A 60,948-nucleotide genomic window follows, 5' to 3' on the forward strand; every position below is an offset into this window, starting at 1 on the left:
TTCCTTGAGGCAAATTCTGACCTGAAAGCTAACACTGGCTCCTCCAGCAGACTCTCCAAAGATGGTGATTTTGCTGGAGTCTCCTCCAAATGATTTGATGTTTCTGTGCACCCATGCGATGGCGGCCTGCTGGTCCCACAGACCATAATTTCCTAAACAACAATCCAATTGAAGTTTGTAAGAAAAAGCTAAAGGAAGATCAAAATCTTTTTAAAGGTTACCTACCTGGCATAGAAGAGTCACCGGTGCTCAGGAAGCCAAGAGCGCCCACCCGGTATCCTACTGTCACAACAATAACATTTCCTCTGTTTGCGATTTCCTGTCCGTCGTACAGATAGTTATCTAGGAAGGTACCCCCCATTGAGCTTCCAAGCATGAAAGCTCCACCAAAGATCCAAACCATGACGGGCAGATTTGCGGCAGCTAAAAAAAAGGGGGGGCTAAGAAGTTTTTCTTGTTCAAGCCTTCAACAAACTATGATCATTCCAAGGATTTACCTTTATTGATGTGAGGCACCCAGATATTCAGGTAGAGACAGTCCTCACTTCCCATGACTTCATCCATGACTACCGTCCACTGAAGGCATCTGTCCTTGTAGCTAGTGGCCTTCAGAGTACCTGTTGAGAGACAGACACACAAGGGCAAATTTTAAGATAGATAATGAGGGGTAAAATACATTTCTTCTCAACATGTAGTTTACGGTACTTAGAATTGTCCATCCAATTGCTATTAGTACATGCATTTAAGTGGTGAAGTAGGTCTAGGCGCAGGCATGTCCAAAGTGTGTCCTCAAGGGCCACTGTCCTGCAGGTTTTAGAGGTTTTCCTGCTTCAGGACAGCTGATTCTGATGATTGCAGTTCTGCAAAAGCCTGCTAATCAGCTTTCAATGAAAATCAGCTGTGCTCGAGCAGGGAAACCGACTTTGGACATGCCTGGTCTAGTGTATTACCATGTGTCTCAGATATTTTATGTATGTGAGTACTTTAAGCTGGACACCCTCTTTGTTGTGATATTACAATGTCATGATTTTTTGTTAAATCAGACGGACAAAACTGGAACCGCTTTTTAAGAATCAATACTAAAACAAAAGTCTAAATTGGGAGCAACAGCGTCAGATAATAACAGGATTAGTAACAATGTTATTTTTTAATTACTGTAGTAATCTAACAAAAATATGTTACACACATTGGTAACCTAGTTGTGGTACTTGCATTCTAATCCATTGTATTACTTTAACTTGATTGATCAAAATAATCTTTAATAGTTGTTGGTTCTCTTATTTAAGGGTAAAGAGCTGCTTTTCTTTTTTTGTGCAGAGATTTAGCAGGATCGGTGAGTTTATTATTATTAGCTTATGTGTAGTCATTTGGCTGATGGTCCATAATTTGGGCAGTGCCATGGTTTGATTGCCCGCATAGAGTGAGAGGAGAGATGCAAAGCATTGCAGAGAGCCATGCAGATTAATGATAATACTAGACTTGAAGTTCTTGCTGGAGTCAAAGGCCAAATGTTCCTGTGATTTTCTCAGTAAGTCCGTGAACAAGGACTTTATCTTTACAATTAACTCTAATCTGATGAAGCACCTCTCATTGTTTCATCTATCAGCAACATTGACAGATGTGTGCTTTTCCAAAACATTGCACTAAAGTGTCAGTGTTATACTAAATTCCCCTGCATGGTTTACTGTTGTGTTTTTGTTTTTTGTTTTTACAGTGAACTGGAATAGCGTGACTCCTATTTGATGTTTTTTTTTTTAACAAAGTATTTTTTCTTTTTTTTTGTGTTAATTTTCTAAAAAAAAAAGCGCTGTTTTTCAGTTTCATACCCTGTCTTAAAACATCAAACCTGCTTTACGCTCTTATTATAAACATGAGTCCATAATCAAGTTAACATAAATGTGAAATACAATCACCTGTCCCACTACACACACTACAATGGTGTATATTTGTATACAATGTTTCAGATATCTAGTCCTTTTCATTAATTGATTTATTAATTGCTGAATTTATTGATTAATATTAAACATTTAAAGCTGTTAAGTGAACTCCCACTCAGCTGTATTTACAGTTAACACAAAAGTCATTTCATAAGACAAAAGAAATCAAAATGAATAGACATTTTAGATAAGAAAAATAAACATGGTTAGGTTGCCTAGTAACTAGTTACTTTTTATTGTCCAGTAACTGAGTTGAATGATCAAATGTTTAAAAACTGATGAGAATTTTTCTACTCAGTATATTTTATAAACTGTACTTTTTCATGTATATTATTTGGCATGAAAACATCTTTTAGATATTGGAATTAGTCAAATGTTTACTGCAAATATCTCCCCCGACTGAAGATATGTTTAACATAATTTGCATTTGTTTAAAGAAAGGCCATGCATCATCTTTTAATGTGAACTATCGCATCATATGTAACTCATGCAATAGGCGAGCATTAATTAGATATAACTGAAAATTATGATCTGGTTGAACTGTAAAGTGCCTTGAGATGACATGTGTTGTGAATTTGGCGCTATATAAATAAACTGAATTGAATTGAATTGAAAATTTTCACTGATTACAAAGGCCTGTGACTGATTTACTCACCATCCCAGCCTTGGTGAGGCGTTGGCTTCTCCAACCTTTTAGGGATGGCAGCAAAGGGAATGCCTCTGAAAACGTCCATGTAGCGATTGGTAGCAATCTTAATATTTTCTCCCTGAACAAATCCTCCCTCGGTAGAGACAACACCAAGCTGCAAGAGTTCAGCAAAGAAAAATTCAATAAATTGGGTTAGTTATTATTAAATGAAAGATTCAAAATTCTATTAAGAATTAGGTTAAGCAGTCTGCTCAACCCTAATATAAGTACAGAAGAAAAAAAAATCCCCTATTCACCATCAAGGAGCAATATCATTAATATAGCTGTTTCATTAAAACTAATCCTGTCAAATTTGAATGTATTAATCTACAATGATATGGAATATGATGGAAATCCCCGATTATAGAAGTTTCTAATTGAAGAGGAACTTACGGAGGTGGCCGAGACGGCCTCCAGGAAAATAGCAGTAGCAATCAAAATCCCCAACATTGTCATTCGGATTCCTGTGTGAACACCTGGATGGCTGTAAGCCTCCCATTTATAAAGGAGACTTGCCCACAACAAACGGCAAAACAACACCTGGGACATACACACCTAATGTTGGGTTTTTTCTCACAGTTACATAATTTCTAACTAGCTCACGTGTGCAGGATCAAGAGCATCTTAAATATTTAAAGATTTGCTTCTGAAAAAATGTGAACAAAAACTTAAAAATGTAAAAATGTACACCTCACATTTTTGATTTATTTTTTTTTACACAAGAACTAGTCAAATAGAATAGTAAGGTCATCAATGTTTGGACTATTTAAAAAAAAAAAAAAAAAAAACAGTGCATGGACCGATTTTCAATATCTTGCCAAAATCTAATGCCATGTGGTGCACTCACAGAAACCAGTTTATGTAATGAGTTTTTGTTCAAACAGAGGTGTTAAAGACTAATCTTTTGATGTGGTGGAACTCTTAATGTTAGCCAGAATCTCAAGGTTACATTTTGAAAGAGAAAAGGGGGCATCTTTCTCTTATTATTGACATTATTGAAAGCCTTCATTTTTCCATTGTAAAATAACCTTGGATAATTCAGTATTAATAAAGAACATATATGATATTTTGGGTTCAATTTGACTTCAAGCTGTCAGAAATTATGGATCTTAGTTGGGCCCATATGTAGATAAGCAGATGAGGCTTATTTAACACTATGAAAAAAGCTTAAAAACGTATGAGGCATGGAACCAATATTCACCAGTGGTGGGTGAAAGAAAACACAAAAAAAGACAGTTAAGTGGTTGACATAAGCAAAACAGACTGAGAACAAGTGAACTGACTTGGATAATTTGTAGCAATAAAAAACAAGAAAGGCTCCAGCTGAATGTCATCGGACTGAGTATACAGAAAAAGAAATAACAAAGACATTACAGAACTGGTAAAAAAAATTTAAAAAATGAAAATAGACATGAAATAAACTGAAAGACACATTAAAAGATAAAAGAAATAAGACAGATTTTATTTGTCAATTTGTTTACACAAGTGTAAAACACAGAAATTTTGTTTGGAAACAGCTCACTGGACAATTTCATCTTTTAAAAAGGGCAGCCTTGAAAAATAGTAAAAATGACTGTAAATTTACATATATATAACATTTATATATATATATATATATATATATATATATATATATATATATATATATATATATATATATATATATATGTATATATATATATATATATATATATTATATATATATATATATATATATATATATATATATATATATATATATATATATATATATATATATATATATATATATATATATATATATGTTTATATATGTGTTTATATTAGGGATGCACGATATAATCGGCCCCCTATCGGTATCGGCCTGTATCGGCCTTAAAACTGAATATCGGACATCGGCCACCCCACCGATATTTAACCCGATATTTGATCAGCTTCTGAGTTTCTAAAGTCAAAAAAAAAATATATATATATATACTACTTCTTCTTCTTCCTCAAAAACTTCTTTTTTACAGACTTAAAAACTTCTAAAGACGAGGGAAAAAATATTGATACATTAAAATATCACTATCACTAATATCTTCATATGCTGATATATTGCCATTTAAAAACACCATATCAATCTCTTTTACTAATGAAATATTGCTATATGTCATCGTTATGCTACGAAATCCCCTGAAAATTCACGAAATTTTGCCATATTTTTATATGTTGATATATTGACGCGGTATCGATCTATTTTACTAACAAAATCTCACAAGAATTTGCGATGAAATTTCACGAGATTTTGAAAGTAAAATAGATCGATACCGCGTTTTTAAAAATCTATTTGATATCAGCATATGAAAATATATTTTAGTATATTATTTTTCAAAGTGTCAGAAATGGATAACAAAACTGCTATTTTCAATGACCAATTATTTTTGTCCAGCTTTAACATCGGTATCGATATCGGTTATCGGCTACCTGAGTTTTAAAATATCGGCATATCGGATATCGGCAAAAATCCCAATATCGTGCATCCCTAGTTCATATATATAAAATATAATAAATATAAAAATAAAATACAATACAATAAACCCATTCTACAAAACATTCAGCAGTCTAATGGCAGTGGGGAAGAAACTGTTGTGGAATCTGCTGGACCTGCATCCAATGCTTCAAAGTCTCTTCCCAGATTGAAGCAGGGAGAACAGTGGGGGTGTGAGGTTGTGAGGGGTCATTTATGATGTTACGGGCTTGGGACGTGCAATAATAAAAAAATAAATAAAATAAATAACAAAAATAATAATGATAAAAATAATAAAAAACAAATAACAGAAAAGAAACGAAAGGATAAACTAGAGGTTCAGATGAAACACCTAAATAATCTTAACATAAGAAAAGGGAACTAATATGTTAAGACCCAAATAGCATAACTAATAACAGGGTTAAGCCTAAACAAAAAACAGTAATTTCCTATTTATAAATTAAAATCAAACCAAAAAAACTCCACATAGAAAATATAACCTCAAAAATACTAAAAGTTTACAGTAAAACTAAGGGGAAACTAACATAAAAAAAGTAAAAAAAAAAAAAAAAGACTCAAAGGAATTCCAAATCATTACATTCATGTTGAGGAAGGGGGTGGTTGGTTACTATTTCCAGCCTTCAAATGGTGCCAGCTTATCCCTATCACAAAAGGAAAACAAAATCCAATTTTATCTGGAAGCAAAACCTAGTTTATACAGCTGTGATACACAGCTCAAAGTCCCAAAAGGAAACCAAGTTTGTAAAGCCAATCGGCTGCCTCTTACTTGTACATCTAAAAGCTGAACTGTTCATTGTTATCTAATGGGCGTCTTCATTATCAGCCTTACTAAAAATAGGCATGATGGGAAAAAAAGCACACTAAAATTCTGTAGTTTTTCTGTTTTTTTGTTTGTTTGTTTTTTACCAGGCTGTTGTTGAAATGCATTCATAACAGTACAAAAATATGCAACAGAATCTATGTTACAACTATGCATGTCCTACTATTTAAAGCTTTTCCTGTCGGCTTGCTATAACTTACCTATCAACCGCGAAATGACAAACCGTTGATGTAGCTGCAAATTTTAGCCTGTTTTAAAATCCCTGTACATGTTGTTTTTCATTACACATCTAATTACTGTTTTATTTTATCCAGTGCAGGGAGGACTGACCGGCTTCCTATAATGAAGAAACCAAACAATAACTAAAGAAAGACATGTTGAAGCATAAGAGAGGCAATAACTCAGGGCAAGAATCAGCTGTAAACTCAATAACCTTAAAACATCACTGAATTGTGGTTTCAGCTTCCAAACATTTACAATTCAGCGGAGGTGTCAAGTAACAAAGTACAAATACTTTACCTAATTCTACTTAAGTAAAAATTTTTCCTATTTACACTTCACTGCAGTAATTATTTTTAGACAACTTTTTACTTCTACTTATTTATTTTTGCAATTATCTCTACTTTCTACTCCTTACATTTTAAACATAGACTTGTTAGTTTTTTTTTTTTTTTTACATAAGCTCATTTTCATGAGGCCTGTAAATGCCATCTAAATAATTTGTTTCATCCAGACAATTAATTTCTATGTGGTTGGACTCGGTGCTGCACCAACTTGTTGTTTACCACATACCAACATAAAATTAAGTATAAATTCTCATCCAGAATTGTAGAAAACGCTTTTTTAATGGGATAGTATATTAAAGAAGCTGTCAATTTTTTTGCATTACTTTTACTTTTATACTATAAGTAGGTTCAAAAATTTTACTTTTACATTTCTACTTGAAAAGCTTAATTGTAGAATTGTAGAAGAATGCTTTTTTAATCGGATAGTATATTAAAGAATATGTCATTTATATTAGTATATTAAAGAATCTTTTATTTTTTTGCATTACTTTTACTTTACTATCAGTAGCTTAATTTGATGCTCTTAGTTCTACCAAAGTGTTTTTAAACAGTAGGATTTATACTTCTACTTGAGCAACAAACATTAATACTTTTGAAACCCGCATGTCATGGAATTCTATCCAAAGAGTTTACATAAGCACCAAGAAATGGCCTAGTTTTGTGCATGCTAATGGTTTTATAAATTTGATTTTTTATACTATTTTTGCATATAGGCATACATACACTATTACAATGAGTTAGATATAAAGTAGATTAAAACGATAAAACACAGTACAATGATAAAACTGGTACATTTGATACTCTGTGTTCGGTAAACTGTCATTATCATCGCTCTGAGAGCTGGCCTAATTGCTCATTTCATTCACCTGCCTAACTCTGCCCGTTTTCCAATTACCATTCATCTAACCCACCTGCTCCTGCTTCTTTATATACAGCTCAGTCCCAGTTTTCAGGGCCAGTGTGACAAAGTGGTTTAGTTTATGTTTACCACTTGTCCGTTATTCTTTCTTCTGATTTATAATGCTTAAATTTAAACAATAGTTTGCACTTTTGACTTTCACTTACTATCCCGGGTTTCTTTGTGTTAGCATTATGTTTCAGTTTCCATCTATTTATGTTTAGGTTAAAGCTATTACCTCAGGATTATTGGATGAAATTGTTTATTTTGTTTCAAAGTATATTCATGGTATTTGTTTTCCTTTTTACTCACAATTGTTTAAGTATTTCCTACTAAATTGACTAAATGATGTCTTCCATTACTTTGCTGGGTTCTACCATTTAGAGGGGTTTCCTTTGGAGTTATGCTTTGTTTGTTTTTCTATAAAGTAACTTTTTGAATTATTTTGTTTCACACTGTTTATTTTGCAGACTCTTTTTTATGTAGATGAGTTTGTAAATTAGATTAAGTTTATTCTTGTGTCTCTGTTTAGACTTTGTTTTTTTTGTTTTTTACCTGTTTAATTGAGGCTTGGTCCACTCAAGTGCAGGTGTGTTGCAACTTGATTATATAAGCCCTGAGCTCTTGGAAGCTCGAGGAAAAATGTTTTGTCAGAGAGAAAAGGAATAAAAGACAACAGAAAAACTGGAACCGGTGGCTGAAGCTGTTTTTTTTTTGGTTCACCTTATTGACCCTCGACCAAACTACTTCACAGCCAGGTCATTGAGTTTTACTTTGATGCCATAGTTCACGTTCTTGTACTTGGGAGCAGTGGTGAGAGAAGTGTTGGCCAGCGTATGGCGTACGGAAAACCTGGGAAAAACGATGACATATGTTGGATAAGTTATGGATGTGTTTTGTATAAGTTATGAGCACGCTGAAACATGCTGGCACACATTGACATATGGCGAGTACGATGAGAAATTTTGAGCATTGCATGCAGTCACAGGAAGCGATACCAATACTGAGCCGTGAACTGGAGGACTCAGAGTTCAACTAAACTTTATGCATAATAAACATATTTTCATTGTTTCTTTTGATTTTAATTCAGTTTTCTTTTAGGTATTGTCATTTTGAGATCTCTATAAATGTAGGTGCGATTAAAAAAGAAAAGTAACAAAATAAAATTTAAATTTAAAACTTAGCCCACAGGTGAGCTGTGACATTTTCAGAAGATGATGACTCCATGTGGTCCTTGAGGGCAGGATACTTTGGTGACCCCTGGTTTAGGGGGACAACCCACTGGCCAGGTAGGCTGGGTAATCTTACACTCATATTTTTAAGAAAAACTGATACAACCTCACACGTACAGTACCCTTACTGATCCATGATAGGCCTACACACTTTTGGAATTTCATACTTATTTATTATAAGTATAGTGGAGGATGTTCTTTTTCCGAGTGGATCATCAAAATAAGTGGTCCTCCTAATTTTCAATCATTCTGGTGATATGTTTACGTAAGGCCGTCCTATGTGCTCATGGCCAGTGGTGAGTCTGACATAGTGGAAATATTGCAAATCTTCTTTTGGGAAGTAAGCTTGTACGAGCAATACATACAACAAGTTTTAAACAGAGCGTGCACGAGGAGAAATGGGCTTGTGCACGCTCTTGCATGCATTTAATAGGCATTCCCTCTTGGGAGGGGGTATAGGGTTGTGCATGTGCATTTTTTTTTTTTAAGTTGAGAAGGTGGTTCTTTTCAAAAATGTATTGAAAATACTCCACTAAACCTTTAATATATTATATATTTATTAATTTTTGAAGTTTTGAAGCTATTCTTTGTGAGGCATGTTGCGAGTTTCATCTGAAAGATGCTAAATAGATACATTTAATTAATCTGACTACGATTTTTAAGCTCCTAACCTTTTTTTTTTATTGTAGGTGGAACAAAAAAAGCCCAGAGGTTTCTCATTAAGCCCATTATAGGGTTTGATTTTTAGGATAACATGTTTGCACACTTTACACCTTTTAAAAATAATGAGGTTGTAACCATTTGGTGTAAAACCTTAGAGAGGAAAAAAGACAAAAAAATCCATTGAGCTTCCTGTAACTTTATTCAAGATGTATTAATTTACATTTTATGTATCAACAGCATTTTCATACCTCCATTTTTTCAGTTCATCTTTATGATACAAATTCTGTTGAGATGATGAAAAAAAAAAGTTTTGTTTAGTTCAGCTGACATACTCCAACTCAGACAATTACTGTAGAGAAATATATGCATCAGCCATAAAGTACTTATATAACATTAAAAAAATTAAGCCTTGAATACGTTATTTTCTATTTTGTTGCATAAAAACAGGTAACTTGCTGACTGAATGGAATAACTATCAAGGTCTACTTATGCAAAAAAAAAAAATCAAAATATTTATTATTTTTTTTAATCATCTATCTTTTACAATAGAAACCATAGAAGTATTGTTCACCAATATTCTTTCCTTTTACACATTTTTGGATTAACAACAAAATGTAACAAAACTACTATTTACTTTACAGGAATAATACAGAAAATAAGATGGTAACTATGTAGATGAAGACAAATTTGTCTTTAGCACCATCTGCTGTTATTTTTGTCAAGTACAAACCGAATGGAATAATCGCATGGAATTATTAATTGAGTTGAAATAAAGAAGAGCGCAAAAAAAGGTCTACTTTATTTATAAATGTTGTCAAAGGGGCATCTATAGTCACTATTTAAATGAAGAAAGGATTAGTTTCAATAATCTTTATATCATATGTAAATATACATGTATATGTATCGTCTTTCAGTATGAAACCAACTATGAACATAGGCCTGCAAAAGACAGTAGGTTTTTATTTTATTTTATAATATAACAGGTATAGTCTCTCGTCTTTATAAAGGCAATCAGAAATAACAGCCTATTGGACACTAGCGATGTGCAAGTTGGCTTATATTAATAAACAAACAGAACGAAAACAAAATCACTATCAATAATCATTAATAGATTTAAGAGTTGTATTTGAAAGAATATGTTTAATGAAACATCAGCGACCTTTAAAAAAAAAAAAAGAGTTCCTGGAAATATAATTTAGGGCAGAAGGAGTCACCAACCTTTTCAAGGCAGAGGGCCACCTCAGGGGTACGGAGTCATAGGAAGAGCTACCAATACTAACCCATCAACTACAAGGGTCAGCGTTCACCTAAACTTGGTGAATTATAAACATATTTCTATTATTTCTTTTAATTTCTAATTTTATTTTAGACATTGTCGTTTTGAAATTATCTATGAATGATTAAAAAAGAAGAGCAGCAGGATAAAATTTCAAACTTAGCCCACTGGTGAGTTGAGTTGACCCTAAGGGTACCCTTTGTGTTCCATTAGAGGCCTCACATTGGCGACCCCTGCTTTTAATGCATCAAAGACCACTATAGGGGCATAAAGAAATGCGGCGGCCCAAATTATTTATCAGTCTTGGTAGTAGGGCTATATCTTCCACGATAGAACAATGAAGCTCTCACCTGTTTGTGACAGCACTGGCATGCGACAGTTTTCAGCAGAATGATCCATCTTTTTTTTTTTTTTATCAAACTTGCTCACCCTGATCGAGGAAAAGCCCTGATTCATACAGCCAAATCTGAAGACTTTCCTGTCACTATAACTGTTACTGCTATGTCTAAATTGTTCGAAAATATACATTTTCAAAAGTTTCTGTTGAATAGTTTTTTGCAAGAGCGCTATTGTGAGTCTCCTGTTTTCGTTTCCTTGCTGCATGTGTCTCATAAAACATTTAGATAGTGACCGCAGATTTAAAATAAATCCGATATAACTTGCTTTTGGTTTTACATTTCTCATCACATTTCAGTAGAATTTAGAAGAAATGCAAAAGTACACAGGCTGCACAATAATTTCATTTAATTAATCTAGTAGGGACTGTGACAGAAATTGGAATTTATTTAAAGAATTACGTTTTTGGTTCACATTTCTGCTTTATTTATAAGGTTAGTAAAAAAACCAAAGGGTATGAGGGTATGACCTACTATTCCAGAAAAGCTAAAGAGATGCTAAAGAATGCTAAAAAGCAATGTCTTAGTTGGACAAAGTTTAAATTGTCCATTTTAAAGATAATCAATTAAACAAATAAAAGCAAAAAAACAAAACAGGAGAGTTTGTTTTTTCAAGATCTTTAATCTGAGTAGATTGTAGGAAGGTTGGGCAAGACGCTGGTCCAGAAATTCACATAACGCATCCTAAGCTTCTCTTTTACGTAGCTGCTGTCCATGTCTCCATTGATTTCTACAAACTTGTGTCCAGTGGACGTGAATGCTGGCCATGAAGCAGGAACGCTCAAATCTCCTGTGTTAGGGTCTCTGGAACCATAATCAGAAAAAAGAAAATGTCAGGAATAAAGTGATCAGTTTCTGTAGTTGGTAAATGTATTTTGTTTTCCTGTTATACCCCGTCTTGGCAAAGTTGGTCCAGTAGGCGATCATGTATCCAGAAACGTCACGATGGCGAGGCCAGTATCCCAGTGGGGTGGAAAATGGCTTTCCGAAGACATACTGCAAGTCATCAGCATGGTCAGCTCCAAGCCAGCTGGGGAAGGGTGTGAGGAGGCCTCCCAGACGGTTGGGTTCGGAGAACAGGTACGAATAGGTGCGACCAGTTCTTTAGTGGAAAATTAAATATACAAACAGCAACTCAGAATATTTATAAACCTTAAACCTATCCTTATTTTGTCAGAGTTTGGGGACCACTGGAAATATTTTCTTGGCTATTTGTCAAAATCAGTAAAGGAAAAAAAAAGAAAAAAATCTATTGCTGAAATAAATAAATGAATTTTCAACAAACCAAAACAACCAGACACATCACCTCCCTTCTCACAAGCATCCTTCCTCCTCCAGCTACCTTCATACATCTCCTCCTTAGGCATACACATGATCATCCACTCACAAACATCCCTGCTGGCAATCAGTCCATCTCATTCGCTGGACAAGCATTAGCTGCACATTATTATTTATATACCTACTGCATCCCTATGTACATATTTTGCTTTTGAGAATGTTTTATATATATATATACAGGTGCTGGTCATAAAATTAGAATATCATGAAAAAGTAGATTGATTTCAGTAATTCCATTTAAAAAGTGAAACTTGTATATTATATTCATACATTACATACAAACTCATATATTTCAGATGTTTATTTTGTTTAATTTTGATGATTACAAATGACAACAAATGAAAATCTCAAATTCATCATATCAGAAAATTAGAATATTGTGAAAAGGTTCAAAATTGATGGCCCCTGGTGCCACACTCTAATCAGCTAATTAACTCAAACCACCTGCAAAAGCCTTTAAATGGTCTTTCAGTCTAGTTCTATAGGCTACACAATCATGGGGAAGACTGCTGACTTGACAGTTGTCCAAAAGACGACCATCGACACCTTGCACAAGGAGGGCAAGACACAAAAGGTCATCGCTAAAGAGGCTGGCTGTTCACAGAGCTCAGTGTCCAAGCACATTAATAGAGAGGCGAAGGGAAGGAAAAGATGTGGTCGAAAAAAGTGTACAAGCAAGAGAGATAACCGCACCCTGGAGAGGATTGTGAAACAAAACCCATTCAAAAATGTGGGGGAGATTCACAAAGAGTGGACTGCAGCTGGAGTGAGTGCTTCAAGAACCACCACACACAGACGTATGAAAGACATGGGTTTCTGCTGTCGCATTCCTTGTGTCAAGCCACTCTTGAACCACAGACAGCGTCAGAAGCGTCTTGCCTGGGCTAAAGAGAAACAGGACTGGACTGCTGGTGAGTGGTCCAAAGTCATGTTCTCTGATGAAAGTAAATTTTGCATTTCCTTTGGAAATCAAGGTCCCAGAGTCTGGAGGAAAAGAAGAGAGGCACTTCATCCACGTTGCTTGAAGTCCAGTGTAAAGTTTCCACAGTCAGTGATGGTTTGGGGTGCCATGTCATCTGCTGGTGTTGGTCCATTGTGTTTTCTGAGGTCCAGGGTCAACGCAGCCACATACCAGGAAGTTTTAGAGCACTTCATGCTTCCTGCAGCTGACCAACTTTTTGGAGATGCAGATTTCATTTTCCAACAGGACTTGGCACCTGCACACAGTGCCAAAGCTACCAGTACCTGGTTGAAGGACCATGGTATCCCTGTTCTTAATTGGCCAGCAAACTCTCCTGACCTTAACCCCATAGAAAATCTATGGGGTATTGTGAAGAAGAAGATGCAATACACCAGACCCAACAATTCAGAAGAGCTAAAAGCCACTATTAGAGCAACCTGGGCTATCATAACACCTGAGCAGTGCCACAGACTGATCGACTCCATGCCACGCCGCATTGCTGCAGTAATACAGGCCAAAGGAGGCCCAACTAAATACTGAGTGCTGTACATGCTCATACTTTTCATGTTCATACTTTTCAGTTGGCCAACATTTCTATAAATCCTTTGTTTTTATTGGTCTTCAGTAATATTCTAATTTTCTGATACGATGAATTTGAGATTTTCATTTGTTGTCATTTGTAATCATCAAAATTAAACAAAATAAACATCTGAAATATATGAGTTTGTATGTAATGTATGAATATAATATACAAGTTTCACTTTTTAAATGGAATTACTGAAATCAATCTACTTTTTCATGATATTCAAATTTTATGACCAGCACCTGTATATATATATATATATATATATATATATATATATATATATATATATATATATATATATATATATATATATATATATATATATATATATATATATATATATATATGTATATATATATATGTATATATATATATATATGTATATATATAATAGTTTCTTGGAAGAAAAACCCAAAATGGTCAAGAAATAACTTGAAAAGATCAAGTCAGACATTGCTTTTCAACTATGCTTTAACAAAACTATGAACAAAATAAACTCAGGTCTGACAAAAAATGATGGTCCCCTTAACTTGATATATTTATTGCAAAAGTTTTTGATACAATTGTTGCAAACAAACAATTCCTGTAACTGGCATTGATAATTCTGCCCCTCTCAGCACGTATTTCGACCCACTCCTCATTAGCAAACTGTCCCAGTTGAAGGGTGCCTTGTCATGACAGCACGTTTAATTTACTCCATTTAGGATTTAGGTCATGATTCACAAAACGGGGAGTGGCGGCCTAGTGGTTAGAACAAAGAGCTTGGAATCCAGAGGTTCTGAGCTCGAGCCCCACTCCCACAGATTGCCACACTGGGTCCCTGAGCAAAAGACCCTTAAAGCTGCAGTCTGTAACATTGAGAAGAGAGCAGACTTCGACTGAAAATTTGAAGAAAAACAGGTTTCACGCCACCCCCCCACCCTCTCTGCTTCACTCATGCCCCACCTCCAAGCTCCACCCCTCTCACAGCATCTGCGCGGCTACCGCATGCGACCAGAAGGGGGGCGGGATTCAGCGTGTGTGAGCTGTGATTGACACTCTATCAGACGCTCCTCTGGCTGTGATTGGTTGTTTTGACTCGTCCCGAATTATTCTTTCCAGATTGAAATACAGGCAGTAGGCGGTACCAATTGAAGCAGTTTTTTTCACAGGTTACATATCACATGTACTGCTGTCTGGGCATAGGGACAGTTTTAGCCAATATGACAAAAAAGTGATTTTTACAGACTTCAGCTTTAACCCCACACTGCTCCCCATACGTCGCATAAGGCAGCCCACTGCTACCCAAAGGGATGGGTTAAATGCAGAGAGTTTGTTTTGTTGCTCTGTACTTGTGACAGAGTAATGACAATAAAAAGCTTTAAAAAAATTATAGATTTTTTGGGGTTATTATGCTGACTAGGGGAAATGCCTTGATTTAATGTGTACATCCCCATGCACTATTTTAAGGAGTACCATCATTTTATCCAGGCCTGTTTTGTAAGTGTGTTCAATTTTTTTTTTCTTATTCTGTTGCAGTATGGTTCAAAAGCAATGTCTGACTTTTATTTGGTAAATTTCAAAAATCACTTTTGTTTGATGCAAATTATTTCTGTGACCATGTGGGTTTTTCTTTCATTTACTAGGGGTACCAACAGTTTTGTCTATGTATGTATACTGAGAGAAAAATACCTACAGGTGCAATTTGTTTACCAAATAAGTGACGACTGAAGGCATTGAGCTATATTTAAAAAAAGACTTTTACAAATTGTTAAGCTCCTCTTCAGCTTCTATAGAAATCTCTGCAGATGATACTTGTTAAGAAAGGATCGTTTTCTTACCCGGCATTGGAGGCATGAAGATAAAGAGCTGCCTGAGTTGGAATCAAGAAGATGTAGTCTGTTTCGATGGCCACAACAGTTTTTTTGATATCTTTCCCGCTTGGATTACTTCCCCACTCTGAGCTGTATGTGGCAAAGGCATTGTCTGAACCAAGCGTTCCTTTCTCCTTGGTAAAGGAGCGCAAGAGCCTCTTCACCTCGTCACTGCAGTCAAGAGGAGAAGACTAAAATTAGACTGAAATCTAAACACACGTGTTTTTTCATTTGATTCCTAAAAGGAAAGGCTATAGAAATCAAGAGTGGTTTAAAGCTTTTATACTTGAACTGCTCCCAACATGTTACATTTTTCCCAAAGTTCAGTAAGTCTATTGTAACTCACACAGTGGTGTCTAAGAGGCCCGAGTTGACTGATGGAACATCTAAGCCTGTGAAGATGTGTCCATCCATGTCATTAGCTCCAGCCATGTAGTCAATGTCGGCAGCATTGTGGAACAGATTGGACGGGTCATCTGGCAGGAAGTCGCCATCAATCACAGGAGACAGAGCTAGGTTGTACACAATAGGGGCTGACAAATGGAGACATGAAAATGGATAAATTGTGATGCAAAGTGTTGATTACAAAAATGTAGATTTGCCTCTGATGTTTAAACTTAATCCTGACAAAACTTGAGTCTTAGGGGATATCATGGAAATAAACATGTCATGATTAATGACATATTGTCTGTATAACATAAGGGTCTGACACATTGCTGATTGAGTAATGAACCCAGAGTGCCACTTTACAGCACTTTGAGCTCTAACTGCAGAATTTTATTGTTAGGCAATCAAACAGACATGATGACACTTTATCAGACATATTTTTGGTTCTCTTATGTAGGATTTAATCTATTAGGGTAGAAGTGGCCTTGTTTTTACAAGTAACTCCACGACTTTTCAATTTGCTGGTCCGAAGTGGTCTGCTGTGTTGGATTTGAGAACACAGAGGAAGACTGTTCAATTTTGTGGCACTGTACAAGATCTAGTTCCCCTAGTGGCTAAAAGTTGCACAGTGCTGCTTTAATTTTAGTTAAACTATTCCATCGGTCGTCTCCGCTTAATCCGTCATGGTCGCAGTGGATCAGTGCCTATCTCCGGTATCCTATTGTTGAAAGGCTGGCTACACAATGGACAGGTTGCTAGTCTGTCGGAGGGAGACACCAAGACAGGTCTGCCGGAGTACCTGGAGAGAACCCACTCATGCACAGGGAAAACATGCTAACTCTATGCAGAGAGACTCTGGGCAGAGAATCGAACACAGAACCTTCTTGATGCAAGGCATCAGTGCTATCAATTATACCACCATGCAGTCCAACTTAAAATATTTTTTTCCCCATTAATTTTGATACCTGTTATTTATTTCAGGAAAATTTACTTGTGAGTCAAATTTTCTTTATTGTAACGAATCAAGTGTCCTATGGAATTTGTTGCCAAAACAGAGAATAAGCTTGTAAATTGTTTAGTTTCTTTTTTTCCCAGTGGCTCATTAGAGGATTTGTAGAACACTTTCAAACTCAGAAAATTACATCACTGTTTTGAAAATGTTGCATATTAGTAAAGTTAATTAAAAAATGAAGGTCTTTATGGACAATAAATTGGGCCTTTCCCATAAAAAATAACCATGTAAGGCTAAAGGGATTAAAAACTTTTGTGTATTTACCCAACAATGGTTCATGTTTACAGCCGATTTAGATTTAAACCTGTGTAAAGATTTGCACATATTTACCATTTGAGTGCAGTCTTTCTCTTTCTATATCAAATGAAATATTTATTTTAAACCTATGCAGAGTGCTCAAGGGTTTATGGGAGTTTGCCCAACTGGCACACGTTTTTTTTTTTGTGATCCACTTTACAATGTTTTGTCTGGCATGAGGTCAGATATAAGTGCATAGCTTACCGTCAGGAGAACCGGACAAATTGATAGTTGCCGCCAAAGTCAGAGTCTTGGGATCGGTCATCTTAAGACACTTGGCCATGTTATGATCGGTGGGACAGTTGACTTTCAGAGCAATCTAGAGGGTTAGGTTAAAAAAAAAAGTCCCATAACTAGGTTTTAAAAATATGTAACCTCGATGGTACAAACCATAAGAGGACCCACCTACCTCTTCTGTAAACTTGCGAGGGTTTCTGTTAACAGCCCAAGGGCAAAGAGCAACACCGCTCTGAGAGATGGCTCTCCTTATGAGCCCCATGTTGTGAGGAGTGAGGGTCTGAGACAAAAAACAGAAAAATATATATATATATTTAAAAAATTTTAACTTCTTAGTTCAGGCAGTTTCTTACCTGAAAGCTAACACTGGCTCCTCCAGCAGACTCTCCAAAGATGGTGATTTTGTTGGGGTCTCCTCCAAATGATTTGATGTTTCTGTGCACCCATGCGATGGCGGCCTGCTGGTCCCACAGACCATAATTTCCTAAACAAGAACCCAAGTGAAGTTTGCAATAAAAGGTTAAAATAACATCAGAATCTTTTTTAACGGTTACCTACCTGGCATAGAAGAGTCACCGGTGCTCAGGAAGCCAAGAGCTCCCACACGGTATCCTAGTGTCACAACAATAACATTTCCTCTGTCTGCGATTTCCTGTCCGCTGTACAGATAGTTATCTAGGAAGTTAGCGCCCATTGAGCCTCCAACCAGGAAACCTCCACCAAAGATCCAGACCATAACAGGGAGATCGGAGGCCACTGAAAAAATAGGGGAATATTGAAGTTAGCCCTGGCTATATCTCAGACACAGTGTTTTAATTCCAAGATTTACCCGATTTGATGTGAGGAACCCAGATATTCAGGTAGAGACAATCCTCACTGCCATAGACATCATTCATTAGAATAGTCAGCTGAAGGCATCTCTCCTTGTAGCTAGTGGCCTTCAGAATACCTGTTTAGAGACAGACACGTGAGGTACACATTTTAAGATAGCTGTAGGTGCATAAATTGGGGTAAAGTAAATTTGGGTCTGTGACATGGTTTTTGATCAAATGAAAAAAAAAAGTGTAAGAAAAGCATATGCAAAATGCAAACATGGGCATTATTTCACATTCCATTGTGATTTAACCCTATAATGCTAAATGTATCGTATTTGATACATACGGTTTCTGAAATGTTTTGCGTCTGATACCTTTTGCATAATTTAATGGTAAAAACTTTGCTCAAAATCCTATTGTACACAATCAGATATACCTGATAACAGAGAGCAGAAGACTACATAAAAAATAATCTTGACCTATCGCATAGTAATAAATTATTAATATCAAAAATGTAATTCTGTTTTTTCTGTTTACGTATTAAGGTAAAAGGGCAAATAAGGAATTAAAACAAAAAAAAAGTAATTTTCTGTTTTGTTTTATTCTTGGATCAGGCTTTAAAGGGTTAAGATGTAATAAAGGACATTTGTGACCCAAAATAGGTTAATTTCCGTTTTTGAACATTTAACGTGGACTAGAGGTGCTGCAAAAGTGTAATCTGTGGTCATGTATTGTTCCAACATCACTTATGTATATATGCTTTATATATGCTTAAAGTTGAAGATAAATGTATTTTTAATTTTAAAGTTAAAAACAGCACTTTAAAAAAACTTAATTACTTCTTTTAACAGCTCCCTTTACATGTTTTATTATTGAACTAAATAAAGGCACATTAAAAAACTGAAATGTAAATGCATAGGGCATATTATAAAATATGTCACTACAGCTTTTAAGTTATAAATAAATTACAAATTCATTCCTAGCGTCATCCGCTGCTACTCTTATGATGTTCTGCTTTACCTGTGAGTTTCAGTTTTTAATTAAAACTCCCAGCTCTCACAATATGTCATCCAACTTAAGTGATGTTTTATAGTATAAAAAGTATAATATATGGCTTAGAGCTTGTGCAGTAACTCAGCTAGTGACTCCAAACTGAGCTGCTAACTTAGTATACTTTTTAGAAAAGAAACTAGGAACAATAACTAGTTGCATTTTTATGTAATGAAACCAACACTGTGCATAAGCACTGCAAGAAAAACATTAGGCTAACTTTAAGCTGCTAACAGCTGAAGTCAGGATGAGTGCCAGACCTTCATTTGGCTCTAAAGGGCTATTCTACATGCTTCATGTAGAAGTTACCATGTTTCATTTTCTACATTCCTGTCAAAAGTCTTTGTAATCCGTCTTTTTTGAAAGGCCAAAGGTTTTAATAGACATAAGTGACAGTTTGGCTGATTTACCCACCATCCCAGCCTTGGTGACGCGTTGGCTTCTCAAACCTTCCAGGAACCCCAGCAAAGGGAATGCCTTTGAAAATGTCCATGTAGCGCCTGTACCCAAGGTAAACATTTTTTCCCTCTACCTGTCCTCCCTCAGTAGAGACAACACCAAGCTGCAAAAGGTCAGCAAAGAAAAATTCAATACATGGGGTTAGTTATTATTAAATGAAGGATTCAAATTTATATTTATGAAATAGTTAGGCATCCTGCATAACTCCATCATATCATAAAACACAAAGTCAAACACATTTTTTGCACTACAGATTAACTAAAATACTAATATAGCTGCTTCGGGGACACAACACTGTAAGATTAGATTTTTTTTTAATCTAAAATGACATCTAAGCTACTGGAAACCCTTAATTTAAGAATTTTCTTATTAAAAAATGAACCTACGGAGGTGGCAGAGACGGTTTCCAGCAAGATGGCAGCTGCAATCAAAATCCCAAACATTGTCAGTTGGATTCCTCTGTGAACACCAGGATTGTTTTTCAGGCTCCTATTTATAAAGGAGACCTGCCCATGACATATGCCACAGCAACATCTGGGACATATTCACCTTATGTGCATTTTTTTCTCACGGATACATATGATTAACTAGCTGACGTTTGCTGGTGAAAAAATGTGGAAAAAACATGTGGTGAAGATTTAGCACTCACATTTTTTGCAGCTTTTGAACACGAAGAAAAATGGTCGAATAGGATAGAAAAAAGATCAACAATGTTTGGACCATTTAAAAAAAAAAAAAGAAAAAATTACAGGTTAAGTTTTCGATATTCCAAAAATCTTTCAAAAATCTGACGGCATGAGATCCACCTACAGAAACCATGTTAAGTAAATACATTTTCTTCATACAGATGCATGAATAACTTTATATATGCGTAATAACTATATATATAGAAGTACTGTATGAATATCAATCTATATATATAGATGGATAAATATATAAATACCCATGTAAACACAAACCCATTGGCACCTTCTTCTTCTCCTTCGACTGTTTGAGCTGATGTAAAGAGTACATTTCTCCACTGTGAGATCAATAAAGTTAATCAATCAATCAATCAATCAAGTCAATCAATCACAATCAATCGAAAGACTGGTTTGTTGTGGGGTAACTCTAGATGTTTTAAAAGAGATAAAGTGCATCTTTGCCTCAAGTTGATAGCTTTTATTTGTTTCAAATGCAGACTTTTTAATCCATGCCAAAAATAACCAAAAATTTACTGAACATTGTTTTTTGACAAGAACATTTTTGACAAGAAAATTTTCAGGGAACTTTTTTAGCTATCCATGTTGTGTACTGATATTCCTGATTCCATGAGTGTATCCTATGTATTTTATTTGCATATCTACATAATTTTGGGGGTTTATGGCTGGTTATTTTTCTTGTTTTGAAAAGGTTGCCACCCTATCACCAGGGGGAAAACACTAAATCCTATTTATCAGGAAACAAGACTTTGTTTGTACAGCTGTGTAACTCAGCTCAAAGTCTCAAAACACTGCTGAGTTTGTAAAGCTTACAGCCTACCTGTTATTTCTACATGTAGAAGCTGCACTGTTCATTGTTACCTAATGGGTTTCTTCATTGTAAGTGTTAATAAAAAATAGGCATGATTAAAAAAAAAAAGGTTTATTTTGTAGTTTATCTGTTCTTTATCAGGTGATGCAATTATTAAAAAGTATTTAAAATAATACAAAAACATGGAACAGATTCCATGTTACCATGATTTCTAAAACACATAACCAAAATCTAAAACTTATTTTAAGTCTTCCCTATTTGACTAAAACAGCTTCATTTTCTAGTATCTATTATTGATAGTTTTCACACGTTTTATTATTTACTGTTTTATTGTTAAGTTCCATGTTTTTCTTCTTGCCATTTTGGCTTTAATGTTACCCATTTTTACTGATACTTGTTTTATGTTGATCTTACTCTGACAATGAGTTTTAAACAAGTCATCTACCTTCTTGTAAGGTAGCTACATTAAAAATCCAAAACCATTTAGATTAGTTATAATAAACATGCATGGTAGATAATTGTTGTTCGAACCAATAATGATGCCAGACACATTTGGTCTTAACTGACATTAAAGAGGTGCTAAAGGTGTCAGAAAAGACTAAACCACAGAGTTGAAACTAGATTAGATGCAACTGAGTGGCAAGAGAAAAAAACTACATAGTAAGTAAGAAGAGGATGTCCTTAGCATACAGAAATGTGGGAGCTGTCAGTGGTTTTGGCTACATGTTTAGGATAAAGAAAAAAGTTGGCTCTAATATGGCCTCTAACCTACGAAGATAAGTGATGCATTGGAGGTTTTAATCCTCCGCTATGAATAATGGTTGGCAAAAATTATTAGACTTTAGACAAGATTCAACAGAATTACCAGGAGATATTGCTCCAGGCTTTTGATCACAAGATGTAAGTCAGAGGCTAAAGGCAAAAGTTATAAAGTTCCAAATTCTTTATTTTGATTTACAAATGTTTAAAGAAAAACAACAGGTTTTAGGATTGTTAAAGCTACAGTGTGTAATTTTCAGCGACATCTAACGTCCAGACTGCAGACCGCAGCAACATGAACATCTCCCCCCCACCGCTTCTCCCCCCCAACAGTACGGCGAGCGTTACGGGACAAAATGTCTTCCACAACGTCCGCATCACCTACCTTCTCAAGTGATGAGATTTGTTTACATAGATAATTTTACAGATAGTATTTCATTAGTCTGTGTAGGGTATAGATTTCATGTAGACTTAAGATAATAAATATTTACTTTAAATAGTTACTTTCGAGCGTAATGGGCGATCTCGCAATCGCTAGTTTGTTGGCTCTGCGCTGCCGTAGCGCAAAGATGTCTGCCTCCATGGCTGCGAGACCCGCTCCTATGTAATTATAAATAACGAATTCTAAGGCAACGCAAATATTAAGGTTAAGAGGCTGAGCTCGTAGATGATAATAACATAGTTATGTATAATATATTACATTTCTGACTGTATATCCCTGTAATTATTACACACTGTAGCTTTAAATTAAAAAAAGTAAGAACTCAGATTAACAAAATGAAGGAAAGAATGAAAATTAAGGGTTACCAAGAACAGCGACTGATTGCAACTCCATGCAATTATATTTCAATAAAAAAAAGATGAATAATGATATCTATCTATATGCAAAATGAAACCATTAAAATCAGCAGCGCACATGATACAATGCAAATACAGACATGTAAAACAATACAAGAAACTTAAAAGGAAGCAAAAAATAAAAACTGTAAACTCACTGATTGCAAGAAGGGAAACTGAAAGGGAATAAAAAGGAAAAAATACATTAACATTTTCCATGTGCAGATTGAAGACTGGAGCAACAGGTGTAAATTGGACTGTACCCTGTAGGAAAGTTCAAGACATCAAACAAGTTCTGGGATCAGATGTTTTAAATTTTGTATTGTCCCAAAACACTACAGTCTCTGAAATAAACCCACTGGGCAACCGGCAGGGGGGCCTCACTGACTCAAAGGTCATACCCTTCCAGGGGAGCTTTTTCTTCTCAAGTGCTCCACTCCTTCAGTCTTTCAGCAACTGAAAGTTCCCTGTAACTCAGAGAAATTATATAAAAGGTCTGTTTTGCACAGATCTGGTTCTGAAGTTAGCCATGTCTCCACTTAGCCTTGATCAGTCTGCAGATTCTGGTCTTTGAATGTGACCTTCCATGATGGCTCCTCTTCGGTGTGGCAGGTTTGAAAGACACAGAGGCTGTGTTCAAATGCGGGGGCTGCATCCTCCAAAGGTCAGATTTATCTGTGCAACTTCTGTTTGGATTCGAAGACTCCTTTTTATGCAGCCGACAAGTGCAGCATTCTTTTAGCCTGGTTGGAAGGACAGGTCCAGTTTATCCTTCTTCACTTAGGGTATCCCGTGATCCATTTGAGTCCAAGCAAGCTGGCTGCTCCGTGCTAAAAGGAAAAAGAGAAATCATGAAGAACAGTGGTGAATATTGTAAGTACAGTTTAATATAATACAAGTATGTGAATATTTTCATCTTAAATCAATAAAAAGAGTTATTCTAAATGGTTATTTAGTCACATATAAAGCAGGTAATGTTTGGTTGTTTGAAAGGTTTTATAAGTCCCTGTGCAAATGATGACCTGTGCATGATGGCTCACATCATAGATTCAAATATCTGTGCAGTGGAGGAATACAATCTGATATCTGTGACGACGGTACTGCTGCTGAAGCTGCTCAAGAATGTAATTAACACAGAGAAAAGTAGTGAGAAGTTCGGCATCCATTCTTTGCCTGCTATCTGAGTCAATTGTCATAGAGTTTAGACTGAGTAAGGGGTGGTGACAGGTGGAGAAGGCTGGACCGATTTGAATCTATAGCTGAACTCGAACTCTTCCTTATTTTCACTTCCGGCCTCCTTGGAAAGATCCGATCCAGATTGGCTGGGTTCTTGGAGGACTCAGCCCCCAAAATCAAACACAGCCAGAGTTTCTTGGAGTTGGTGGTTTTCCCCTGAAGCACCGTGGGGGACAGGGTCTCATGCCTCTGTAGAAGTGTCTTGCAGCAATTGGAGAGTGGTGATGCAGAGCCAAATACCAAGGAAAAATGGCTCCACGTACTCCAGTGATCATGGTTAATATTAACATGGACATTGGTACCCAATGTCCAAAATGAATATAAAGGTTTATGGCCTAAAACTTGCTGAAGTAAATAAAAATAAAAAAAAACCCACCATAAATGATGAATGCAGAAACCACAAAATTAAGGAGTTATTCAATGCCCAGCCTTTTCTTCTCATTTAAGTATTTTTTTATATATTTATTATGAATGGTGTTATTCAAGTCTGTTAGTTTTTAATATATAGAACTTATACAGATTTAAGGATGTTTGGTTTTGATACGTCTTCCTTCGGTGTGTCAGGGCTTGTCATGTTCTTATGAGTCGGTTTTCTATGTCAAGTCAGACATTGTTTTTCGGGTTTTGCAGATTTGACCCACAGACTCCCACGAGGAAGTCATGTGCGCTGACCAGCCAAACGGATACCCAGGAAGTAGCCAGGATATATGATCAGTCAGAGGCAGAGTGACAGGACCCCACTCTGTTCCACTAAAAAACAAAAAATAAGTCTTACTCTTGTGGCATGCTATAGCATGAGTCATAGCTCTGCATTACCGTACCTATTTTTGTATTTCCCCCATTTTAGTTTATTTGATTCCCCTCATATCAAATCTATTGTCTTTGTTAATTTTTGTCCTTGACAGATAAAACACTGTTATCATCTCTAGAAGTTGATACATAAAACAACTGTTTTTTTAGGGTGAAATCGCCTTCATAGGTTTTTCTGAAGAATATCCTAGAGAATTGTCATGTTTGGTATTGTTGCAATCATATTAAATTAATTAGGAAAGGTGATCGTGCCTTTATGACAGTGGCACAGAGACTCTGGAATAACTTGCCTTGGCATATTCGATCGGCAGGCTCCTCTGAGGTTTTTAAATCCTTAAAAGTGCACTTCTTCTCCCTGGGATTTAATCAAGTCTAAGACTGGACATTTGGCAAATTTTATTTTAGATTTTATTTTATTTTAATTGAAACACTCATTCTATTATATTTTATCTCCATTCAATTTTAGCCTTCAGTTTTTATCTTACGTTCCTTAACTGTGATTCCTGTACAACACTTTGGTCAATCCCGTTTGTTTTAAATGTGCTTTATAAATAAAGTTTGAGTTGAGTTGAGGACAAAATGACTGCCTGTCTCAATGCTCAAATAAATATGAAAAACACTAAATGCAGAGGTGTCAAGTAACGAAGTACCAATACTTTGTTAATGTATTCGAGTACACTTCTTGGGTATCTATACTTTACTCCATTACTTATTTTCTTCCTACTTCTGACTTCTACTCTTTACATTTTCATACAAGAATCTGTACTTTCTATTCCTTACCTTTTTAAAACAAATGTTACTCGTTACTCTTGGCTTCGGTTTAATGTTTATAAATATTTATTTCACGTAATGTGCGCCATCCACATCTAGTTGAAATTAGTGCAATTGTATGGTAAGCTAAAGGAAATCATCAGAAGCAAGCAGGTGTTCTTCAAACTGCAAACGTGAATTGTCTATGCCATGCTACAATGTAGGATTCAGAGAAAGATGTTGAAATGTCTTAAAGGTCGGACACAGGCGAGAGCGTATCGGGAGATGGAGACGGAGACAAACAAGACCTCCCTCATCCTTGGCCCTATCTCAAAGAATTTTTAGAAATAGTCAAAAAAATTAGCTTTCAATTCAAATAGTGGCATCTGGCTGTTTTTTTTTAAAGGTTACTTTATACTTTTATACTTTAAGTAGATTTTGGAGCACATACTTTTTCACTTTTACTTGAGTAAAGAGGTCAAGTTGATACTTCAACTTTTACCAGAGTGTTTTTAAACTGCAGTATCTATACTTCTACTTAAGTAAGAAATGTGTGTACTTTTGACACCACTGACTAAACGTTTTCTTTTAAAAGTGAAATGAAAATTATATAAAAAAAAAACTGGAATTTATTTCTTTTTTTATTAAAAATAAATTAGCAATGGAAAATGATGCAACTAATCACTACTTAAGCTCTCCTAAGGCCCAGGGTGCTTTGTGAATTATGTTTGTTTTGTAAAGTTAAGTAAAGAAAAATCTGAAACGGAACCACTGCCAGACTTACAGAAAGATTCGGCTCTAAATAAATCACTAGTAGTAAAAGCGGTACAGGTATCATTGGAGCAATACCAGTCAAAATATTTCAATTTATTCTTTCAACTGCATTTCACTATAATTGTATTATTTAATGCACTAAAAATATTGTTCCAGAGCAACCTTAAGATTGTATCCACCATCAAGGATGACTAAGCTCATTTAGAAATGAGTTATAATTTGAAAACTAAGAAAACAGGTTTTTTATGACTTATACATGTGTGTATTTGTCATAAACCCACACCACCGATAAACAGTTTCTTTGCAATCACATGTTTTATTCTGATTAGACTGTTGGCAGACTGGGTAGAACATCTGCCCAGAAATCCACATAGCGCAATCTCAACTTCTGCCTCACGTAAGTGGAATCCATCTTGGAATTGATCTCCACAAACTTGGCTCCGCTGGATGTAAATGCCGGCCATGAAGCAGGCACGCTCAGGTCTCCATTGTTAGGGTCTCTGTGTATGCATCAAGAGAAAACATGTCAGTAATTTAGAGATTTATTACAATATATTTTTTTGTGTTGTTTTTTTACCCTGTCTTGGCAAAGTTAGTCCAGTAGGCAATCATGTGTTCAGAAAGGTCACGATGGTTTGGAAAGTATTCCAGTGGATGGGAGAAGGGTTTTCCAAAGAGATACTGTAGGTCATCAGCATGATCAGCTCCCAGCCAGGGCTTGTACCAAATATTTCCCATACGGTTAGGCTCAGAGAAGAGATATGAATAGGTGCGTCCAGTTCTTTAATGGAGAGGTAAAAAAAGATGTAACTGTCAAAAAGTAACTAAATATTTGCCAATGGTAAGTTCGTCCTTAAGCTCTCTTAACATTGCAAGGAGCTATTTATAATGAAGAGCTGCTTCTCACCTGGCATTGGCAGCATGGAGATAAAGAGCAGTCTGAGTGGGAATTAGGAACATGTAGTCCGTTACAATGGCCACAACAGTTTTTTTCAGGGTATCCTGGCTTGGATAGTTTCCCCAGTCTGAGGAGTAGGTGGCGAAGGCATTCTCGTAACCAGCGGCACCCTTCTCCTTGGTTAGGGCACCTAAGAGCCTTCTGACTTCATCGCTTCAGTCAGAAGGAGAATTATGGACAATGATGTGATGAAATGCATCTAAAACACTGCAAAAGTGAACAGTTTAACTTCTTTACTATTATTTAAAGTGGCCATGTGGTCCTTCAAATTTTGTTTTTTGATAGTTGTAAGCCTTATTTTAGAACTATTTTCAGGTAAAGTTGATGTTTATGATGTTTGTTACCAACAGCAGTTCACAGACACTTTGGTTTGTTTTTTTCTTGATTTTAGCCAGTCTGAACCTACAGAAACTTAACAGAACAACTGATCACTATTACTTTAAAATATTGCAAGGAAATCTGACCACGTGTAACCAAGCTTAAAGAAAACTGAGTTGATATAAAACTCACAGGTTCAACTTGAACTTACGAAGTGGTGATAAACATCGGAGAGTTGATCGACGGCACATCGAACTGTGCAAACATGTGGCCATCCATGTCATTGCCTCCGGCCATGTAGTCCAAGTCAGCAGCATTGTGGAAAAGTTTGGATGGCTCATCAGGTAGGAAGTCTCCATCGACCACAGGAGACAGAAGCAGGTTCAAGACATATGGGTCTGACCAAAGGAGATACAACTTAGATGAATGAGCTGAATAAATGCCTGTCACTACAGTTTTCACTTTATATTAACCTCAAGTTTTCTTTTTAGCTTCACTTTTTTATATTAAAAAAACACCCATTTTCTTAAATGATTTTACCATACAGTATAATGGCACTGAAGGCTGGCTATCTCACCTTATCCTGGATGTTATGTAAACAGATGCTCTGCTCCTTCAACTACACATCTTTCTCCTACATCTGTGTTCTGGTGTCTGGGAGCAACCAAGGTTGACCTAATGGACACCACATCTTTATCAGGAACTATAGCTGAGGGGGCCTTGGGGCTTGGGTCATTGTCTGATGTCTCATACGCAAACATGCTCTGACAATATGGTTTATCTATGGTTTTATGTATGTTGCTTATTGTGTCTCTTTGATGGGCTAATTTTATTGTGTTTGGCACAATGACAAAGGGGCATTCTGATTATGCACAAAATTTGCATATTTACCAACCCTTAGCTTTCTCTGTCAATTAGCTTAGCTTTCTAAATTCAAAGTGCTTTTCATGAATTAAACAATAAAATATAAGGTAAAATGAAAGCAGAATAAAATCAAGTAAATATACAAAACATGATAAAGGCAGGTAGTAAAACAAACAAAAACAGCTGGACCACAAACTTAAACTAAGAATACCTCAGTTAAACGTTTAACTTCAAAGATCAAGGGTAGTTCTAAACAAATGGGTTTTTAACTTTGATGTAAAAGCATTGCATTAATAAAATCATTCTTTTGAACCACTAAACTAACACCAACAAAAAGTGAAAACATATCGTGACATATGTGTAGAGCTTACGGTCGGGAGAGCTAGCCAAAGACACAGTTCCAGCCTTAGTTAAAACAACGGGATCTGTCATTTTCAGGCAGGAAGCCATCCTGCTATCCGTGGGGCAGTTGACTCTCTGAGCAACCTGAAGAAAGGCTCTTAAAATGTCAAATCGCTAATGTTTCAAATAATCAACACAAAAAATAAGTCACAAGATCTAGTACCTGTTCAGCATACTGGCGAGGGTTTCTGTTGATGGCCCATGGGCAAAGGGAGACCCCACTTGCAGAGATTGCTCTCCTAATAAGCCCCTTGTTGTGAGGGGTGATACTCTGAAACATATATTTTTTAAATAAGTTGATAGATGTATTAATTACATTTTCATCCCTGCAAAATTTGCTGTACACAACAAATATCCTCTGACCTGATAACTAACACCAGCTCCTCCTGCAGACTCGCCAAAGATGGTGACGTTACTGGGGTCTCCTCCAAATGACTTAATGTTTCTGTTCACCCATGCAATGGCAGCATGCTGGTCCCAAAGTCCATAATTTCCTACACCAGATCGAACAAGATCATTATTAGAAGACAAATTAGGTGAACAACTAGATCTTTGTAAAGGGCACCTACCGGGCAGATCAGAGCCGCCAGTGCTCAGGAAGCCAAGCGCTCCTACACGGTAGGCCACCGTCACCACAATTACATTTCCTCTGTCAGCAATTTCTTGTCCATCATACAAATTGGTATCCATGAAGCTAGTTCCCTTTGAGTCTCCAAACATGAAAGCTCCACCGTGAATCCAGACCAAGACCGGCAGATTGGAGGCCACTATGAAAATAAGAGCACATAGCACTTAATGTCAGTCTCATTTGATCATGAGTAAATCTAAGTACTAACCTGTGTTGATATGAGGAACCCAAATATTGAGGTAAAGACAGTTTTCACTGCCAGAGGCGGTGATCATTGTGGCGTCCAGTTGAAGGCATTTGTCTTTGTAGCTGGTAGTCTTAAGAGTACCTGATCAGAGGCAGGAAAGCAAAAAGTGACATTTTTGATTAAGAATATTTTTAAAATGGCTACATGTTCAACTCCTTGGTCAGACATCTCTTGGTTTCAGCAGCATTATTTGCATATTACTGGCATAAATGGTTTAAACTGCTTGCGGTGTTACAAGGAATATTTTCTTGGCACATATTCGGTGTCTTAGAATTAGTCAGACATTGACTACATCTTTTTGTTATTTTGATGGTTTGTGCACAGAGAATAATCCATCTGATGGCTACTTCTAGCAGGATAATGTATCATGGCCCAAACTTTAAAGTATTTTAAAATGGTTTTTTGAACATGACAGTAATAGTGCAAACAGTCACCAGAACTCTGTCCAATAGAGACCCTTTAGGATGTTTGGATGCCATGGATGTGCAGTAACTGCATGATCGTATTGAAACAATATGGAGCAAAATTTCTTTGCCTATTTTTGATGCCTTGTTAAACCCAGCAACCGCCTTCTGTTTATTAGAAATTGGGTTGCAGGGGTAACAGGTCCAATAGGACACTTTCTCACTTATTGAGGGAAATTATAAGACGTGTTTAGGTGGGGGGAAGTTACCTTTCAAAAAGAAACTAGGTTCAGCAGATTTCTGAAATTTTGCTAAAGTCATGAAGGGTTCAAATATCTTAAGCCATAGCAATATGATACACAGTGCAATGGCTATATAGATAAATACCCATCTATATAAATACTCATGCAAATAACCTGTGCAATAAACCTGCATAATAATCCTGTTTTAAAAAACAAAAGAAAAAAAAACTTCAGTTGTGTATATATGCACCGTATTTACTGTATACACTGTATATACGCCCATGAACCTTTTTCTATCTGAGCCAATGTAACGAGTAAATTTCTCCACTGTGAGATCAAAAAAGTCAATCAATTTCGTCCTAAAAATGCTTTTGTTTTTTACTTTTTTTTACAGGGCAGAATTATTGCAGACAAAATATAAATGTAAAATGATGATTAAAATGGTGCAATAGGAAGTATCCATTTTTTTATAAACATGCGTCATGGTAAATAAGACGTCTATTTAGTCACTTTTACACAAAAGATTTTGATACACCCAAACCACCCATCAACTCATTAACTTTGGTTGAGATAAAGCAATTATTTGTAAAGGAAACTATTTTTTTTCTTCTTGAGTCATGCCTTAAAGAATCTGCATGGTTAGTTAATTTCTTTAAAAGGGGAAATGTGCAAAACACTTTCTGTGTTTTGGGTTTACAATGCTTTTAAAAACAGAAAACAAACTTAGATTTAACGCCATAAAACCATTTCTTAGAAAGTGGATCAGACAGCTGCAGCTGATCCAGAACGCTGCTGCCCGTGTCCTCACTAAGACTAAGAAAGTAGAGCACATCACCCCAGTTCTAAAGTCCTTACACTGGCTCCCTGTATCTCAGAGAATAGACTTTAAAATACTTCTGTTAGTCTATAAATCTCTGAATGGCTTAGCACCTAAATACATCACAGACTTGCTATCAGAGTATCAACCCTCCAGACCACTCAGGTCACCTGGCTCCAGCCCGCTCTGCATACCTAGAACCAGAACTAAACATGGAGAAGCAGCATGTAGTTCCTATGCTCCACTTATCTGGAACAAACTTCCAGAAAACTGTAAAAGTGTGGAAAGCCTGAGTTCCTTTAAATCAAGACTAAAAACACATTTGTTTAGGATTGCCTTCGACTGTTCTAGTTAAACAGTTCAACTAAAACATATTTTCTTTAGTCCAACTGTTTTTAATATTCTTTTTTGTTTCTGCATTTTTTATTTTTATTTATTTTTTCCTACTTGCTTTGATTCTGTTTTATCTTCCTGTATTTTAATCATGTAAAGCACTTTGCATTGTCTTTGTACTGAATTGTGCTATACAAATAAATTTGCCTTGCCTTTTTAATTCTATTATAGAGCCCTTTCCTGAGGTATTGTCGAAATCAGCGTAAAATATCAGTATCTCATTTATTGATGGAGCTCAAGTATTACATCACCGCTGCAGTTGAAAAACAATATTTTAATTCAGTATTAAAAAAATAATAATATTCAAGAGAATGCAAAAACTTCTTAAGATTATACATTTTTGCTCAAACTTATAATTGCTGCTTGGACCTGAATGGACTGATTGGCTGCTTTGATTAGTGATAAAAAAAAAAGAGAATGTGAGTCAGGGTTACGCACCGCTCCAGCCTGGGTGGCGCACTGGCTTCTCAAACCTTCCAGGGATGTCTGCAAAGGGAACGCCTTTGAAAACATCCATGTAGCGGCGGTAGCCGAGGTAAAGGTTTTGTCCCTCTACCTTCCCTCCCTCGGTGGACACAACCCCGAGCTGCAAGAGTTACAAATGGACCAACTAAAGAGATGAACTTGATCATAAGTGTTTTTCTTGGTAAGAAAAAAAAACAATTCAAGCAACTTACTTCTTTGTTATGTAATAAACTTGTTTTTTTTCATATAACTGTACATAATTAATTTGAGTGCATATTAATTTGAGCTCAGTTGTATAACATTTAATACAAAATGTAAGAATCTGTCTGAGTAGGACTTACAGAGTTGGCAGAGACGATCTCCAGCAAAAGAGAAAAGGTAACCAAAACTGCAAGAACAGCCATCAGGAATAAACCACGATGCTCAAGGTGATTGTCAGGCCAACTCTTTTTAAACATTATCGGAAACATGTGCATGCACGACTCATAATCATTAACCAGCCCATATGGGCAGGTTCCTGAAATTTTATAAAGAGAAACATTGAAGTTTGAAAACCGATACCTAAATCTAAAATTGGCTTAAACATGATATAAATATTGCCTTGGAGTCTTCAGAATTTAGGAAATATTATGCAAAAAATTTCTCAAAGTGAGATGGAAATTTCTTGCCATGTGATCCACTCATGGAAGATGGACTTATGCAATGAATTAAGCTAAAAATGGACATGGGACAAGTTAAAATTTAAATGTTTTTATGAAGCCCAATCAAGGATGAAGAAAACAAAACTTAGAATCAAGGAGGCTGGGTGTTCTTACCATGTATCCAAACTCTTAATTAAAAATGAATCAATTAAATCTTTATCTGTATTTTATTTTTCTTTTGCATTCATGTAAAAATAACCTCATTTTGCATTTTGACAAACTAATAGCACCATAACAGACTTCAGTTTTTTGCAAACAAACCAAACTGGTCCTAAACCAGAAAAGGTGGGATTATTCCATCGAAAGAGGGCCTTATCTGCAGCAATGTGGATGTGGCACAGTCAGCAAAGAGCTGAGACCCTCACTTATGGGGAATGGAGCAAAATTCCTCTGAACAATGGCTGGACTCAGCCTTTGTTAGCAGATGAGGGACTCCGTCATCCACGCAAAACTCAGCGCAAAGTTTAAGAGTCTGTTGATTTAAAGATATAATCGGGATGCATCATTTGTAATTTGCAGAGAGATTCCTTGACATCCCTCTTGAACAAACTACCATCAACGTTTTAAGTGGAAGACAATGAATTTAAGGATGGAGAAAGCATTAAAGGTCGAACCAAATTAAATATTCACACAAAGAGGCCTCAAAGAAGCTTTTACATCAGAAAAATCCAAAAAGAAGCCAGACGACTGAAGGGTTGTGTCTCTAGTGGTGGTTGAGTCCCCAGGTTAACCCTGTAATATTATTAATATTGTCTCATTTTAAAAGGGAGTTTCACATTTTTATTTAGTTTGATCACTTTCCACTTTTTTGTTGAGATCTGTGTCTAGTTCGAAATGTGTTTGGAAACTATCATACCATTAAATTAATATAGTAAATTAGAATAACACATTTTACTCATTTGGTTACAGGAACATCAAAAAAGCTGCCTTAAAAAAAAAACAAAAAAAAAACAACAACTTTGGATATGTTGCAGTTATTTATTTACATTCCCCTAAAAAAAGGAAAACAGTTCAACCAACCATTTCATGATTTTGTTACATATAGTCCAGCATATCTGTCTCCATCTCATTTTCGCTTCCTTCAGATGGCTGAAACTCATCTTCCTCATTTTCCTCTTCATCTTCTTTGTTTTCACACTCTTCATCTCCCTCCTCCTCCTCTTCATCTCCCTCTGCTTCATTGTCTCCATCTTTCACCGTGCCTTTCCTTCTTTTAGGGAAACTTTCTGGCATCTCTGAAGGAAAAAAGAGAGGAAATGAACTAGAGAATTCATCAGTTTATGGTCACTGTTGATCCAAAAGTTAGCTTCTCTGAGGAATGATGAGATGCTGAATTGAATGTAGCTAATAAAGGTACTGTATTTATAAAAATGTATGATCTTGAATGCTGTTACATCTCTGCACCAGAACACAATGTGTTCAATGCGCATGTTGTGACCCGCGGCATCAACCGGCTGCTTTCTACAGTTTCTTCAGTTTACAGATGGCTTCCTCTGGGCTTTCCCTGATCATTTGCCTTCAAACCAGAGACATTATATGCACACAGAGCTGTGAAACCCTATAGCAATCTGACCAACATGGTTACTTCTGACATCTTCATGCAACATCTCAGTAAGAGTTCAGATGATAAAACTGAATGAGAAAAATATCCACTTAACGAGTCTACGAGCTCAGCGCTAAGAGGGCTGCTTGATTTGAAACAGAAAACAGCGCAAGAGTGAACTATGAGGGAGCAAAATAATCATTTCATTTTTATGATTGTTGAAAACCCAGATTGTGATTGAAATTAAAATACAATAAATTCCCAGGCCCTAATGTGACCTTTAATCTTTAATTTAAGCAAAACTATATTCCTGAATGTTTTGTTTATAAATCTAAACCCTAAGGTGCAATTTGGGGGCGATTGCACGTCTCCCTTCCCCCATTTAGATCCTGATTTTGATCTATGATCCACACAGAGTCTTGTTGCGATAACTGAGGTTTTGACAAAGACTTCAGAGGACGGAGTCACTCCACTAATAATATCGCCGCTGTCAGGACGCAGTTACTCCTGACAACGGCGACAATTTCTATCATGCCGAGAATGGTTCACAACTAATGTTTAAGGCACAGATAAGAGCCAGCATGAAGATCACAACATAAACACACACCCGTGGAATTTTCCCACAGGTCTCAGGTATTGCTCAACAGTTTCAACAGTCGGGATTTTTCACTTCCCTACCAGGAAATAAGCAAATATTTTATCACCCTGAAGCAGAGGTTGGTAGCAACAAGTTACAGAGTAACATTTTGAAAGAACTTTAATTTTAGTTGTAGTTTTACTGGACCACACTTCTTACTTTTACTTGAATTATATTATTTAGAAGAATTGCGACTCCTATTTAAGTAAAATGTCAGACTATTCTGTTCATTGTGAGTAACTTCAGCTATTTAAAGATAAGAGGAAAATACAGCAAACGCTAGATATTGTCAGCAGTAGTTATTACCCTGCACATTTAGAGTATGTTTGGCTCAACCGGCTGCTGTGAAGCAGGATTCTCCACCATGAACATAATCAAAAATAAATACTGATCCATGCTCACGAATGAGCACTTTGATATTTGCTTGAGAATGGCTTTGTCGCCAATCAAACCAAGGTTTTAAAAGCGATGCAGGGCAGCGTAAAGCCCACTGCTCTCATTAAGCCATAAATAAAAGAAAGAAAAACAAAAACGGTCAGTTCAGGAGTTTTATTTAAAAAAGTGAGTCAGGAAATTGTTTATATACTAAAACTGAAAGATTATGGTTGTTCAAAAGCAATTTAGATTTGAAAATGGAAAACACTTTATTTTTTATATTTTTTATTAAAAATTCAATGTATACCATCGATGCATAAACACCTGCTTTTATATCAGTGTTAAAAGCTGTTTAAAGTAACAAATTATTAAAAAATGTCTTCAGACCTTTACTGTTTTTTTTTTTTTTATTCGGACTGCACTGATTTTTAACTGGAGACCCCTGTTATAGAGATTATACTAATGATCAGAGCACATCTCAGGAAGCATTTTGTTTTTTTATTTTTCAAATCTTGCAATTTAGTAGCTGTAATAAATATACCTTAAAACCATTAGATTTTTCTTCAGGTTATCATACTGTCAGAATGTCATACCAACCCATGCCCAGTCAACAGTTGACCCTAAGAGAGGAAAAAAACCTTTGAAGGAAGGTTTGTTGTGTACCTTGCTGTTTCTCTTTCGCCACATTTTTAATCATTGCAGACATGATGTCCCTCAGCTTGTCTGTGGTTCCAACAACACACCAGCCATCTCGCTCGTCACACACCTGCTCCTGACCGTTGTTCTGATTTATCACCTCTTTGATACTGGAAAAGCAGACAGAGTCACGTTTTCAAACATCGATCACAAATGGGAAGAGTTTGAAAGACTTTTAGGACTCTTCTTTGGTACCTGTCCACCTCCAAATCACAAAGCTGGTAGAACATTTGTCTGTGAGGAGGAAGCATCCCTTCTCTAAAGATGTAAGCAGACTCCTGCAGGAGAAAATGGATGAAAATGCTTTAAAAAAACATAACTCTTTATTTACTGCTTTTTTGTTTTAAGCTTACATGTTCATTCAAAGTGCTTTTAATTAAAGAAACCAACTTGTGTATATATTTTCTCTGGTTTGATTCTTGCCTAACCTTCAGCTGGTAGGAGACCTGAGCAGATGGGAGACTGGTGCTTGGTGCTTCTGGTGCAGGAATATCCATCAGACTAGCAGAGGGAGGAGCTGAAAGGAAAGAAAATAAGCTCAAGACATCAAAGGGTGACTTTTTATGTCTTCTTCAATCTCAAAGAAAAGTATTTGCACCCCTTACCAATGTCTTTTGTTGTAGTGTGAAGTATTTTCTTGAATTTTTTAAAAGACCTGCCCTCTCCACTTAAAAAAAAAATGTGTGTGCGAGAGCATGCACAAGCCCATTTGTACTTGTGCATGCTGTGTTTAAAAGTTGCCGTTCTCATAGCTCATACCAGCTTACTGTGTCCGAACGTCCACCCTAAATCCCTCAATCACTATATAGAGCGGGGACTTTTACCCCATTTACACTACCCTTGAAAAACTGTGCCGACACCGGTCCGAGCTCAGTAACTGAGATAACTTATCGTGTGTAAATGGAAAGCAAACGGAACTGAACCGAGCTAGATACAACCGAACCGAGCTAACTGCAGACCAGTTCCAGAGGTGGGCTCTGTTCGGTTTTTTCCCTGGCTCGGTTCTCTGATAACAAGAGCGCATGAGCAGAACGCGTCATCTCCGTCTGGCTGCACATCGCGATTCACACACCATTCCAGTAGTTGGCGGTAATGCGCCTCCAGAAACAGAAGAAGAAGAACAACTTCTTCAACTATAAACAACAATCGAAATCTTCTCCACGCAACATTTTTAATCATAACACCAAGGTACAGCAATAATACAGCATAACTTTCTGAATGTGACTGGCGCCGCCATTTTGATTTGTTTGATTCCCTCCTTCTTTGTCTTCTTCTTCTTGTGTTTTATGGCGGTTGGCGAACAACTTTTGGTGCATTACCGCCACCAACTGCTTGATTTCCTCCTTCAATACTGGCAGTAATACCGCAGATCGTCACTAGGAGGCGAGGAGTCGAGATAGCGTGATGTGTAAAACGGTCGTCAGAACCGAGCTCGGCCTGGTTAACTGATCCGAGCTCGGACCGGTCTCGGCATAGATCGGTTTTTCAAGGGTAGTGTAAATGGGGCTTATATAGTGAACTCAGTCAACTTACCACTCAGACAGATGATCACTTCCCCTTTGGTCCACCGCGCGATGCCTGTAGCCTCTTTGTTATAAGTTGCCGGTGTCGGGTAGCGACAGCGGCCGGCTGTGACAGCAAATCTCATAATGCTTTGCAAAGAAAGCTCTCTGCACAAAGCATTCTGTCACTTCTGAGGCCTTTCTTTTCTTCTCATACATTTCGTACACACTTTTTCCTCTTACGACCCTCTGCCATTTTCACAGAACAGCAGTGAGAAAGGTGAGCTTCAATGACTGCCTGAAACCGTATCTCACCATAGATATACGCCTAAAAGTGTACATTAGAGACTGACACGGGAGTGGATTTTCACTCCTGTCCCGTCCCACTCCCACAGAAAAAGATTGTGTCCCGTCCCGATCCCGGGCCAGAGTAGAAATCTAAATCCTGTCCCGTCCCACTCCTGGTGAAATTACTCCCACTCCCATCCCGCTCCCATTCAGAATGACTCCCGCTCCTGCACCACTCCCATTCTTGTTTTTGAGCGCGGGTGAAAAACTCAGAGCGGAACACTGTTAGTTTTTGGGTCGTGTAGTTTTTTTGACTCGCATTATAGTGTAGGCTTCAAGGAAAAAAACTACAAAATGGCGGCGCCAGTACTGGATTTTTTGTCTTTCTATTTTATTTTATTTTTTGCCATCGATCCGAGTTTTTTTTTGTTCCTATTGGTTTGCCAGAGGCTATAGACTGACACGGGAGTGGATTTTCACTCCTGTCCCGTCCCACTCCCACAGAAAAAAATGTGTCCCGTTCCGATCCCGGGCCAGAGTAGAAACCTAAATCCTGTCCGTCCCACTCCTGGTGAAATTACTCCCGCTCCCATTCAGAATGACTCCCGCTCCTGCACCACTCCCATTCTTGTTGTCATCAAGATTTCTACCAATACATTGAATCTGAATGTCTTTTGAGCGCGGGTGAAAAACTCAGAGCGGAAGCACTGTTGGTTTTTGGGTCGTGTAGTTTTTTTGACTCGCATTATAGTGTAGGCTTCAAGGAAAAAAAATACAAAATGGCGGCGCCAGTACTGGATTTGTTTTCTTTCTATTTTATTTTATTTTTTGGCATCGATCCTAGTTTTTTTTAGTTACTATTGGTTTGCTCCCGCTCCCGTCTGCTCCCGTTAATGTTTAATCCTGTACCGTCCCAATCACGTGATCGTTACTAATACTGACTCCCATCCCACCGGAATCCCGTGACCCGTGGGATTCCCGAAAAAATGTCAGTCTCTAGTGTACATGTGCAGAAAGAGCATGTAGGACGTAAACATATCACCAGAATGATTGACGATTAGGAGGACCACTTATTTAGATGATCCACCCGGAAATAAAAGATCTATACCTTTAAATGAGATCATACTAATTCTAAAAGGTTCTAAGTGGAAGCTTTAGCTTCAAGGTGAACTTGTGATGTTAATTAATTCTTAACATGAGGCCTGTAAAAACGTGCAACTGATAAATGATTGAAATCAATTATGACAGCAAATAGTGAAAGAGTCTTACCTGTTTTGTTGAACGTGGTTGGCAGACGAGAGATAAGGGTGCTCCTCTTGGCTTTCACAGGTAAAGTGTTGCCTTTAAATAAAGGCATACTATGTTAGAAAGAAAAGCCTTAGCAAAGCTTTGCAAGAATCAGGCTTTATCCGGACGTAAAACGGTGCGGTTGATTTACATCCTGCTAAGAGATGTGCTACAAGTTCTAAAAGATTTAATGCTTTATGTATAATTTTGATCATTCAAACTTAAAAGTTATATGTATAATAATTCCACATTGGGAAAAGAACAGTTCAAATAAATAATTCCTGTAATAGTTATAACCATAATGAGAATACAGATGTAGTTTTTTATTTTCTACTGACCGTGTTTAAAGCTCACACGGATCCTAAAATCCAGTATTTGGTATTTTTTGGCCTCTGCGTTCTTCCTGGGATCGTAGCCGAGCCGGATCCACAAGGTTCTCCAGGGTCCGGTCACCTGCCAAGGCACATCTGCTGTTTAGAAAACGTTACATCTTCTCGGACCGGACTCACATCACAAGTCAAAAGGTGCAGTTTACTGCAGTTTGCTGTCTACAGGTTGAGGCTGCAAACAGCATATTAGGGTTAGCAATCAAATTCTGTTTATGAAGATTACATTTTTTGCTGTTTCTTTTTTCATAAGTGCACTCATTGAGCCTCAATACTTCAGAGTTCGTCACTTTTTGTTCTTAGATATGTACTAACAACTGATAAACTAGCTGCTAAAAAATTTGTGTGTCGGCATGTAATATGTTTAAACTACGTAAGAGGATTAGAGCCACTGAAAAAAATAAAGAAAAGTTAACTGATTTTTTGTTTTCAGTTTAATATGAGAAAAAAAGTCAGAATTCTGACTTTAAACTCAGAAATCTGACTGAATTCTGACAGCTAACCAACATGTTAGCATGAAGCCGTAGCCATGTCTGTTTTAGAGACTAGCTCTCTTGTTTTAATCACCTTCTGCTCTTCCTTTAATGAAATAGCATCACCGGGAACCCCTCAGGCAAGTAAAAAGGCACCTAATTCCGTTATTTTCCACCAATGTGTTACTGGCTCTCCAAAACAACTCACATCTTTGTCAGTGAAGCTGAGTGATCCTACATCTCTTCCTTCATGGTGCCAATCTACATTAAGATCCAAAATTCTGAGATTAAAGTCAGTATTCTAAGGAAAACAAACATTTTTTTTTCTTTTTTCCCATATTAAACTGAAATAAAATTTAAAAATCAGTTAACTTCTTTACATTTTTCAGTGGCCCTAATCCTCATCCATATTAAACTGCTTGAATTTCATTGTCCTTTAAATTAAGGTAATCTCCCAGATGGGAATACTGAAATAAAAGCCAGCTTCAGAAAGCAACGTGACTTGTTATCTTTATTATGAAATGTAGTGTAGGAAAAAATATATATATATTTTGCATTTGGAGATTATATTTTTAAGTCATAGCGCTAAGCCATATATAATTATTCCTTAATCTTGAAAAAGTTTTATCTTTCTAGATTAGGAAAAAAATTGTTTTTTAATGATTTAGGGAAATATTGTGCAACATTTTGAACCTGTTGTTTTTTTTAACTGTTATATAAATAGTAGGATAGGATAATGGTCAGCCTGTTTTAAAATAATAAACTAACTAATAATAAAAAAAAGCAATAGAAATATTGTAAAAAAAAAAAAAAAATCCCTAAGCATAACTTTCTCATCTTTTATCTAAATTTTGTGTAAATAACACCACTGTGAGTTTTAAGGTCCTAGTTTAATTTATTTAAATTTACTTTCAAATAATTTTCTAGTTTATTTAGAGGCAGTGGATGCAGTATCGATGTTTTAGCTTCAACAGCAGAAAATATTTCATGGAATTAAAATAAGATCTGAAGTCTCTGCACAATGCAAAAGAAATTAATATGAGTCAATTTCTCTTAAAATAAATGCATTTTTCTTGAATTAAGCAAACTTTGCCAGTGGAATAAGAACATTTACATTTAAATCAAGGAAAAAAAGCTGCGTTGTCTTGTTTCAGGTGCATAATATCTAATTATTAGACTTTAGGAGTAATAATAATACTCATTCCATTGGCATATCATCTTATTTAGTTAAGATTGTTTTAGCAGTGCAGTGTTGTTGTTCTGGCTTCTGGTTGTGCAAAGCAGCACAGTAACCGGTTTCAGCTTAAACGTAACAAACAGCCTGATTAAGAGGCTCGTCCTGAGCTGAGATTGGCCTCGTTAGCTCACCATGTAATAGGCATAGACAGGGAGCAGCAGCTTCAGCTTGTCGCGGTGGATGTCCAGGTTGGCCTTGAGGGCGCTCCCTGACCAGATGGGACGGCTCTCAAACATCTGAGCACCAAAATGTTTGGTCAGAGATAAGACAAAACAAACTTGTTTAACATTGCCCAACTTTCCAATGCGATTCTGATAAAAATACCTTGGGAAAAAAACAATGTTGTGTTTCCAGGTGGAAAAAAATACCTTTTTCACCTTCTCCTCGGCCTGTTTGTCCATCTCCTTCAGAGAAAGTCGACCCCAATTGACCCGGGCAGCCTCCAGGCACTCGTGTGGTATTGTGGGATCGTTGAAGCTGACGAAAATGGCGTTGTGAGGCCGTCGGGGTCGATTCAAACCGATAAAGTTCTTGCAGGTGGATAAAGGGCTACAAACACATAACATGACAATGTTTATAAAAGACTTTTAGCTCTGATATTTTCACTTTTTGGGGTTGACCTACAGAGATGAACTGAGCTTATTAATGACATCAGGCCGGTAATGATAGTCGATAGGACTGTCGAGGCGAGAGAAAATGGCCGGGGGCAGGAAGTAAGGCACGTCCCGCTCAAAGAAGGCTTGATTCTCAGCTTTACGGAGGATGATTTTATCGTAAAGAGACGTGTTATTTCCATCCTTGGAATCTACAGCAAGACACTGAAAGTCGGCCATCCCTGCAGAGCATAACAAACAATCTTTATTTAAGAGACAGAAAGCCACATACTGATCATTATTAAGGGTAAAGATGAGGAAAAATGCCTCAAAGTAATCATTCTGATATCCATTTCTTACTATTCTTCTATAGAATAAATTGAGTGAAATATAAAGTTGGATTTTCCTTGTCATTAAACCAATACTGTGGAAAATAATTAATTATATATATAAGTTCCAAAACAACCAACAGATCTTTTTATCAGCAGTACCTTAACTTTCCTCATTTTAATTTAAAACCTTCCAAGCCATAAAAGAGGTTTTTAAATCTTACCCTGGAACTTATATGTTGTTCCAATGATTCCCAATATATCCATTTGGATCTGAGCATCCTTGGGGTCCTTTTTTCGCACCCGCCGTCGCACCCTGAGAAGAACGTTGCTTGATGGAAGCCGGTTTCCACACACAGCGTGACAGAAGGGGTCTTGGGGTCGGAAGCGCAGCTCCAGACGCCTGCTGGGGTCACTGAAGGTCTGTGAGAGAAAACATTTTTATAAAATGAACAGCCAGTTAATTACTACAATAATTACTTTCTAATTAATAAGCTTGGAATCATACAAAACTAAAGTCTATGTCTTTCAAAAAAGTAAGCAGACGCATTTATCATTGAATGTTTTATGTCCAATTGAAGTCAAATAAAAAGAGACTCAAAAGCCATATAACCAGATGTAGTATAAAAGACTTTTCATTAGTCATTACAGGGGCGGATTTAGGAAATTTGGGGCCCTTGGCAAAGACAGGCACAGAGGCCTCTGAATTGAAAGACAACACATAAAACAGACCCATTATATAGATACAGATATCTTTTTAGAATAGACATAGATTATTTCTTCTACCCATTGTCCCTCTCTTCTTATCCCCTTTCTTGCTGTTTTCCTCTCTGTTTTCTTTTGTCCCTTTTTCTTTTCATATTGGTAATGTGGACGGCTGACTTTTCATGCTGTCTCACAAGGAATTAAATATTTTTTGCCAATCTCTAAGCCCGTTCTAACTTGCTGATTGCTCCTTCCTGTGTTTCCAAAAAGGCGACGGTAAAAGTAAATAACCCAGTCCTTCTTTTCACTCTAGATGAGCCATGATCTGCTTATCTGTTTTGCATTTTTCTTTTGTATGAAACAATAGCTGCATGAATCATGACAGCAGAGAGAGGAGAGCAGGAGGCAGGATTATAATTCTACTTGCTCTGGAGAGCAGAGTTCGGTGCTTTTATATGTTGTCGCCAAATTCTCCAGTAACAAAAAAAAAGTCAGTAGATTTGGCGTTAGGCGTTTATTTGTAATAAAAGAGATAGAGGGGCCTGAAAAGTGGCTAAATATAGCGACTAAAGAGCTAAGTTGGCAACACTGCACTTCCCGCCGTTTGTTTTTATAAATGGTTTGCTGCTGTTGTGTCTCTTGATTCTCAGAGACACACTTAATATTAGAAGCATTCTGTTGACATTTTAATGAACTTGGGGCTTGAAGGAACTTGGGGCCCTAGGCATCTGCCTAGTTTTGCCTAATGGTAAATCCGCCCCTGAGTGATTAACTCCAGCATCAAAGCTGTAAATATCGAACATTAAAGTAGTTAGAACTTCCAGATTTTTTTTCAAAGCACACAGAATAAGGCCAAGAAAGAATCGGTCAAAGGACCTAAACACCTCTCTAAACATAAGCTTACATTTTTGTCAAATTCCTGTTAGACTCAGGTCTTTTTGTTATGAAGACACTTTGATCTAAACCAGGTCGTAGATTTCTCATTACCTTAAAAAAGCCGATTCAAATGGCCTAATAAAAGTGTCTGCTATCAAACTTAAATACACTATATTGCCAAAAGTATTTGCTCACCTGCCTTGACTCACATATGAGCTTAAGTGACATCCCGTTCCTAATCCATAGGGTTCAATATGACGTCGGTCCACCCTTTGCAGCTAGAACAGCTTCAACTCTTCTGGGAAGGCTGTCCACAAGGTTTAGGAGTGTGTTTATGGGAATTTTTGACCATTCTTCCAGAAGCGCATTTGTGAGGTCGCACACTGATGTTGGACGAGAAGGCCTGGCTCTCAGTCTCCGCTCTAATTCATCCCAAAGGTGTTCTATCGGGTTGAGGTCAGGACTCTGTGCAGGCCAGTCAAGTTCATCCACACCAGACTCTGTCATCCATGTCTTTATGGACCTTGCTTTGTGCACTGGTGCACAGTCATGTTGGAAGAGGAAGGGGCCAGCTCCAAACTGTTCCCACAAAGTTGGGAGCATGGAATTGTCCAAAATGTCTTGGTATGCTGAAGCATTCAGAGTTCCTTTCACTGGAACTAAGGGGCCAAGCCCAGCTCCTGAAAAACAACCCCACACCATAATCCCCCCTCCACCAAACTTTACACTTGGCACAATGCAGTCAGACAAGTACCGTTCTCCTGGCAACCGCCAAACCCAGACCCGTCCATCAGATTGCCAGATGGAGAAGCGCGATTCGTCACTCCAGAGAACGCGTCTCCACTGCTCTAGAGTCCAGTGGCGGCGTGCTTTACACCACCGCATCCGACGCTTTGCATTGCACTTGGTGATGTATGGCTTGGATGCAGCTGCTCGACCATGGAAACCCTTTCCATGAAGCTCTCTGCGCACTGTTCTTGAGCTAATCTGAAGGCCACATGAAGTTTGGAGGTCTGTAGTGATTGACTCTGCAGAAAGTTGGCGACCTCTTCGCACTATGCGCGTCAGCATCCGCTGACCCTGCTCCGTCAGTTTACGTGGCCTACCACTTCGTGGCTGAGTTGCTGTCGTTCCCAAACACTTCCATTTTCTTATAATACAGCTGACAGTTGACTGTGGAATATTTAGGAGCGAGGAAATTTCACGACTGGATTTGTTGCACAGGTGGCATCCTATCACAGTTCCACGCTGGAATTCACTGAGCTCCTGAGAGCGACCCATTCTTTCACAAATGTTTGTAAAAACAGTCTGCATGCCTAGGTGCTTGAATTTATACACCTGTGGCCATGGAAGTGATTGGAACACCTGATTCCAATAATTTGGATGGGTGAGCAAATACTTTTGGCAATATAGTGTATGTTCAGGTGTGTTAAACAATTACAAGCTATGAAACATGAGGACTATCGTGGGACAATACTGAAAAAGCATCCCACTGTAGCTTTGTCTCAGTATAGATTTATTTTACTGATGGGAACATTAACCTCTGACCCTGTCTTAGGTCTCGTCTAATCATCGACCAGCCTCCTAACATTTAGATCAAGGGTAGGAAAATGCACACCACAATTTTCAGCATCATTCTCCATCCATCTCATCAATGTGCACAATGTTGGTTTATCACAAAGCTGCCCAAAGTCCAGTCCTCTAGAGCTGCTATCCTGCAAGATTTCAGATCATCCTTGCTGCAACACACACAAGCTTAATGGATGCGTAGTTACCAGGCCAATGTAAAGCTGAATGAGTGGATGAACATGGTGGCGGGGGAAATTAGCCTTTTGATTCAGGTTTAGTGCAGCAGGAATGCATTAAATAGTAGCAGGAAAAGGAGTCAATGGCGTAACGACAACAATAGGATCGTAAAGCCATATATTATCTGGGTGGGCCCCATATGAAGTAAAAAACATGATAAAGGTTTAGGATATGGTGATAGTTCCATAAAACAGCCAAGGAGATACAATTGTGCAATTCTCAGCAGTATATGATCACACATCACACACGGAAAAATATCACTGCGCACCTTGAATGGAACCATTGGTGACAACGCACAACCACCTGTTACAGAGATCCCAAGTTCCAAAAACTAATTTCAGTGAGATGCTTATCGAACCCCCGCCGCCCCGCAGACAACCGACCTGAAATGTGCCCCATACATACACATTTCCTCATTCTTCACCTTCACTACACATGGATGTACTTGAATTTATTAGCACAACAAGCCATGGGGCTACCTTCAGCTACAGAGCCCCCCTCCTCACCTACGCTCCCTCTCAATAAATCGCCTGGTCGCAATCTTCACTCACTGCAGCAGCAACGTCCACATCTCCCTCTTCGGTTATTTGAAAGAACGTGTTCATTTTGGGAAGTTTTTTCCTTTCTTCCAGCAGCTCTTCTTCCCTTTTTCTTTTCTGGAATCCGTGTAACTACCTGTTTTTGGTATCCATCGTCGCGAACACATGGTACGTAACGGTTATGGTTTTAATCTACGCTTTGGGTTACCCATAATTCCAAGTTGTAGTGTAAAAAATAAAATACTCAAATACATTGTTCTATTAAGATCTTTATTGCGGTTTGAAACATATTATATGAGTGTATGTTTTACTAACCGTCTAATGAACTATACACAGTTATTAACACAGTAATTAAAAGTTAACCTGACTCCGCCAGATGGATTTGCTCCGCATATCCATCTGGAAACCTTCCGTTGAAGTAATTTTGGGAAGGGGCGAAAATACTGGTTAGCTGATTGGCCTATGTTGGTGATAGACAGGCCAAATAAACCAATCAGATCAACGAAGCATATGACGTACTAACAGAGCGACGACGAAAACACAACCACAAGCCAGGCTACTCTTTCCGAAATCAGTCGGGAGAAGAGCAAAAACATCTTTTCCTCTGAGAAAAGCCTCCAGAGCAGTGTTTTGCTTCTCTTTCAGTGAACAAATACTCTGTAATTCCGATAAAACTTGTGCGATAGCCACGCTAACGCTAGTTTCATCGGCTGAAGCCGCCATGTTCTTTAGACTGAACTGTCGCGCTTCTCGTTGCGTCACACCTCAACCCACCTCAAAGCCAACGCTGATTGGACGTTCGTTTGGTGAATGGCTCCCAATTTTCTTTAATGGAGAGTCTCCAGACTGATTTGCGAGTGAAACCTTGAAAGCTCGCGAGATCAGGATAGTCTCACGAGGCTAATTAAAAGTACCACTGTCTGCTTTGCTATTGGTGTTGTGTTTAAACGGCTCACCATCATGTTGAAATCTGCCATGTATTGTGGTATAAATACGGGTCGGTGTGATTACATCAGTATCAGGTGGGTTTAAGTGGAATTTTTCGCACCATTACATCTGCAAAGAGGCTTCCGAGTCTACAATAGTGTAGGACTACCAGGTGTCAGTGACGGGGCCCCTAAGAAGTCGTGGGCCCCTGCAGTCTCTGCTTACCGATATTTACACCATTGATAGTAGTGCTTGAAAACTGAAAATTGCAACTTGATTTGTTTAAAATTATCATTGATTAAACTTTAGTGCTCTCACATTGGAGAAATTTTCCTCTGCATTAAACCCATCCCCTCGGGGAGCAGTGGGCTTCCATTGCAGTGTGGGGTAAAGGATCTTTGCTCAGAGAGACAGAGTGGCAGTCTGTGGGAGTGGGGATCGAACTCAGAATCTCAGGGTTACAAGCTCTATGCCTTAACCACTTGGTCACCACTCCCCACAGTACATCTCAATATGTAAATATGAAAAATGCCATTTTTAAGCTTTGTTTGCACTTAGGGGTGTGCAAAATAATCACCATGATGATGCATCGCGATTCTAATTTTTGTGATCTACTGCATCGATTCTTGACGCCAAGTATTGATTCTTATTTTAAAAAGAGGAATAAATAAAATACATGAATGGTTGGCGCACATCTGCCAAAAACAAGAGGAAAATCAACTTCCAGTTTAGAAGATGCCGCCGCGGATGTGTTGACGCCCGCTGCCTTGTGTCACAAGCATTTCCGGCCGCAGGATACACTGTTGAGTCATTATGTCGCGTCATAAACAAAACATAGAAGAGACTGATAAAAATTCGCCGGGCTCCATCACATTTCAAGTCAGATGTTTGGATCCATTTTGGCTTTAAAAACAAAGAAGGTAAAAACGAAATTGATATGACAGACGTAATTTGCAAAAGGGGAAATATCATACATTTGAATGTTTTCGTTTCATTGGTTTAAAGGACCACTGAGGCCATGTAAACTAGCCTGACATAGTCCGACTCAATTCTAGTCAGAATATGAGTCTGATACTGCTCCATAGAGCTGTGATTATGGGGCGTTTCGAACGAACCAGGGAAAAAAATGCCTCTGCACTCAATTGGATAGACCTACAACCAATAAGAGCAACGGAGTGCGTGACGTACGTTAAGCGAGGCATAGTTGTTGTCCACAAAACTCAAAGCGTGCAGTTGCACGCCTAGAATAAGAAGATGAGACTTGATCGCGTTTCTCTGTTCCTCTTTTAAAATTAATTTGCTGTCGATATCTTCTAGAACAGACCTAATAGCAGAATCTACTCACCTCAACTCTCCAGCGGCAGCCATTATTGTTGTCACCCAAGCGCGCTTTGGTCACGTGGTTGATTACGTTACTGTTGGTCATCTGTCCATCATCGTATAAAGCCCGCCCTCACAATTTGATTGGATCGCCTGACAGTGGGCTATAATACTCGCGCTACTATGGAGCAGAGCCAGACCGAACTTCCCGACCTCAAACTTTGTGGGCGGGGCTAAGTTCGGAATGGCACCCAGGCTACATGTAAACGGCACTGATTATCCTTATTTTGTTATTTTAGGTTTTAGGTTTAGGTTTATTTTAGGCTTTTTGTCAGTGTGTCCACTCCAGTAATAGTAATATTTGTGTCCAGTATTTATTTTCATGGCAAAAGTCTTTTCAATAAATGCAGGCATGTATGAATTCAGTTGCTTTCAGTAATATATCAATTCAAGACAGTATCCAGATCATACACAGCCAGTCCGCCACTGGTGATGGCTGTATGCTTTTCCAAAAGTGTTTAGTTAAACTATCCATTGTAATATTTCAAGTATCGTGATGCATAGTGATAGAATCGCATGGTGGAATGTGAATCGTGATTTGAAACGAATCGTGACTTCTTTGGCAATACCAACCCCTAGTTTCACTTGCATTATATGAAGTAAAAGCTCATATCCTAGAAATTTAATTTTCACCATGCTCCATTTTAAAGCTTTTATGTGACCTGAAATCTGTGATTTTTGAACCATTTAAACAAACAACATCCGTGGTTTTAAGTTAATTATCCGAACCAACGAATAAAACGTTTTTCTCTAAAATTAGATAAGAAAACAATTAAACATTTATGAAAAAGCCTAAGAGACAATTAAAACAATTTAATTTATTAAGACTGGTATACTATTAAAAGTTTGAGTTTTAAAGCATCAGTTAGCTTTCAGAATGGCGGTTCCGGTGCTCCGATACCACCTGTTCTGCTTACTTTGGTCACCGTCTGTTCTCCCCCCAGAGTCTCCAGCATCCTTTCCACGCTGGCCACCATCCCAGGATACTCCACGCACACCAGCTTCTTGCTCCGCAGTTCCACGAGAGACGAACCCCCCGGTGTGGCCGCTTCGCTCCGTGCGGAGAGACTCAGTTCCTTCAGAGTAAAGTGTAACTTCGTTGTTCTGGGATCCACAGCAGCGGCATCCTCGCCAGACGCCATTATGACTGTTAAAAGTGAGCAAAACTACGAGCAGTCGGATCTATTCTGGAGACACGCGAGCTCGGTTTTGGTGTTGTCGGAACAATTTAGATGTCGTACGCGCACGGTGAGTGCGCAAAATAAGCTCGGGTGTAAAATATGTTTGATCTGCATATGGTTCCGCGTCAGTTTCTTTGACAAGGTTTAACGTCTCAAAAATAAAAAATATATTTATATTTATGCACAGATATAACCAAAGAAAAATCGAGTTTAGCGTAAAATTAACAAAATAATAATAATACAAGCAAACACATAAAACTTAAAAAGAAAAAAGGTATTTGTTCAGCACATTTTGTATGATTTTATTTTTATTGCATATATATATTTTCTTGCAATTCTGTTGAGGCTTACTAATGTTTTTATTTTAAGCTTACTACTTTCTATTTTAAAAGCTCTTCAAATTAACATGTATCAAGATTTCCTTGTCAGCTTGACCAAACCTGGAAATCCAGTTGTCCATTTTCCATTTAAGGATATATTATCTTACAAGATATATTTTTTCTTAACGTCTAACACCATATACATTGAAATTGTAAGAGAAAAAATAATTTGAAAAAAATGAATTAATATCTTTCACTTAAAGCTACACCATTTCTTGTTTCAATAGCTAAGGCCCTTGTATTTTGAAATCATGCATTAAGCTTTTTAGTGACCGAAGTTTATTAAATAAAGGCAAGATTTATGTGGGATTTCAAACTTAGTAAGTAATTAAATAAAAGTAAGCGAAATATTCTAGGTAATTATCGGTGTGAAAGTTTGGAAATTGTTTGGAAATACAATTGAAAAGTTGTATTGAGAGATAAATAAGAGTTCTTCAAGGTTAAAACCCGTATAATCTATGATTTTAGGTATATAGTTATTTTTAAATTAGTGTTCCATATTCCTTGCAACATCTTGATTACATATATTTCATTTAAGGAAACAGTTAAAATTATAGTTTGTAAAAATGTTTTTAAAGAGTTTTAGAGCAGTGATATAAAAGTTTGCTGCTATTGCTATATACAGTATGTAACTTATGATTTGAAATATTGTTGGAAATTTTCCCACTTTGAAAATGAGAATTTATTTATAAGTAATAGATTTATCCTTTAGAATAAAAGTAAAATGATTTATGTTGAGCAAACAAAGATAATATGAGATACGAGTATGAATGATGTTATGATGTTGCTGGCAATGGTGGTCCATAATTTTACTTTTATGAAAAGTACTAAATAAGTCAATTTCCTTTTTTCTATTTTGATACCATTTAAAACTGTTAAATAAAACCAGGACTACGCCTGTTTTTCAGTTAGTCCTGTTTTTCTCTCAGATATAGCTATGTGCTCAGATAATAACATCTGTGTGAAAAGGGATAGAGGGAGCACATAGTCACAGTAAGAGCTGTCTTTCCTTGGATAGAAAAATCTGATTAAAATGTCTCTGTAAAGTGCCTTTAGATTAAAAGTGTGATGAGTTGGTGCTATACAAATAAATTAAATTGAAGTATTAAAGAAATAATATTGCGTTTGCTTTGAATCTAGAATCTAGGATCTAAAATAATATTATGGGCTGATAACATTTCCAAGTTTGTAATGTGCTGATAAGGGGCTTTATTGACAAAAAATAAGATTTGACTATTAATAATAAAATACACCAGATCATTACATTTTCTGTACAATAACTACAGCACAATATAATGAAGCAATTCAAACACTTTAAATTATTTTGTTTAGTTTAATTCAATTTCAATTCAATTCAGTTTATGTATATGGCACCAATTCACAACACATGACATGAAAAATGACATGACAAAGGCTTCTTTTCATAATATTAGGCTTACAGTTGTTTTTTTTATTTCGACTAAATTTAAACTTTGGATTTTTTGCTCTTTTTCACTTGTTTAGGACATAGGTTCTATTACACTTTGTGTATTTTTAATAATTTAATTTCTATTCTTATATAAGCCGCTCTGAAGCGTAATAGGTTTTTTTGTACGGTAACTAGAATTGGTAAAAGTACTGTTGCTTTGCAATTTTTGGCCACATGATGGGAGCATACTCAAATAATTCCATATATAGTTTACAGTTATTGTGAGAACACAGTACATTTCATACATTACAGTACATACTACATTCATTATTTATCTATTAATCAGTATTTTGTCTTCACTAACCTTGTATTTATTTATTTCTGTAAATATTATGGATTAATGGCAGAGGGGTTCAGCTGCTTGTAAAAATGCATTCAAGTAATCTGAGAAATCCTGTGCTGAACTGCTCCACCCTGGAACTGTCAACAGATTATCATCCCATCAGGAAGGAAAGAAGACACTATGGCTTTTAGTGTGTTTACTGAGTTATTCAAGATGCTGTTGGATAATTATTCACTAACTTATTTATTTTAATTCAAGTCTGTCATCTTTTACATTCACCATGTTCTGACGCATTGTTTTCCCCAGCCTGCCTAAAATGCTAATTTTTTAAAACAATCTAAATGGAAAAAAACAGGGACACTACTGTGATTCTGTTTTAGCAATTAGAAAATGTGTGTGAATTTTACTATGTTACATGTTTGTGGTATAAAAAAAAAAAAAAGTTAATTAAACCTAATTTGAACTTTAAAATGCAGCTAAAGTAGAAAAAGAAAGGTCATTTAGGAAAGACAGTGTTATTTAGTCCTTCTTCAGACAAAATAGAGATGTTTAGCTCTAATGCAGCCCACAAGTGCCTAAAAATCCACATAAAACGTTATAGGAAAACCTGAGAAGGAAATCTACCCAATATTAGTCTAGGATTAAAAAATAAATAAAAAGGTTAACAGTTAAAAACATTTCTTAAATATACCCAAGCTGTAAGGTTTAAATTTTTTTTTTTTTAGCAACAGTAAAGCTGCATGTTTTCCAACTCTCCCGACAGCCACTGTAGAGCATGGTGGAGGAGGAGTGATGTTTGAGGCTTGTTTCTAAGCTATCTTGGCAGGAGTTTGCAGAAATTAATTTGACATTTATCCCCCCCGCCCCCATAACTTAAAAAACTCTAAGTGTATGCCATGTCTAAACTGGGTAATCAGCTGGACACTGATATTAAACACAGCAGCCTGCTTAAGGAAGTACTATATATACATGCAAATGATGAAAACTCAATTCCTTTCAGGAAATGATTGACAGAAGGCCCAACGGATTGTCGCTGACAATCTGTTTTGTGCTGTGGTGAAGATTTTTTTGATCTTCCGTGTCTCCCCCCTTTGAGTCGGTCAGACCTCGTTCCCGCAGCTCTTGTTGCTATCTCAGTGGAAGGCCTGTCCACTCCTCCCTGTCTCGCTGCGGCTGCTGCAGCCGTTACAGTGTGGAGAGGCTATGATAAGCTTATCAGGCGGCCTCCATTGGTCAGCTCGCACTGGAAGAGTCTGCTGCCAGAAGATTTCAACCCTCTGCCTTCACTCATGTTGACTTCTCACTCATCACTTTCCATCCATTTTTTCTCAGCAGCTGGCTATTTATCAGTTAAAGAGGAAATCTGCATTTGGATGCATAATGACTCAAACATTCGAGTCAAAACTTTGCAGTCCTCCCATTTCTTTCGGCAAATGGGAGGATTATTTACAGTTTCCTGGTGTTCAACCTCTGCCTTTGATGTGCAGTAAAAGCATCTATCTTTAAAAATGCTGTTTATATTTATCAAATTTTATCCCAATCAGAGGCAAACACATCTTGACCTCTACACTGAACTCCGCTGTTAATTTGAATGTACTTGACGGGAACTACAATTAAGAAATCTTTTGATGATTTTGTGTAACAGAAGAACAAAACGGCTGGATTTGAGGCAGCTGTTATTCCCAAAGTGCCTAAAATAAAATCATTGGCTGTATTTGTACTGATTTGCTCAAAATGCATCATGCAGTATGCAAAGCAGTACAGAGTATGCAAATTATTTAGAGGCCAGGAAAAACCCTACACCTTCATGTCTTAGTGATTTAGCAAGCCCTCTGTGTGATTTAGATCAGCAGAGCTCCAAACTCTGCAAGTCAAAGGAGTAAAATGGCCACAAAAAATATTATGGGAAGAATTTCCACCCAAATGATAAATAAAAGTAAAGAGATTTAATAAAAAAGTCAGTTCTTCAGGGCTTTATTGCTTTTTGATATTGTAACCAAAACAATAGCAGCAATACATGATGGAGAGATTCAATGAAATAGCTCCCCCTTTCTTTCTACCCTAAAAAAAAAAAAATCCAGTATAGTTAAATGAATTGCAAAGGAAGAGCCGTTAAATGTCCAAATAGCAGCTTCTTCCCCTTAAACAGGATCTCATACAACATTGTGAGAAAGGATTTTGCCCGTTTACAGATTAACTGTGATTACGTGGGCACTCCCAGGCCTGATTACTGTCAGATAAGTGGAAAACTAAACCTGCTCGACAACATGAAGTGAGCTAAAAGATCTTTAAAGGCAAAAACATCATACTTAGTCGTAAGAGATTTAAGAACAAATGGGGAACAAGGTCTCTGACATCTGGTTTAAAAATACTCCAAGGTGTTTATCAGCCGTTGGGATTGCAGAGAATTGCAGTAGGAGACATTTTCTGCAACAGGAGAAAACATAAAATAGTGGGATGTATTTCTAGCAGCAGCTATTAAAGCATTATAAACAAATTATAGACTTGTAATTGATCCACAAAAGAACAAAGGAGAACAGCTCAATAGTTCTACATTCAGCATTTTGTACTTTTTAATTTTACCATGAAAGAAATCAATTTAAATTTTGAATCTCTTTTACAAGGGTGTCCTGGAAAAAAATCAAGATGATCCCAAAGGCATTAAGAACAGATTACACAGATTGAACACATTTTAATTATTTGGAGCGTTTTCATCCAACTACAATATAAATAAAACTATTTAAATAAGTATTTCACACTGTGGATCTTGTGCAGGGGTGTTCAACCTTTCTAGTCCAAAAAGCCATTTTACCTCCAGCCCAGCTGAGTAGAAATCATTCAGAGCTGCAAATATTACAAAATAAAAGCACAATCTATTGTTTTTGTTAAATATCTGCAATTGGAAATATGCTGCCATTTTCAATAAACTGTTTTTGTGTTATTTTAGGTTTTAAAATGAATAAAACATCAAAGCTTTATTTAAAAAAAATTACTGATTTTGATTATTTGTTTTATTTTATGTAAAAATAAAACCGTTTCCCAGCTAATGACAAAAAATATAAATGTAAAAAACATATTTCTGATTCTCTAATTTCATTCTGTGATCAAAATCTAATTCAAATGTTTATTAAAAAACTTGCTAAAGCTCGTAAGGATGGTATTTGTTAATAAAACATATATAAAACAATTTGTTTATTATTTCTAGCCACTATTAAGAGCCATTGTAAAGGGTCCAAAGATCCACTTGCGGCTCTGGAGGTTGCTTCTCCTCTGCACTAGTGCAATGGTCTGGGATTTTGTGGCTGTCTCTGGATCTTAGTTACTTGCTGAAATTTAGAACCATTATTCTGCCTTTTAGCAAAAAAAAAAAAAATCCTATAGCAAAAATAACCAGCCAGTTCCTTAAGTTTAAATGCATTTGTTTGTGTTAGAAAAACTTTAAAGACTGAGTCAGAATCGGAATTATTGCCAAGTAGGTTTTTGCTTACAAGGAATTTGACTTGGTATTGACGGTGCAGACAAATTCGATATAGTCGAAGTAATTCTTAGCGATTTAAGGAATGTTATCTCTTAAAAGCTGTTTTTTTCCCCACTTTGGTTAAAAACAGTTAACTGCTACAAAAGTGTATTTCAAAAATACAAAAGTTATGACAGAAGCCATCAGGAAGCTTCTAAGGGAGTTACTTATAATCAGGGCAAGTATTGAAATCCAAGTAATCAATTTCTCCTTATGTGTTTATTCCCCTTGATTTGGGCACTAAAGACAATTAAGCATTGCAATAAAATGATTTATGCTGAAAATGAGAAAACACCATTATCTCATATCAAGTGCATGCTTTCTAAATATCTTATTCTAAATGCAAAAATACTAATTCCATTAGGAGGTCATCTTATTTACCTGGTAAAATTAGGGAAAAAAGCAATTTTTTAAAAACCATTTACTTTTTTTTTTTTAAGAGTTTTTGAGTGATCTCAATTACACCTTTATGTTTTAAAGTTTGCTTGGACCATATAAAATATAAATGCTGTGATATAAAACCAATAACTACTTATACTGCACTAAAAATAATTTTGTTATTAATGCGTTTTCCTAGCTTTCAAAGCTGCTGAGATAATCTGATTTTGTATTTGACTATTTCAGGGGGCAATTAATAGGTTGTGAAGCTGGTTAAGCAGGATAGAGAAATTAGGTTGTTATGCCATAGTAAGGTTTGATTTATCTGAAAGGGATATATCTGCATGCCAATTATTTCTTAAATCTGTTTCTATAAATGTGTTTCTCCTTTAGTGGCAGGGTGCTGAAAACAACACAGATCTATCAATGTTCTCCTTTTTGGGCCTTTCATTTTTAAAGTGAAAGGAGCACCGAGCACGGTTTCCTGCTAATTCCAATTCAGTTTATATGACGCCAATTCACAACACGTCATCTCAAGGCTCTTTACAGTGCCTTGAGATGCAACTTCCCCAATCTGCAGATAAGAATCAATGTCATAACAGCAGAGTTGAGCAGATTGTCAAGTGGTGATTTGACAGGACCCAAATGCAGACACAAAAGCTTGAGGTTATTTAAAGGTTTAATAACAAAAAGGGTAACAAAAGCAAAAATCCAAAAATACTGAAGACCAGCAATACTCACAACAAGGGGGCAAAGAAATGGTGACAAACCAGCAAAGAGTAACTGAACAGGATGAGGATATATGAGAGAGAGAAACAAAGACCAGGTTAATTAGCAGATTGGGAGCAGGTGTGAACAGAGGAGACAAGAAGGGAGCTAGGGAAAATGAGACTGACAAAAGGAGGCAAACAAAAAATATCTCAGAACTCAAATACAATCAAAAATAACTAGAACACAAGAATGAAAAATAAGACCAATGAAAACTCAGATATAAAACTTGAACAGAACCAAAACCATGACACAGATGGTGATTTATATCTTTACAATTAATTAAAACAGAGAACCTACAGTAACGTTAATTCGTTATTATTGCCTACATTTACCTCATGCACAGATAGGCAAAAAGTGCATGCTGGCTCTATTGTGTATAGTATTTTATTAAATGTTTGCTTTAAATTGTTAGCAAATAAAAATACAAAATTCACGTAATTCAAGTTATTTTGTGTGTTTGATGCAATTTCAAAACACTGGTGCTGATTTCTAAAGGTTACCCATCTTGAATGATTTTTGTTTTCTTTTTTTTCCCCCCAGCTTCCCATTTCTCACCCAGGCGTGGACATTAGTTCGCGTCACTCAGCCGTCACCGCTCCACTTATCTGTAGTAATGCAGAACCACAACCCTGTGTTTCTGGCAATCAAACTCTATCACGCCCCTGTAGTTTGTGACAGCAGCGGCACTGATCATCCTGCGTTTTCCTGTGATCAATCATGAAGAGGAAATCTGCCGACAGTTACTTTTTCTGTTCGGGTGATGGATCATCATTGAAATACTTAAAAAAAACAAAACAAAAAAAATTTCAGTGTTTTATATTAAATAATTCATGATATGTTACATTTTGTAACGGCTTATTTATTAATATTCAGTTGTTTTAGAGCATTAGCATTATTGATTGTAATACCAGAGTGATTTTTCTTCTAATTGGAGATAATGAACATTTTAGAAAGTTGTCTTGAAATTGTAAAAAGCACACTGAATATTGCATCTAAGTAAATTACAGAAGGAAAAGAACATCAAAATATCACTGAAAAGTTGAATGGGTTTCAGTAATTCAACTCAAAAGGTAAAACTCACATAACCATAGCCTCTAAATTTTAGAGGCTATGGTTATGTGAGGTGATGTTAAACTTCACTTTAACATCACCTCATCACCCTTTATGATTAAAAGTTAAGTGGAGGGAAAAAATGTAGTAGAAAAAGGTGCATTAGCAAAAGTTATAAATGAATAATTTTTTTAATTAAAATCTATTTCAAAAGCTGAACATGAACCAGGCTCCACGACTCAGATGAGCTGAAGGCCAAGAATAGAGCAAATCCATTTTCATTGGTCGTATTTGAAGGGTAAATGAAAACGGTAAATAAACAGACTTCCTATAGCATTTTTCTAGTCATACTGACCATTCAAAGTGCTCATAGCCATTGTTAACCAGTCACACTCTCAAACCTCCATATTCATAAACCACGCAGGGGAGTATATGCAACCTGGGACTTAGTGCCTTGCCCAGGGGTACATCGACATGTACAGGAGGAAGCTACAATCAAACCAACAACAGTTTTAAGATTACTCTTCCTCCTTAGTAAAGGTGCTGTAGGACATCTTGGAAAAACGGTTCTAGCAAGCTATATTTGTGAACATACACAACCATGCCTCTCCCTTCAGACCACCCCTCGAAACCACTCCTTCAAAACACATGAACGCGCATGCTATCTGCAGTGCGTCGCTGATCACTCCTCTGAAACAGTTTATTAACGCCTAATTTAACTTAAAATCCCGAAATCTGCCAGCAAAACATGTTCGCTTTTATTATCCTGGTGCCTGCAGTTTGGATTACGAACATGAAAAATGCCTTTCGGCCGCCGCAGCAAACCGCGAGGAGGCGACCGGGTCAGAGGCTGCTGTTGAATGGGATTCCTAGTGACAGAGCACCACCGATGTATGGGGGTCTGAACGACTCCGACAAAAATAATATTTGAATGCAGGATGATAATCTGGATGAACTGACTGCACTGACCATGTTTTCAGGTGGACTTTCTCACTTCAAAATAGATTCAAGCTACTTTTTACCCACTGATCAAAGCAAATATAGTTGCCATTGTTAAAGGCAAAGAAAGGATAGGGTAATATCCGCCCACTTTTTCCACAGCGCAGCTGCACATCAGGACTAAACTTGTACAAGCATCAAAAATGAAGTAGCAAACATGTTTTTGCTGCTTTAGGTGTTAACGCAGCATAACAGTGGTTAGCTTCCAGCCTTGGCGTCCTGCACAAGCATTAGGGGGTCAATTCGTCCATGTGTCAGGGTCCGCATAGGTGGGGGAGGGACAAGCAGGCGACCATGGATGACGTGTCAGGAACCAATCGTCCAGACCTTCTATTTTACTGCTTGCTACCCGACTGTGGGGAGATCTTTAAGCCACATGGTAAAAAAAAAACGCGTCATAAAAGATCTCCTACTGCACCTTTAAGCCAAGCGTACACTGTATGATTTTTTTGCCGTTTTCTGCCGATTCTCCAGTCATGCCAGATTTTTTTGATCGGGCCGAGTTTCAGCCTCATCGTGCATTGTGTAGTATACAGGGGATAATGAGGAGCAATTGGCCTCTCACGACAACCTCCTGCTCAGGAATCATAAGGGAGAGAAAATCGAACATGTTTGAAATTCAGTCGGCTGTCGTGAGGTGTTGGCGGACAAATCCTGCAGATGAAGCGGAGCTACAAGCCTATTTACCAGAACCTCGAGCACTGCACATATGCAAACAAGGGAGTTCTTCTTCTTCCAGATTGATGAGTCTGACCAGCGCCGTCTCTCGGCGCTCAGTGTGATGACAGATATTTGATGACAGGTATTTAATAAAAGTAAACAGTGATTCCGATTCCCGTGGCGTGGCTTTGATCTCACCAGCAGTGAGAGCAGCTCTTGCTGGGGATCTCCCACCCTGAGCTCGATGAATGCATCATTGATGCCTCAGGCATTTGTTCAGACACCCTTTACATCCTGCACTGTTTCCAAAGTACTGGCTGGGGCTCATTTGCATGGAGATTTGCAAAACAAATCCAGCACATCCTGCTTTATATCTACTTGTTTCTGCCTGACAGAAGAACACAACGTTTAGACTAAGCAGGCCTTGACTAGTGTGTGTATTAATTCTGCACTGAGTTGATTTCTGCTAAATTTCTAGTAAGGTTGAAATTTTATGCATTTTATAATGAGAATAAAGAAGTTTATTTCGTACATTTTGTGAAAAACTGCAGCAAAATAAGCTGATAATAGTTTTGGGAGGAAAATAGAACACAAGTGATATTTCACATCTAATCTGTATTAAATAATGCTTTTTAAACCTGTTGTAAAACACTTTAAACATAGAGAAATGTTTCAGGAGCCAGTTTCCTTCAGTTTTTCCCGTTTTTCCCCAGGCAACCCCTGGCAGCTAAGCCCCTCCTCTTCCAGGACCCATGTCCTGTTTGCTTAGTCCCACCCACAGGGATCCTTTGCCTTTTGTCTTCTTGGTTACCTGTGCACCGTTTTGATTTGCTCCTTCTACTCACACCTGGATTTTAAGCAGGAGCACGTCTAACTGTTTTGGAGGATTAAATGCTGACCCTGGTGCCTCTCTTTGCCAACAAATTTTGCATATAGACCTCAGATTTGTTTGTTAGACAGTAAGCCTTCATTTCCATCCTCTTCCCCTGTCACACTTTAATTTCTATAGCAGGAGTTGCAGTTTTTTACAAACATTTTCCCACATCACTTTAAATCATCAAGAGTAACTACATTTTTTATTTAATTCTCTAAACAGTTCAGTTTAGATTGTTATCTACCTGTGTGAAAGTGGATTTCCCCTGCACCAAAAGTAAAAAAACTGGTGAAAGAGTAGGAAAAAATGTTGAAGCAAAAACAAAAATCTGCAGGAACACATGTTTATGTTTTTTATCTTGTTTATTTGTATTGCTTCATCTATCAATGAACTATTAACTGTTAAAGATCACAAATCACCCTTGGAATTTTTTAGTGATCAGTTGCATTAACAAGTTAAATAAAATATCCACAATCACTGTTTGTAGGACTCAGCCTTTGACCGATGAAATGGGTTTGTAATGAGTTTTTGTGGTTTTTCTTTGGTTTTTCTGTAAACGAATGACAATGTTTGATTATCCTTTTCGCTCACTGTATATAATTGCACATTTTCTTTTAAATTGAATTTTTCTAATAAAAAAGATTAAAATAAATGCAGTTCCATCCTAAAGGATATTTATCATTTATTTTGAGGAGATAGATGTAAACATATC

General features: G+C 37.0%; 3 protein-coding genes across 5 annotated transcripts in view; all 3 read right to left on the reverse strand.

Annotated features, from left to right (window-relative positions):
• The window catches only part of LOC119772083 (bile salt-activated lipase-like), a 24,682-nt gene extending 4,165 nt beyond the window's left edge, over nt 1-20,517 (reverse strand). Inside the window, exons 1-11 of one of the 2 annotated variants that reach the window (XM_038268373.1) lie at nt 20,366-20,503; nt 19,935-20,082; nt 18,485-18,604; nt 18,214-18,411; nt 18,009-18,139; nt 17,828-17,935; nt 17,623-17,737; nt 16,069-16,255; nt 15,690-15,893; nt 11,877-12,086; nt 11,602-11,788 (exon numbers count right to left, since the gene is read on the reverse strand). In XM_038268373.1, coding sequence (XP_038124301.1) covers nt 11,605-11,788; nt 11,877-12,086; nt 15,690-15,893; nt 16,069-16,255; nt 17,623-17,737; nt 17,828-17,935; nt 18,009-18,139; nt 18,214-18,411; nt 18,485-18,604; nt 19,935-20,082; nt 20,366-20,422 — 1,662 coding nt within the window. In that variant the 5' untranslated portion in view covers nt 20,423-20,503 and the 3' untranslated portion in view covers nt 11,602-11,604. Of the gene's footprint in view, nt 1-21; nt 153-225; nt 424-497; nt 618-2,592; nt 2,741-11,601; nt 11,789-11,876; nt 12,087-15,689; nt 15,894-16,068; nt 16,256-17,622; nt 17,738-17,827; nt 17,936-18,008; nt 18,140-18,213; nt 18,412-18,484; nt 18,605-19,934; nt 20,083-20,365 lie in introns of those variants that run through there. The other variant, XM_038268372.1, reaches the window with a different exon arrangement.
• Nucleotides 20,518-26,953: 6,436 nt separating this feature from the next.
• On the reverse strand, nt 26,954-32,850 carry LOC119772017 (bile salt-activated lipase-like). Its single transcript, XM_038268263.1, has 11 exons — nt 32,737-32,850; nt 32,369-32,516; nt 30,036-30,155; nt 29,769-29,966; nt 29,563-29,693; nt 29,363-29,470; nt 29,169-29,283; nt 28,145-28,331; nt 27,565-27,768; nt 27,235-27,438; nt 26,954-27,157 (listed from the first exon to the last, which is right to left on the reverse strand). The coding sequence occupies exons 1-11, from the start codon at nt 32,797-32,799 to the stop codon at nt 26,983-26,985; spliced, it is 1,653 nt and encodes a 550-aa protein (XP_038124191.1). The 5' UTR covers nt 32,800-32,850; the 3' UTR covers nt 26,954-26,982.
• A 1,204-nt stretch (nt 32,851-34,054) lies between these two features.
• Nucleotides 34,055-49,931, reverse strand: gtf3c5 (general transcription factor IIIC, polypeptide 5). Of its 2 annotated transcripts, none has more exons than XM_038268249.1 (11): nt 49,593-49,931; nt 42,667-42,865; nt 42,145-42,355; nt 41,889-42,069; nt 41,652-41,756; nt 39,763-39,877; nt 39,407-39,478; nt 36,776-36,864; nt 36,543-36,625; nt 36,320-36,457; nt 34,055-34,333 (listed from the first exon to the last, which is right to left on the reverse strand). In XM_038268249.1, the coding sequence occupies exons 1-11, from the start codon at nt 49,815-49,817 to the stop codon at nt 34,132-34,134; spliced, it is 1,620 nt and encodes a 539-aa protein (XP_038124177.1). In that variant the 5' UTR covers nt 49,818-49,931; the 3' UTR covers nt 34,055-34,131. The 2 variants fall into 2 exon arrangements, with proteins under 2 accessions (XP_038124177.1, XP_038124176.1); XM_038268248.1 differs by having other exon boundaries at nt 34,055-34,331; nt 36,315-36,457.
• Between the last annotated feature and the right edge of the window lie 11,017 nt (nt 49,932-60,948).

Source organism: Cyprinodon tularosa, unplaced genomic scaffold, assembly GCF_016077235.1.
Source record: "Cyprinodon tularosa strain WSP-4 unplaced genomic scaffold, ASM1607723v1 ctg7, whole genome shotgun sequence".
Lineage (NCBI taxonomy): Eukaryota > Metazoa > Chordata > Actinopteri > Cyprinodontiformes > Cyprinodontidae > Cyprinodon > Cyprinodon tularosa.

Bases quoted from the DNA above. Each gene is read 5' to 3' on its own strand.
- LOC119772017 (XM_038268263.1), bottom strand. From the start codon at position 32,799: ATGGCTGTTCTTGCAGTTTTGGTTACCTTTTCTCTTTTGCTGGAGATC. The intron at 32,517-32,736 runs GTAAGTCCTACT...TAACTCTTGCAG, and splicing joins AGATCGTCTCTGCCAACTCT to CTCGGGGTTGTGTCCACCGA. The intron at 27,769-28,144 runs GTAAGTTCAAGT...TTCTGACTGAAG, and splicing joins CCGATGTTTATCACCACTTC to CGATGAAGTCAGAAGGCTCT.
- gtf3c5 (XM_038268248.1), bottom strand. From the start codon at position 49,817: ATGGCGTCTGGCGAGGATGCCGCTGCTGTGGATCCCAGAACAACGAAG. The intron at 42,356-42,666 runs GTAAGATTTAAA...TATGCTCTGCAG, and splicing joins AACAACATATAAGTTCCAGG to GGATGGCCGACTTTCAGTGT. The intron at 34,332-36,314 runs GTACACAACAAA...TTTTTCCTTCAG, and splicing joins GGCGAAAGAGAAACAGCAAG to AGATGCCAGAAAGTTTCCCT.